This window comes from Miscanthus floridulus, chromosome 14, assembly GCF_019320115.1.
Source record: "Miscanthus floridulus cultivar M001 chromosome 14, ASM1932011v1, whole genome shotgun sequence".
Taxonomy (NCBI): Eukaryota; Viridiplantae; Streptophyta; class Magnoliopsida; order Poales; family Poaceae; genus Miscanthus; species Miscanthus floridulus.
In genome coordinates this window covers 7,003,491-7,073,958 of record NC_089593.1, presented here as the reverse complement: position 1 = coordinate 7,073,958, position 70,468 = coordinate 7,003,491, and the positions used below count along the sequence as shown (strand labels likewise).

The window sequence follows — 70,468 nt, the reverse complement described above, 5'->3', positions numbered from 1 at the left end:
CCCAGGTCAAGGCTCAGGGCCTCCAGCATCGGCAGACGGTAGGGGAGGGACCACCTCCTCTTCGAAGAGCGTTGCCAGCGCCGTGCCAGGGCCTTCCACCGCCTCCATCAGCTTCGTGACCGTCGCGTCGACCTCCTCGTCATCATCAGGCAGGACATAGCCATCACTGATGGCCGGGAGGTCGACGCCAACATAGTGAGAGGAGTGACGACCAATGCGCGCTTGACACCAGTGTGCAGTGCTCCTCGGAGCCGCTCGCGCATCTGGCTGCTCAGCGTGATCAAATGGCTCCCAAGTGAGCTGCCTGACTGAACCCCTTCGACCTCCAAGGCCTCGCAGGCAGAAAGGGTGGCACGTTTCAGCGCCTCGTGCTCCCCAATCTCGGTCTCGAGCACCGTCTGCACCGCGCTAGAAGCCTCGGCTGCCCGAGTAACCTCCACCTCTGACTCTGCACCACGGAAAACAGAATGAGGTTGAGCGAAAAAAACAACCTAAATTAGGGGCGGAAGCCCATGGAACTCACCCTTGGCCTTCTGCTCCTAGCGTCGGGTCTCTACCTGACAGGCCTCGGCTTTCTCCTTCCAGCACAGGGCCTCGGCCTTCTCCTTCAAGCGCTGGGCCTCGACCCGAGAAGCCTCGGCCGCCCTAGAAGCTTCACTCCCTAGCTCTGCGTCACACAAGGAAGTTAGGGAGCGAACATAAGGAAAAGAAAACAAAATGAGGGGACTAGGACTCACCCTCGACCATCCCCCTCCAAACCACAGCCTCGGTTTGCGAGGCCTTAGCTGCAGCAAGGGCCTCATCCAAGGCACCTTTCGTCAGCTGGTGTGCATTCTGTTCCGCCCCTAGCTGCCCCGCAAGAGCAGTGGCTGAGGCCGTAGCTTCAACGGCTCAAGCCCTGAAGGCATCCCGATCACTGGCCGCGTGGGCGAGCTCCTCCTCCAACTCCTTAACCCGCGCTGCCAGAGGGGCGAGCTGCTCCTGGGCCGTGGCTGCCTCGACCTTCGCGTCGGCACAATGAAGGCGGAGGTCCTCCACCTCCGCGCTCCGTGCCGCCAGAAGCTCGTTGGCACCCGCAAGCAGGCCCTTTTGCCGCTGGAGCTAGTCCCAGACGTCCCTCTCCCGCCGGAGAAAGACTGACTTCCCAAGGGACCAGGTCTCGAGCTCCTAGGGAAGCAGAACAGGGGTCATTGATTGCAACAAAACTTAGAAAAAGACAACGTCGCGTGAGAAAAGAAAATGTGAACCTGGGCGACTTCGGGTAGTTCGTCGGCCACCACGGACAGCGCCGTCCGTAGCGACCGCTCCGCCAGCTGGTGGTATTGCTCGAAGGTGCCCCAGCGCCCGCCCTTGGCTATGTCCTCGAGGGCGAACAGAGGCTCCCCCTCAGGGTCGTCCTGGCTCCGCCACAGTACCCACGGGTGATCCCACCCGCGAGGCTCGGTTCGCGCCCGCACGAGGGCCGAGCATCCCTCGCCCAAGATCGGAGCCGGCTGTTCCACAGCACCAGTCCCCTCGTCGTCGACTACCTCTCGTGCCCGGGAAGTATCGTCGGAGGAGATCGGATAGACCTCCGCCTCCCGGGCGCTCTCTCGTAACAACGGCAGGCCCTGAACCAGGGGCGCCACCAAGGCCTCCGCCGCCTTCATCTCCGCCTCCTAGGCAGACGGCCTCGCCGCCATCACATCGGCCTTGGTGATCTCGAGGGCTCTGGCCTCCGCAATTATGGCCTCGACGGTCTCGGGGGCTCCGGCCTCCGCCATCGTGGCCTCGGTGGTCACACAAACACCGACCGCCGCCGCTGTGGCCTCAGCGGTCTTGGGCGCCCCGGCCTCCGTCGCCTCAGCCTCGGAGACCTCGGAGGCCTCGGCAGCCAAGGGCACCCCGGCCCCAGCCGACTCGCGAGCCTCGCCCTCGCGGGGCAGAAGCACTCCCTCCTTGGGTGGCCGGCTCCTTCGAGTCGGCCCTCGCCGACGCCGCGCCGCGTTGTATAGCGGCTTGCGCCTCCGTCACCCAGTGGGCGGAGGAGCCGGGGCTCACCTTGAGCGCCTTAAGGGGCGCCAAGGGAAGCTCGTCCACAGGTCGCTTCCGACTAAGGAAAAATCACCTACAGGGTCAGCACGAGACCAAAGAGCGAATAGAAAGCACTGCGACCCCGCCAAAAATACACCTACCTCGAGCGGGGCGGCAACCGCTTCACCACGGCGACCCTCGTCCACAAAGGCGGCGGCAGAGGCAGAGGCATCGCCTCCGTGTCCATCGGCGCTGGTTGGTCCTCAACGGACCCCGGCGCCCCCTCGGTCCTCTGCGGGGGCAGTTGGGTCGCCTCCACCGCCACTTGTTCCACCGCAGCCGCCGAGCCCACCGGGCTGACGGCGTGTTTGCCCAACGCCCGCGCCTCGGGCGTGTCAGCCTCGGCCCCGGAGCGGGCAATTGCCGACCTTGGGTCCGCTCCTCCTCCTCTCGGGAGTGCCGGGCTGCTTGCCAATGCCCCGAGCACCACCTCCACTACGTCAGGAAGATGGTCCAGGGGACCTCGCCCCACCTCGCCCTCGTCATCCCCGTCCGAGGCCTCCGTCGACAGCGACGGCGATGGGGATTCCTCCAATGGGAGATCATCCTTCCTTTGTTGACGGCGGCGCTTGTCCAGCTCCTCGCGCGCGAGGATCTTCTTTGTGCGCTTCGCCGCCTTGGTGTCTTTCTGCTTTTTCTGCGCGTCGGCGTGCGCCCGATTGATCGCTCGCCGCCTCGCATCCTCGGGAACGGGCGGCAGAGAGGAGCGCACGTCCCTCATCCCCTGCAGGAACGACGAACGCGCATAAGGGAACAAGAAGTAAGGGGAAACGGAGGAGGCTCGGGGGCTACAGCGGCACATGACTTACCAGCGAGAGGAACCCCCGCGACGGTCGCATCGCGATGGGGGTCAAGTTGCCGCCCCTCAGCTTCGCCTCTACCGTCTCCCCCACCCGACGAACAATTTCCTCGTCGGAAAGGGCGGAGAAGGACATCCGGATGCCCTCAATGGGCTCACCCGGCTTCATCTCGAACAGCCACCGCCGCCGAGCCATCAGCGGCAGTACCCTCCGACGGTGGAAGGCAGCCACGACCACAGCCACGGTAAGGCCATGGCCCCGTAGCCTCTCCAGCCCCTCCAGAAGCGGCTGCAGCTTGGGCTGGTCGTCCTTCAGGACGCCATACTTCCATCTCTCCGAGCAGCTCTCCACAATCCGCCTAGTGTAGGGGGGAAGTCCTCCATCGTCGTTACGAAGGTAGAACCAGCTCGTGTACCACCGGCGATTGGATGACGCGAGTTGGGCCGGGATGTAGAGGTGCTGGTGGTCCTGGCGCACTTGGAGAGTGCAGCCGCCGGCCCTCATCGCTTTCCTCGTACCCGACGTGCCCGTTGGCTTAGTGGTGTGCCCCGCCCAGAATAGATGGAGCCACAACTCCCAATGGGGAGCAATCCCCAAGTACCCCTCACAGACGGCAACGAAGATGGCTGCCTGTGCGATGGAGTTGGGGTTGAAGTTGTGGAGCTCCACGCCATAGTAGTGCGGGAGCGCCCGCATGAACCGATCCGCTGGGACGCCGAGGCCGCGCTCGTGAAAGGAGACGAAGCTCACGACGTAGCCATCGCGAGGCCTCGGCTCTGGCTCGCCGTATGGAGCGATCCACTCTGGTCTGTTGGGGTCCGTCACCGTACGAAGGAGTCCACCGTCGATGAGCGACTGGAGCGTCTCCACGGTGACATCGGAAGGATCCCAGGGGTCCACCTCGACAACAATGATGTCGCCGGCCATGAGTGCGATGGAGGGATCGGATGCGGCGGTGAGTTTTTCTCTCTCTCCCACGCTCTCGCTTTTTCTCGCTTTCTCCCTGGCTCACTCTTCTCCCTTCTTCTTCCCGGCACCCGCTGCTCCAGCGACGGCTCGACGGAGGCAGAGCTAACGCAGGCAAGGTAAGGTGAGGAGGGGCGAGACTCTTCGAGTATTTATGCAGGGGGAAGGCGAAACGAACGGGCGATGAAATCGGGGAAGTTTCCCCCCGATCCAGCGCAGTTAACCACGAACCGATTTTACCGCCCATGCGCCCACTTCTTTCTCATTAATTGCGGGAACAGTTACGTCCCATCCACCACGTCACGCTCGGCCACTACGGCAGTAGGCGTCGTTTCGCCTCCCCAGGAAACCGCCTCAAAAGGCGCGCCACCCATTGCCGAGCCAATGGGGAGGATATTCCCCCTGGCCTATTCCTTTTAGATGAAGGAACCAGGCTCTAAGCCTATTATGGTCCAGGGGTTTGAAGGCTAGGCCCCAAGGGGTTTCGACAGCCGCCCCAGGACAACAAAGTCAGGGACGACCGCGGGCGAGCCTATACGGGGCTGAGGCCCAAGCAAGCGAAACGCTTGGGATGCCCTAAGTCGTGTCCGAGACCAGCAGGAAGGTCTCTGAATGGGATCCCACCGTAGGGAGGCACCGAGCCACCGAGGCCCAGCGAACGGCCTCGGCACCCACTAGAGAAACCCTCTGGTACTCTTGGAGTGTGTCTCTGGACCGCTAGCCGTCCCCTAGCGGACGGGGCACGGGCCTCCACTCGGACTTACCCGATAATAGCTCACCGGAAGTGCCAACGCTCGTGCCCACCGAGGGTAGCCTGGCACATTCCACCCCTCCTTCCGAGCGAAAAGGAAGCATGAGGGTCATACAAAAAAGTCAGGGGAACCCTTGACGGACCTCTCGCCCCCTGCAGAGGCTAGGGGGCTCTTCCTACAATCTTGCCGAGACCTAGCGACCCCGGTTCGCACTCGAGGGGCCTCGGCAAAACAACCCCTCCTTCTGAGCGAAAAGGAAGCGCGAGGGTCGTACAAAAAGCCAGGGGAGCTCCTGACGGCCCTCTGCTCCATGCGGAGGCTAGGGAGCCCTTCCTTCAACCTCGCCGAGACCCCGCGACCAAGGCTCGCGCCCAAAGGGGCCTCGGCAAACAAACCCTCAAGCGCGAGGGGCGTATAAAAAGCCAGGGGAGCTCCCGACGGCCCTCTCGCCCCGTGCAGAGGCTAGGAGGCTCTTCCTGCAACCCTGTCGAGACCCAGCGGCTCTGGCTCGCACCCGAATGGGCTCGGCAAACAAGCCCTCCATCCGAACGAAAAGGATATGGGAGGGTCGAATAAAAAAGCCAGGGGACCCCTGACCGCCCTCTTGCTCCAGGCGGAGGCTCGGGGGCTCCTCCTGCACCCTAGACAAAGACAAACGATCTAAGTCCGCGCTAGAAGTTTCGTTACAAATATGATAAAGGGCACCGAGCCCGTTACGGTCCAGGGGTTCGAAGGCTGGGCCCCCAGAGGTTTCGACAGCCGCCCCAAGGCAATAGAGTCAAGGACGACTTTGGGGTGAGCCTACGAATGGCCAAGGCCCGAGCGAACAATCGCTCGGGGCGTCCTAAGTCGTGTCCGAGACCGGCAGGGAAGTCTCCGAATGGGATCCCACCGTAGGGAGGCACCGAGCCACCGAGGCCCAGTGAACGGCCTCGGCACCCACTAGAGAAACCCTCTAGTACTCTTGGAGTGTGTCTCTGGACCGCTAGCCGTCCCCTAGCGAACGGGGCACGGGCCTCCACTCGGACTCACCCGATAATAGCTCACCGGAAGTGCCAACGCTCGTGCCCATCGAGGGTAGCCTGGCACATTCCACCCCTCCTTCCGAGCGAAAAGGAAGAGTGAGGGTCGTACCAAAAGCCAGGGGAACCCCTGACGGACCTCTTGCTCCGTGTGGAGGCTAGAGGGCTCTTCCTGCAACCTCGCTGAGACCCCCGCGACCCGAACTCGCACTTGTGGGCTTGGCAAATACGATAAAAACTCCTCACTCAAACACGAAAACGAAAAAATCCCCTGGAGGAGTAACTCCACTCCTCCAGGGCCTCGGGAGCTACACCCGGCGGGTGCGCTCGCGCGCACCCACCGAAACCTCAAGAAACAAAACACAATCCCTACGGGAGCGACTGCAAACCAAGTCTCGATAAACCCTCAGGGAGAATACACTCACCCTCCCTGAGGCTCGGGGGCTACTGTCAGGTACCATAAAACGGGGTACCCCGAGCATACACCAAAAGAGGCACTAAAATCCCATCAATGGCAAAGTTAGAGGGTAAGCCATGGGCTCATAACCAGCCCCGTCCGAGCCCACCCGGCTCTCCGCATCGCCTCAGGCCTCTCACGGGAGGTCTCGGCGTCCTGACGCAATTTCCGCCTCGTGCGTGGCCTCTCACGGAAGGCCTCGGCAAGGAGCCCAATCTCCGTCTCGCGCGAGGCCTCATTCTCCGTATCGCTCGAGGCCGGCTTGTCCATAGCCCGTCGCCCCCACCTCGACCGATCTTCCCGACAGCACGTCGTGTCCCATTAATACGTCAACCACTCCCGCAATCTCAGCCGGACGACGGCTCGACACCGCGGAATGGCCAACAGGACGTGAGGTTGCATCAGCGCCATACCAGCTGAGACAGGGCACGGCGGGGATTACCGGCCACTGTATTCTGACGCTGTGCCCACGATCAGCGCCCGCACTACACTGTGCCCCGCGATCCCCGCCTCGAAAACAACACGACATGGGCAGCCTGGCCCGGGTCATCACCGCCTCCGAACCAGCACACCAGATCAACCGCTCTCTCCGGGCCTCGGCACTATGCACCAGGGTCTCGGCTATCTCGGGATTCGTGTCTGCCGAGACCCCCCACTGCGGTGCAGCCTCGGCACCGACCGAGCCTCAGCCTCGCGCACAGTCAGTCCACAGCGACTCGCACGCTGACCACCGCACCCGCTCCGAGGCAGTCCTGGGGCTCCCATGACGCACAGGATCGGATGTGACCAGCACGCCGCCCCAGTGCTCCAAGGACGGACCACTCCGACGATTACGCCGCCACAGGAACAGGCCACAGGGCTCGGACACGCCGCCTCTGTTCGCACGACACCGTATAGTTAAGCATATGTACTACCCTCGTCCTCCCTTCAAACTATAAAAGGAAAAGACTTGGGCTATTTCTAAGAAGAGACTCACGAAGAACAAGACCCTGTAACACACACTTCCTAGCCGCCTGAGAACAACGACTCAAGCAGCCCACACCACACCTCGCCGAGACCTAGGACTAACTCCCTCTCTCACCTAGCTTATAACCTCCTACTACAAGCATTTCGGTGCAAGGAATACAAGATCGATCTCCGAGACTGGACGTAGGGCTTGAATTACCCGAACCAGTATAAACCTTGTCTCTTTGCATCACCATCTGAAATCGGGAACACGCAGGATAAATTCACTAGTTGATTGAGGACCCCCCGATCCGAAACACCGACAGTTCCCTTAGTTCCCTGTTAGCTAAAAAAACAAACACAAATACTTGCACGTCACATACAACTCAGTGACTGGGTGGTTCTCAAGCCAGTTAGTTTTCTCCTTGTTAGCAAAACATAATAAACCCTTCGCCCATCTACATACAACTCAGGGACTCGGTGGTACCTACATGAATGAAACCTTGATCTCGGACTTAAGACTGGCAACTCATACATACATAGGTACAGTACAGTACATACATACAAATAAAGCTGAGGACTGCTGCAATATTCTCATCTCATCTGAGACCCGGCCGCATGAGCAGCTCGTCGAAGGATGCTCCGTTCTGCTCCAAGTCCACCGCCACACTGCCTGAATTGTTGTTCACGGACGACGAGGCACCACCCATGGACCTGTTGCTGTTGGACACGAGCAGCTGCTGCTGGATGGTAGAGCGCTGCATCTCCTGGGGTCCCCGCTCGATGGCAATGGCGTCCTGGATCTCCTTGAGCACCTCCGAGATGGGAGGCCTCTGCGCGCCCTTGGGCTTCACACACATTATGGCCACCTCCGCGATCTTCCACACCGACTGCAGGTCGTAGCCTCTGTCCAACGATTCGTCAACGATGGCGTGGATGTTCCCGCTCTCGATGTGCGATCGGGCCTGCCAGGTTATTCGTTTACTTCAGTTTTTACATCCATTGCTTTTCCTTCAGCAGAAACTCACTGATGGAACAGGAAGCAAAACTGATGCTAGTACTATTCTCTTCTTACCCACGCAACAATGTTACGGCAGTTGAGCCCAAAGTTGTCATTCGAGATCGGCTCATGGCCGGAGATGAGCCCCAGCAGAATCACGCCGAAGCTGTAGATGTCGCTCTTCTCTGTCAGCTGCTGCGAGATGTAGTACCTAACCACACCAGAACAAAATCGATTGTAAGAGAAGATGAAACAGAATGATACAAAACACCTCAGTCAGATTGCTTGGCCTTACTCTGGGTCCAGGTATCCCACTGTTCCTCGAACTATACTTGACACATGAGACCCATCCACTGCAGGTTTCGATAGCCCAAAGTCTGCAACTTTTGCTCTCATGTTCTTGTCTAGGAGAATGTTGCTGCTCTTCAGGTCTCTATGGATGATTGTTGGGGAGCATCCTGTGTGGAGATACTCTATACCTGATTTTTGCAATTTCACATTCAGAATCAGAACTGCGGTAGCTAATTTCTCCATATTCAATATACAGGTAGCAAATTGTGAAACCAGCAGACCACAAACCTTTTGCAGAATCTTCTGCAATCTCAAGGCGCTTCAGCCAGCTAGTTATCTTTACATTATCAGCTCCTGCAAAACACCACCAAAAGTTTACCCTCATTTGTGTATGTTTTCTCCATTGACCATGGGGTGCTGTCTCTTAACACTTCATGTTGCTGCTAGGGTTGAATCACAATTGAGAGCTAAACTAGAGATATCTGTCATACACAAAATCCTGTCTATCATTAAGCAGAATCTGATCTAACTTCATGTTTGAGTTCAGTTAATTAAGCATGCGTGAATGCTCTGCAGTTCCAAAAGATGTTAAATCAAGAGCAGAAGGAGCATTCTTTTAGTTAAGTTATATACCAGAAACATTTATCTCGTCTGCTTGTGGAAGAATAACTATCCACCTACTGACAGTTTGCTATTGATCCTATACTGTAGATTTACCATAAGTTGGATGTGGACTTACCACGAAGGTGCTCTTTTAGTGTCCCATTATGCATGAACTCGTACACTAGTATGTTTTTGCCATCTTGCTGACTGTAACCAAGGAATGTAACCAGGTGCCTATGATGTATTCTGGAAAGCAATGTCACCTGAAACAAGATGTTAGGCAGCTATATATATGCAAGAACACTCTAAGTTCCGTATTTCAGGCTGCAATAATTGAAAATTGCGTAAAAATATACAGAAGGGTTTATCCGGTTATGCAACTATTTTGAAGTAATGTGGTGAGTATGAGAACAAACCTCATTCAAGAATTCTCGGATTCCCTGATAGGAGTCATTTGTGAGAAGTTTGACTGCAATCTCTCTCCCATCAGCCAACTTTCCATAGTATACTATGCCAAAGCCTCCAGAGCCAATTCTTCTCTCAAATTTGTCAGTAGCATCTTCAATTTCAGATAAAGAAAATCTGTGTGCTGATTCTGTAGCTACTTCACTAAAATATGAACCAAGTTTTTTTGCTGGTGCTGCAATAACAACAGGGTCTGGAGATGGCAAAAGAATCACTGCATGCCCTTTCCCTAGCATAATATCGATATACCAATTGAGCTAAAGAGTGTGTACCTTCATGAGATTTCTTCTTTCTCCTACATGTAATGAAATAGCATCCAATAGCAATACCCAGTAAGACAATGGCTCCAATCACCACACATATAACAATTATGGTGTGGCTAATGCCATTGCTTACTATGTGAAGGCCACTGTTGCCTGAGAAGCTGCAGCCATGTAACAATTTAGAACATATGGGAGTCATGCGACCATTCTAAGAACAGCATAGCTATTTGATCCACATATGTAAACATTTTGGTGGCACTAAAGAGTGAAGGCTTTCAAGCCACATTAGTGTTCAAAAGCATGATCTGAAATTAATAGTCTGCTTTAAGGACAGGATACTAACTTCAAAATAATGCTTCTCTTGAAAAGTGCTTTTGGAACCTGCCCAGACAGCTTGTTGTTTTGAACATACCTGCATAAGTTTTAGTTCATAATAAGAGCGCTCCTTTTTTCCATAAAAATCCTCACACAGATGTACTCATATAAAAGATCTTAAATCACTAACATCAATTTGTCTTTTGGTTTCTTGAGCAGAAAAATGTAAGAAATGAATACAAATAAAAAAAAGTCAAAGGGAAATAAATTGAAGAAATACTATACTATGGTCTCCAAAGTCTAGAGATTATGACAAGGTGCACACAAGGATGTTTAACTTACAACTCTTTCAGGTTAGGTAGGTCTCCCAAAGAAGATGGCAATTCACCAGTTAACTGATTGTTCTCAAGGTGACTAGAATGAAGAAAAGCACCGTATATTAGTAGAATCATTTAAGAATAACACATTATCAAAAAAAAAAAAAAAACTGGAAACTCACATATACTGCAAATTACGGCATTCGCTGAAATCAGGAATTTGGCCAGAAATTGAATTACCATCAAGCCTTCTGCATTAACCGAAATAAGTCGATCAGACAATAGAAGTCAAATACTTAGACAAGATAAAAATAAAGTATTCAGTCCTTACAGCTCAACCAGCCCTGATAACTTTGCCAGTTCCACAGGGATACTTCCTGTAATGTTCTTCCCTGACAATGTGCTGCAAGAAAAAAAATTATTAGGTGTCAAATACTATTTCATTAAGGAAGCCAAAAAATTGAAGGCATAATGACATGGTTGTCATACATTGAGAATACCCTTGGAGAAGCTTCTGAACTGCATTGCACCCAGGACCATGATGCTGGTAAGCACGGATCACCACCCTCTTGTGCCCAACCTTCCTGTGGATATCGTGATACCATGCTGGCCATGATATTTGCTGTCAATGTTGCATACACCAATTCAGTCCCAAAGTGAGTTTCTTATTCTGAAACATAAGGGGTTGTTGCAGCTAGGAAAAAGTAAAGGTAGCAGAACCGTGCACAATTTGCTTACCATCTTGTGATCCCATAGTAATTTGGACATATTTGTAAATCTCCAGCGCATTCAAAATAGGCCCCTTTGAAGAATCATTTGTCTTCCTGAACCCAAACGAGAAAACAAACGGAAGTGTCAAATTCGTGTAGCCTGGTTCATACAAACGATATTTCCCTTGAGCATTCTCCTCCACATCAACAGTTGGTTTACTGAGTGCTGGCATGCCAGGGACCTCTAACTTAAATTTCCTTGTTTCATTTGGTGCCAAATCTTCAATTTCTGCGAAATATGAGACTCCCCAAGCATTTGCTGGGAAACCTTCCAAATCAAGGCGGTAGTTCAAGGACCCATCCTGGCCAACTACTGCTGTTTGCATGACCTTTTGAGGTGGTTCTTCGTTGGTACTGACGAATATGGGTTTCGTAGTTGATATTCTTTCGGTCCCTGGAGCAACATCAACAAGGTAATTTGCTCTCCTCACAGAATCAGATTCCCAGATTCTATCAAATGGGTCATCAGGGTATCTGTGGAACAAGAAAAGGAACAATCTTCTGTCATGTGTTTGCATGAACCAAAATGTAGTTCTGATTATAACTTAGTTATGACAGTAAGGTGAAGCATGACCAGAGCTTTGATATGTGGCAGCAAAGCAGCCACATGGCCTAATTGGGCCTTTGAGCTGACCAGGACAGAGTATCGTAACCACAATCACAACAACACATGCGGTCACAGTTGTACCCAGAGGATATTAAGTTCATATTTGGAGACACGGATGACTTCCCGATTAGGATAGGACTACATCAAGGGTCAGCTTTGAGCCCTTATTTGTTTGCTTTAGTGATGGATGAGGTCACAAGGGACATACAAGGGGACATCCCTTGGTGTATGCTTTTCGCGGACGATGTAGTGCTAGTTGATGAAAGCCGGACAGGAGTGAATCAGAAACTGGAGTTATGGCGGGAGACTTTGGAGTCCAAAGGTTTTAGACTTAGTAGAACTAAAACTGAGTATATGAGATGTGACTTCGGCACTACTACTCGGGAGGAGGAAGATGTTAGTTTGGAAGGTCAAGTAGTGCCTAGGAAGGATACCTTTCGATATTTAGGATCAATGCTACAGAGGGACGGGGATATTGATGAAGATGTTAGCCATAGAATCAAAGCAGGGTGGATGAAGTGGCGGCAAGCGTCTGGTGTCCTATGTGACAAAAGGGTACCACAGAAGCTAAAAGGCAAGTTTTATAGGACGGCGATTAGACCTGCTATGTTGTATGGTGCAGAATGTTGGCCTACGAAAAGACGACATATTCAACAGCTAAGTGTCGCGGAAATGCGTATGTTGCGTTGGATTTGCGGTCATACAAGAAGGGATCGAGTTCGGAACGATGATATACGTGAGAGATTAGGGGTAGCGTCAATTGAAGAAAAGCTTGTCCAACACCGGTTGAGATGATTTGGACATGTGCAACGAAGACCCCCAGATGCACCGGTGCGTAGTGGAATCCTAAGTCAGGATAGTAACGTGAAGAGAGGCAGAGGAAGACCGAAGTTGACTTGGGTAGAGGCAATAAAAGGAGACTTGAAAGGATGGAATATACCCAAAGACTTAGCCTTAGATAGGAGTGCTTGGAAGACAGCTATTCACGTGCCTGAACCTTGATTGCTTCTGTTGGGTTTCAACTCTAGCCTACCCCAACTTGTTTGGGACTTAAAGGCTTTGTTGTTGTTGTTGTTGTTGATTTTGACAGAATTCTAGTTTAGAACTGTGTTAATTGTGAAGCCTATATATGTACAATGTAAAGGCATGAGTATGCATGGTGTTGTGCAGTATATTAGTACCTCACTGAATCATTGCTTCCTGCACCAAAATTTATCCTCGCAGACAGTCCAAGAAAGAAGCGCGTCTCATCAGTGGTGTAGTAGAGCGAACCATTAAACTGTCGAAGCTCGAGAGTAGAGATGAAGGGCTGTCCCGTGCTGGCGTTGGAGAGACAAACACTGAGCGTGGGAGCAGCAGCCAAGATAATGGCTTCCTCGACGACGGGGGTGGTGGCGTCGTCGACAACAATGGTGGACCAGGGGGACGCGCCGATGGAGATGTCGAACTTGGGGTAGACGTTGCTGTTGTCGAAGTTGCCGTACAGGAAAGTGGCCCGGACGAGGTAGCGTGTCCGGTTCCTGACGTTCATGGTGTAGCAGTACTTCCTGTTGTCCGCGGGGAAGTAGCGCACGGTGGTCAGCTGCTGCTGGCCGTCCTGGACCAGCAGCTGCGCGGCCTGGCCGCCGCCGGAGACGAAGGTGGCGTCGGAGGTCCACTGGATCCCGATGGCATCCATGTGGTCGCGAGCTCCCCCGCAGTCCAAGCTGATAAAACCTGTAGGAGCAGGATGGGGAGGGCCAGGGGCAAAGTAAAGATGAGATGGTGAGGTTTAGATTTAGTAGAACACACACAGTCCAAGCTAAGTAGTTGCTTAGATTTACTAGTAGCATCATTTATGGAATGCAAACTAGTTAGCTTAGATTCCTCTACTCTACTTGCAATTTCGCAAATCTCCTGGAGAAGCTGGAACATTTCGCCCCCATGACATTGGCTATGAGTATAAATGCGTAAAGCTGGGTAGAAAAAGGGCGGCGCCGCCGTAAACAAGGGAAGGAAAAAACGAATCTTTGGAGATGAGAAGAGAATGCGGGATGGAAGGGCATGGCAGGGCGGCTCACCAGGCTGCCCAGCGGACGGCGAAAGGAGCATCATGAGCAGGTGGAAGTGCACGGGGAGGAGGAGAGCAGCGGCGGCGGCGGCGGAGAAGGCGGAAGCCATGGAAGTTGGCTTGCGAGGTCCTCCGGCCCCCTATCTCGCAGCCACCGCCACCGCCACCGCACCGCAGGCGCAGGGAGCAAGGTAGCAGCAGCAGCTAGCTCCTTTCCGCCCGCCCCCACCCAAGGCCGCTGGGCTGCTTCTGCTGCTGTTACTAGCAGGGAGGGAGTACTAGATTAGTGTGTTGGTGGGCATGAGATGGTTGGAGAAAAATTCCAATACCACGGCACCACCTGCTCCGCTCACTCTAGTACTGCTCTCAATCAACAACTGAACAAGACCAACAACTGAACAAGGAGATGGGGACGGAAATCCAGCTTTTCTTTTCTACCACACCTCCCCGTCTTCATGCGGCGCTCGTCGTCGTCTTTAACTATTAGATAAATGGTAAAAGTCTACTTAACCCCCACCTATTAATCATGGTCTATTTCACCTCTCAAACTATAAAACCGTCTATTTTATCCCCTGAACTTTTCAAAACCGTCTATTTTACCCCTCGGCTGTTTTCGACGGTGGCTGCTACAGTAAAGGTGTTTTGCTACAGTACCTATGTTTCCCATTTTCCTTTTTTTATTTATTTTCGTTGAATCTTTAAAAAATCACAGTAAATCATAGAAAAATCATAAAATAGAAAATCCAATTTTGTTGGACTCCATATGAGTAGATCTACATAGTTAACATATAATGTGGTATGCTTTAGTACAAAGGTTTTGCTGTACCTTTAGATTAATTAGAAAATCTAATTTTATCTGTAATTAATTGGAATTTATCTATAATTAAGTTATACATGGTCCAATGAGTATAAAATTTTTACTATAGTTCAAGCATACAATAATTAGCCTACCATAAAATTTTCACCATAATTGGATCACAGAAGCTACAGCTATGAATTGTTCCAATTAATTACAGACAAAATTGGATTTTTTAATTAATCTAAAACTACAGCAAAAATTTTGTACTAAAGCATATCATATTATATGTTTATTGTGTAGATCTACTCATGTGGAGTCCAACAAAATTAGATTTTCCATTTTATAAATTTTCTATGATTTACTATGATTTTTTAAAGATTCACTAGAAATAAATAAAAAAGAAAAAGACAAAACCACCATCACTATAGCAAAACCACCGTTACTGTAGCAAAACCACCGTCGAAAACCGCCCGGGGGGGTAAAATAGACGGTTTTGAAAAGTTCAAGGGGTAAAATAGACGGTTTTATAGTTTGAGGGTGAAGTAGACCATGGTTGATAGGTGGGGGGTTAAGTAGACTTTCCCCTTCGATAAAGTGACTGAGGCTGTGTTTAGTTCGTGAATTTTGGGAACTTGGCTACTGTGGTACTTTTCGTTTTTATTTGGTAATTAGTGTTCAATCATGGACTAATTAGGTTCAAAACGTTCGTCTCGTTTTTTCCAACCAAATTGTGCAATTAGTTTTTTTCGTCTACATTTAATGCTCCATGCACGTATCGCAAGATTCGATGTGATGGCTACTGTAGTATTTTTTGGGATTTTTTTTGGAAACTAAACACAGCGTGATTGCAAAATAATAATTTCTTCAGCCTATTCGCTTCTTCGATAAACCGTTTATGCTGGTTTGTATAACTGATTTGTTATGAGAAAAAAATATTATATCATAACTAATAGACTCTGGCTAAAACAAACAAGCAAACAGGTTGATTAAGTAAACAAATCGAGATAGGCAGGCGATCATTTGGTCGTTGGAGAGAGAGAATGTGTGGTGTGGGACATGGGACTGACTGTCTGCGAGTGAGTACAAACCGGAACCGTAGGAGAAAAGAAAAGGTTGGTTTGGGATTTTGGGACTTTGGGTGGGTGAGTGGGATCCCGAATTTCCTATGTATCCGTGGCTCCGTGCAACACAAATCAAAATCCAACCGAGCTTTGGTGCCAACTCTAACACTCCTTGTGACACAGCACAAAACGCCCTGCTTTCGTCACCCACCGGCCACTTCTGTTTCAGCTAATCCAGAGATTATGGACTGTGGTTCCCTAGTTTAATTGCACCAGATGGCAATAACCAACGGGTCATGGATGGATCTACATGCATGTCAGCTTTGATTTGTCCTTGACATCACTGCAATGTTACGTCTTTCTGTCCCTGAAAAAGAGTCTTTCTTGTTTCAAAAAGTCAATAACTTTTAACTTGGATCGAATATATTTAACAAAAATATTAATATTTATGATATATATCATTAGGCAGATCGTTGAAAATAATTTCATAATAAGTTTATTTGGAGATATAAATGTTGCACATATTTTCTATAAATCCAGTTAAAGTTAAGAAAGTTTGATCAGCACGATTTCACGACTCTTTTTTTTTTATTTCGACGGAGGGAGTACCTCCCTGGCCGATCCATTCCAGTTTGAGACACAACTACGTACACGAGTAGTCACCAGCTGCAGATGTTGCTTTGCTGCCTAGTAGCTGGACTGAGAGTGAGAGATGCACACAAGCACCGGCAATACCAAAAGCTAGCAGCAGGCCCAGCTACATCATCTCAGTTCAAACACTAGTACTCCTCCATGATGCATCATTGTAGCCGCATGCAGCATGCGAATGCGTCTTTCTCTCCCTCTTCATGTGTCAAAAGGTGATTTGGTTGGAAAAATCGAGCACAATCATGCAGCTTGTTTGGCGGGTGCTGATACGATCGTATATGATCGTGACGATTATGAATTATTATTGTTGTCTGATTTAGTGTGAGAGAAAAAATATTGTTCTGATTTATAATCTACGATCGTTTATGACCAAGCAAACAGGCTGATGTTCGTTTGTCTTATAATCCATACTTTTTAATTTATTTTTTTAATTGAAACAGTATTTTTTTCTCATAATAACAAATCAGCCAACAATACTTTCAATTTTTCAATTATGGCTTATCAGCGAAGCGAACGAGGCAAGCGAGAGGAAAGCAAAAGAGTTAGTGTTGCACGTAGCTAAAAGCTAAAAGCAAGTGTTGTATAATAATACCAACAAGCACATCTATCAAGTCTTAAGCTAGAAGCATTCTTCTTTTCTTTGGGCGTGCACAAGCACGAGCACCTGGTATATATTGACACAAGCTAGAGATGTCAGCCAGCCATTGCAATCTGCACGGCTATTGCCACTACTGCCTTGCATGCAATCCTCACTCGATCGTGTCCTCCTGCTCCTTTTCTTTGCCCGCCATTCTATTGTGTTGCTACTTGCTAGCTAGTTTCATTTGACTCGGTCTCTTTACTCTAGCACCTGGGGCACACGACCAAAATCCTTATTCGGCGTGGGTGCGGAGCCTGCCCCACCTACGAGCAACACGTGGACATATGTCGAGAAGTGATCGGAGGGAGCCGAGCCGTGTCGTCGACACCCGAGCGTCCTCCGCGTACACATGTGAGGGTTAGGGGCGGATGAGGTGTAGACCGAGCAGCATGCATAGCCACTGGTTGACGGGCGGAGAGGGATAGGATTAGGGTTTTAATTTGGGGTTTAGAGCTCTTGCTCCAATATCCTTTGGCCTTATTAGAGGGATGGTCGGAGGCGGCAACTGACCCGATGATGTCTTGGTGTTTCGACGAGTGGGGGAGGCAAGGAGGAGGCAGTGGCGCTAGCCAAAGTGGTGGAGGAGAACCGGTGAGCAAGATTGACGCGGGGGAGGGGGGGGGGCAAAGGGTGTCGGAATGGAAGCTATAGCTTGCAGGGGAGTTAGGCGTGGGTGGCTCAAATTTAACTAGGTTCATATATATTCCACATTAATCCTATATGAGATACAGAAAGCCCGCTTGCATTTCTACCTGCAAAAATTAAGTCTATTTACGAGCTCACGGAGAAACAAGCTCGCATCCCTATCTACAATTCATAGCTGCTGAGATACATCAATACATGAAGCTACGAATGATGTTGAACTGGGATTGTGTATCATCCCTGCTCTAGATAGGCCAGAATTTATGGCCTAGATACTCACTCCCTAATTAGGACAATTTTATTTTTAATGGATGGCAAAAGCATGTTTGTATAATTGCATACGATAATGCTCTAGTTAAGATGTCCGGAACGGACAGACACCTCACTCACTCACTCCCGCACCCAGTCCCTCGCTTCCTCCTCCCTTCCGCGCTCACGCCCCGCGCCTACCCCAACACGCGGACATGGTTGCTTCCCTGGCCGGCGGCGGCGTGCTCCTCCACCCTGATGGCCTCCTCCCCCACCCCGGTGTGCCCCTCCCCCCACCCCGGCGCCCCCCCACCGGGAGTGCCCAACGCCCGCAGATCCGGTGACCCTCTCCGTCACCCCGCCGGCGAGATCCAACCAAGCCAGTGACCCTCCCCTCCCCCGCCCGGCGACGCCCTCCCTAGATCCAGCAGCGTCTCCTCTCCCTCAGTCGACGGTGGGCATGGCAGGCGTGCGGGCACGTGCCATCCAACGAGCCTGCGCCGTGAAAGCTCTAGTTTGGTTTTGGTGAATTGATGAAACCCTAAGTGCTAACATAGTTTATCTAAGTGATCAATGAGAGAGGTAGCACATTCCAAGTGATGGAGCATATGAGGATCATGATGATGGTGATGGCATGGTGATGATCAAGGTGCTCAGACTTGGAAAAGAAGAAAGAGAAAAACAAAATGGGCTCAAGGCAAAGGTGAAATCTATAGGGCCATTTTGTTTTGGTGACCAAGACACTTAGCGAGTGTGATCACATTTAGGATTGATAGCCATAATATTAAGAGGGGTGAAACTCGTAACGAAATATGGTTATCAAAGTGTCACTAGATGCTCTAACTCATTGCATATGCATTTAGGATCTAGTGGCGTGCTAACACCCTTGAAAATGTTTGTGAAAATATGCTAACACGCGTGCACAAGGTGATACACTTGGTGGTTGGCATATTTGAGCAAGGGTGGTGAAGTTGGATAAGTATTGGTGCTATTTTGCACTGACTGGACGCTGGTCACGTAGTGATCGGACTCGGTGGTGGTGCGTCCGGTCAGTAGCACAGAGGGGCACAGCTCAATCTTCGTAACCGTACTCTGCACAATAAATGTGACTAGACGCACAGGGCCTATGTCCGGTCACAGGTGATGTACGCTGACGTGAGCCAATTTGTGAAGAAGAGAAGAGCGGACGCAGGGGCGTGTCTGATCAGGGCGGACCTGATGCGTCTGATCGGCGTTTGGGCGCTCTAGAACCTTTCTGGAGTCGACCTGACGTGCGGAGGCTGTTTTGATCGGCGCGTCCGGTCGTTCTTTGGTGGCACGCGGGCGTGTGTTGACCTGACGTGGAGGTGGCGCGTCCGGTCGTCCTTCTTGGCGTCCGATCGTCACTTAAGCTAACTCGTGAGCGAAGTAGTCGTTGGTGATCAGTAGCTGAGGTTGAACGTAGGGGGACGCGTGGCGAGCATCGCGTGACTAGACGCTGGGTGCGCGCGTCCGGTCACAACGACCGACGTGTCTAGTCGCCCTATGTTTAGTGTAGTGAGGAGCCCAACGGCTCTATTCGTGGAGGCTCTCTATTTAAGCCCCATGGCCGGCTCAAGCTCACTCTCTTGGCCATTTGCATTGACATAGCAACCTTGTGAGCTTAGCCAAAGCCCTCCCAATCATCTCCATCATTGATTCATCATATTTATGAGATTGGGAGAGAATCCAAGTGCATTGCTTGAGTGATTGCATCTAGAGGCACTTGGTGTTCGTGTTTCGCTATGGGATTCACTTGTTACTCTTGGTGGTTGTCGCCACCTAGATGTCTTGGAGCAGCGAGGATCGTCGAGCGGAGGTTGGTGATTATCTCCGGCTCTGGTTTTGAAGATGACAATAAGCCCGACCATGTGTACAAGTTGAAGAAGGCATTGTATGGCTTGAAGCAAGCACCTAGAGTATGGTATGAGAGGTTGAGAGACTTTCTACTCTCTAAAGGATTCATGATGGGCAAGGTTGACACCACTCTTTTCACCAAGAAGATTGGCAAGGAGCTATTTGGGTTGCAAATCTATGTTTATGACATCATATTTGGATCAACCAATCAAGATTTTTGTGAAGAGTTTGGGAAGACTATGGCTGATGTCGACGAAATATGGTCGGCAGTCCACCGAGGGGGGTGCCCGTGGTGGTAGATTATCGGTAGACGGTGCGTGTAATCAGGAACCAGATGGTGACACAAGGCATAGAGACAGTGATTTAGACAGGTTCGGGCCGTCTGATCGACGTAATACCCTACGTCCTGTGTCTTTGGTGTATTGTATTGGGATGTATACAGATTAACCTCCCCTCTAGGGGACCCTTGTCTCTCCTTATATACTCCGAAGAGACAAGGTTACAGGTAAAGTTTCCAATTTGGTACTATTACAATATCTAGTACAACTTGTAATCTTGATGTGTACGCCTTGATCTTACGGGCCGGGCCACCTCGGATGGTGCGGCCCATGTACCATCTTGTGGTACCCGGGGGTATATCCCCCACAGCTAGTCCCCGAGCGCCATGTATTCTGATGCGACACGCCATTCTAACCTTCTCCGAACAGTGAGGCTTGAGTTCTTGACATCTCCGACTACCGGTGTCGCCGGAGAAGTAGGTTGTCCGAAGAATGTATGGTGCTCTTAAGAAGAAAGAAAAAGATTCCCGTCCCGGGAAGTGTGCCCACTTGTATTTCTGAAAAGAAATGTAAGTGCGTCTTGAAGCGTAGCATCTTTGATCATCAGAGGTGTAGTGGTCGAAAAACAAGCACATTCACCGCAAGGTGAAGTGTGCCCACTTAGTCCCCGAGCCTGGTAGTAGGTGACGTAGGCACGTGGTGCCAGGGTCTAAAAAGAATTCCCAGTTAAGTTGAGAATCCAATCGTCGTACAGGCGATACGAGATGCACCGGCAGGTGCATCGTACCGATGTAGTCCCCGAGCTTGCTGGAAGGCGAGGTATGAGCCTTGTAGCAAGGTCCAAGAAAAAATATCCCAACTGTATGCGAGTTGCCAGTCACATGTAGTCGAGACGCAAAGTCCCCGAGCCGTGGTCGGAGAGTGGTCAAGGCAGTCCCCGAGCACAGGTCGAGGAGCGAGCGATGAAGTCCCCGAGCCGTGGTCAGAGAGCGGTCGAGGCAGTCCCCGAGCACAGGTCGAGGAGCGAGCGACGAAGTCCCCGAGCCGTGGTCGAAGAGTGATCGAGGCAGTCCTCGAGCACAGGTCGAGGAGCGAGCGACGAAGTCCCCGAGCCATGGTCGGAGAGTGATCGAGGCAGTCCCCGAGCGTAGGTCGAGAGGCGAGCGACGAAGTCCCCGAGCATAGCTCGAAATTCCTGTAGATAAATATGTAGAATGGTAGTACATGATGTACAAAATAATAAATTATGAAGAAAAAATCAGCGGTGAAGAAAAAGCGTATGACGCTCAGTAGTCATTTGCAAATGAGCATGATGTGATAAAGCAGTTGGTGCTTTGTAAACATCAGTGTTAATGTGAAGTTTGTGTTTATACTTAATATAAACTGTCCGACCAGTTAGTATGTAGCTGAGTCTCCAGCCCTAGCTAGCCTGTTAACCATAACGCGGGGCGCGGAGCCCGTGCACGTGTAGGAAGAACAAAGCGTCGCTAAGGAGCCGCTGCCGACCACCCATAACGCAGAGGGCAGACGCTCATGCACGTGTAGGGAGGAGCCGGAGACAGGGCCGTCTCTAGAGGCATCGAGCGTCAACATGACTGGTCGAGGATTTGCATTAAGTATAGCTGTATGTTATATTTAAGATGGTATACATGGATAAACGTTATTTGAAGAATAATCATGACGAGGACGTTTGTGGAGAAACGTCGTAATGAAAATTGTATTAATTATAAATATTAGAAGTGTACTTATCTTTGATAGAAATCTGGTCGATGGCGATGAAGTTGTCCAGTCCTCGGGCTTTTCGACCTACCGTCATGACTGTGGTCGCGGTTGTCGTAGCGCCGTTCTTCGCGGCGATCATCATTGCGACGTGGTCTGGTGGTCGATGCGGTCGGAGCTCGGTGGAGACACTCGGGACGTGGTTGGCGTGGTCTATGGTCGACATGGTCAGAGCTCGGCGGAGCTGCTCGGGACGTGGTCGGAGCTCGGCGGAGCTGCTCAGGACGTGGTCGATGTGGTCACGATCGACGTGGTCGGAGCTCGACGGAGCTGCTCGGGACGTGGTCTGGTGGTCGGCGGAGCCGCTCAGGACGTTCGCTTAGCAGCTTGGTGCGTAGAAGAATTGATCTTGAATCGCTTCCACGGCTGCGGCGTCGCGTGTGTTGATTGGCATCGAGCAGTAGCCCGTGCACGCGATCGCGAAGGCAATGATGCAAGTATATACAAGTCGATCCACTTGCATGTCTGTCGGTTGCACGTGGAAGCTACAATTAGCTCGCATGGTGGTGTAGATGCATTCGTACTCCTCCATGCAAAACCATCCTTGTTTGCTTATTGATACGTGACTCTGAAAGCTATCTTGCATGGCCTTGCAGATCGGACGTGGCCTTTGGTTCGATGAATCTGATCAGTCGGCTCGGCTGTTTCCGGGACGTGGAGGAGCGTGTTGCCAGCTGTCATCGAGGCTAGTAGTCGCCTCTCATAGATGGATCACGGCGACATGTTACGCGACACGTAGATGGATCTTCTGTCTTTTCTGCAAGATTGGTTGATAACACGCCGCCATGATTCGTAGTCTCGGGATGTCGAGCCCGTAGGGCTGCTGAAGGGTGATCTTGAGATCCCATCTGGTTCGCTATGGATCAGCGCACACACCTCCTACCTGGCGCGCCACTGTCGACGAAATATGGTCAGCAGTCCACCAAGGGGGGTGCCCGTGGTGGTAGATTATCGGTAGACGGTGCGTGTAATCAGGAACCAGATGGTGACACAAGGCGCAGAGACAGCGATTTAGACAGGTTCGGGCCGTCTGATCGACGTAATACCCTACGTCCTGTGTCTTTGGTGTATTGTATTGGGATGTATACAGATTAACCTCCCCTCTAGGGGACCCTTGTCTCTCCTTATATACTCCGAAGAGACAAGGTTACAGGTAAAGTTTCCAATTTGGTACTATTACAATATCTAGTACAACTTGTAATCTTGATGTGTACGCCTTGATCTTACGGGCCGGGCCACCTCGGATGGCGCGGCCCATGTACCATCTTGTGGTACCCGGGGGTATATCCCCCACAGCTGATGAGTTTGAGATATCCATGATTGGAGAGTTGAGTTACTTCCTTGGTCTTCAAATCAAACAATTGAAGAGTGATACATTTGTGAGTCAAGGCAAGTACATCAAAGACATGCTCAAGAAGTTTAGCATGAATGAAGCAAAGGCCATAAGTACACCAATGGGAACAAATGGCAATTTGGATAGTGATGCAAGTGGCAATATGGTGGATCAAAAGTTGTATCGGTCTATGATTGGAAGCCTACTCTATATGACCGTATTAAGGCCGGATGTCATGTTTAGTGTATGCATGTGTACAAGATTTCAATCCTCACCAAGAGAAAGTCATTTGAAGGCTACAAAGAGAATATTGAGGTACTTAAAGCATACACAAAATATTGGTTTGTGGTATCCCAAAGGAGCAAAGTTTGAGCTAGATGGTTACTCCGACTCGGATTATGTGGGATGCAAGGTTAAAAGTAAGAGCACCTCAGGCACATGTCAATTATTGAGAAGATCACTTGTTTCATGGTCATCAAAGAAGCAAAATAGTGTTGCATTATCAACCGCCGAAGCCGAATATATATCCACCGGTAGTTGTTGTGCACAAATACTTTGGATGAAGGCCACCTTGAATGAATTTGGAATCAAGTTCAAGAAAGTGCCATTGCTATGTGACAATGAGAGTGCAATCAAGCTAACCAACAATCTGGTTTAACATGCAAGAACAAAGCACATTGATGTCCACCACCATTTTATAAGAGATCATCAACAAAAGGGGACATTTATATTGAGAGTGTGGGCACCGAAGATCAACTTGCTGACATATTCACCAAGCCATTAGATGAGAAAAGGTTTTGCAAACTAAGGAATGAGTTGAACATATTGGATTTCTCAAATATGTGTTGATGCACCCCCACTTATATGACATGCCTCTCATTTGAGCAATCCAAGGTAAAAGTTGATTGGCATGCATATATCCTTTGCTAAGGACATGTTTAGTGCATCTAGTCATTCCTCACATATTATAGGCTCATTCATGAAAATCAAATGAATTTGATGCTTGTATGATACCACTATTGCTTCTATGTTTGAATTAATCTAGTGGTAGCATATGACATGTTTGTAGGCTTGTGAACCTAGTGTTTGATCTAGAAAATGAGCTATAAGTGTTTAACTCAACATAGTACAAGATAATCCTTGAAATGAGTTGTGAAGAAGCTTGTCCTTGGATCAAACCGAGTTAAATTTCTTTGGTAAGTGTTCTAGATTGAACCAAATTTAGGAAAATGATCCTCACCCCATTGATTGACATTGATAATCTTAATCTATCTAAAATTGAACCTTTGTGGTCATTGATGACAAAGGGGGAGAAGTAATGCACAAAGATAGTGAAAGGTTGACATAGGGGGAGAATTATGACAAAGTAAGGGGATCAATTAAAATTGGAGCACACAAGTAGGGGGAGCAAGCTCATAAACTTGATTGATGCATTTGAATGTGCATTTCATATGTTTGCTTGCATGTCACAAGTTTTAAATTAAAATTCCATGCTTGTGTGATGGATGCTAGTTGTAAATTTGAATGATGAAATGAAAAACTAGTATGCATAGGATGAGTAACTAGACTTGTATTTATATTGTAAAAATTAGACCCTTGCTTCTAATGTTGATCTCATGGGGTATTCTAGTTTTTGTGTATGTCTAGTTACTAATGGTGCTAAGGATGGTATAATGGTGCACTCCGATTGGTATCATGCTTCAAAGGTCCATCTCTTATACCTTAGCATCATTTGGTAGACATTGCCCTCCCACATTTCTAATTCATGCATATGTGCAAGCTTCAATCCAAACTCTTAGCACATATGTAGGGGGAGCTAATGCTACCATTTGGGGTTCATGAAACTTGTCCATATCCTTTTACACATTGTAAATATGCTTGGACAAGCAACATGGATTCAAATGAATTTCAATTCATATCTTTGTGAAATGGTTCTTATCAATTACTAAAAAGGGGGAGATTAAAAGTCTAGTTTGGTTTTGGTGAATTGATAAAACCCTAAGTGGTAACCTAGTTTATCTAAGTGATCAATGAGATAGGTAGCACATTCCAAGTGATGGAGCACATGAGGATCATGATGATAGTGATGGCATGGTGATGGTCAAGGTGCTTGGACTTAGAAAAGAAGAAAGAGAAAAACAAAATGGGCTCAAGGCAAAGGTGAAATCCATAGGGCCATTTTATTTTGGTGATCAAGGCACTTAGCGAGTGTGATCACATTTAGGATTGATAGCCATACTATTAAGAGGGGTGAAACTCGTATCGAAATGTGGTAATCAAAGTGCCACTAGATGCTCTAACTCATTGCATATGCATTTAGGATCTAGTGGAGTGCTAACACCCTTGAAAATGTTTGTGAAAATATGCTAACACATGTGCGCAAGGTGATACACTTAGCGGTTGGCACATTTGAGTAAGGGTGGTGAAGTTGGAGAAGTGTTGGTGTTGTTTTACACTGACCGTGTTGGGAGTATGCCCTAGAGATAATCATAGAGATGATTATATTGCCTTGTATCCATGATATATTATGAGTTCATTGAATTTCCATTAAAGACAACCTGTATCGATTAGCAATTATGTGAATTGTTTGTGAAACTCTTTTACTTGTATGGTTATTCTAATGTTGTCCCTGGTCAGAGTTCGTGTGAGGACACACATGAATAATGGATCAGCACATTATTAGTTGATGACTATGTTTCACAAGTCATAGACATGGAGATGTCAAACTAATAATGTGGGCACGTGTATGACATGGGGCTGGACTGACCCAACGTGAGATGTTGTTATTATCTCTATTCACATCATGTACGTTATGTCCTTAGACCTAAGATTGTTGTATGTATTCAAGATGTGAAACGACCTACTCAGGGACTATCAAACGCTACTCCGTAACAGGGTAGTTATAAAGGTGGTTTTTTGGGTTTGTCGGGAAACATGCTATGAGACATAGACAATCAAGATGGAATTTGCCCCTCTCTATATGAGAAAGATATCACTGGATCACTCTAATGATTAGATCAAGAAATGCATGGCCGTGCTTGGGTTAAGTGTTAACCTATGAGTTGGACCAAATATCGTGAGGCAAGGGAATAACAAGTATATGGTTTCGTGGTGGTTCATCTGATATGATCTTTGCGTACGCATAGGAGTTGACATGCCTTACTAGAGACCGCTATCAACTAATGGCCGAGTAGGAGTACTCGGGCCATATCTATGTATGCGTGAACCCATAGGGTCGCACGCTTAAGGGGCTGGAAGCCTAATTCGGATTGGATCCGAGTTAGACAAGGCTTAGGGTTACTAATGGGTCTCCAACTAGGGGGCTCATTAGGGACGCCTATAAATAAGTGGGGTGGGCAACGGGGCTAGGAATCCACGCCATTTTTTGTAGCCGTTGCCCATCCTACGCCCACGCCTGCTGCTCCTCGTGGACCTAGCAGTCCAGAGGCGCGATGCTTCCTCCCTGTACGTGTGGATACCTCAGAGTTGCTGCATCTGGAGCACAAGGACGAACCGCACGAAGGGAACGGACGTACGAACGACCTTGCAACTGCATGGCACTGCTACGATGCATACGACTACATCGAGTCGCCTCTGCTGCACCTGCGCGTCTAGTGGTAATCCCATGATCTATAACTAGCAGTAGATCCTAGTTTATGAGGTCAATTTTTTTTTGTTTTCCGGCTAGCGTAGCATCCTCATAACCCTACAGTGGTATCGGAGCCAGGTTACTACGTTGTTATAGGTTCGGATGAGTGTGTATGGAGATATGTGTGGTTGTAGATGAGTCTCTGATCATGGTTCGTGATTTTACCATGTTGGTCTTGTAATGATCTACTCGTACCGGTCGGAATTCCGCCATCCGAGTTAAGTGATACATGTAAATCCAGTCATGGCAAGATGGAGATCAATCAAATTAATCGAATCAAACCTAGGTCAAGTGCCGAGCGCATGTGATGCGCAGCGGTGATAGATTGGATCTACTGCCGGGCGTCGGGGTGCAAGAAAAAGTGTTGTTCGATAAAACAGCAATAACTTTTGTATACGACCTCGGATTGAGACGAACTCTAAACGAAAATTGTAGAGAAAAATTTTTACATCCGATTCTCACCCCCTTTGGTGGTTTTGCTGAAATTAGATTTGTGAAAAACGGCCAGGAAGATGGTGTTTTTGGCATTTTAAGATTAGACGTCGGAATCGGTTAACTCTGTTTTGCAGGAATTTATGACTGGTATAGCCCTTATGTGTATGTGATGCATGTATGTAATTAATTCATGGCTTGCATGTCATGAGTATGACAATATGGCTGGAGCCACAGAGATATTGTCAATTTGATGTAATGGCCTGTGTGCCAAACTGTGATGATCCTATCCACGACTATGTAATTTTCTTCACTGCCTTGCGTTAGTGATAGCTAGTCTTGGTGGACTCATCACTGAAGGATGGCATACATGGATCATGGAGATGGAGATCATCATGAGGAACAGTTCGATGGAGATGGAGATCCCCAAAGGAACAATGGGCTATACCATGTCATATCTGTGTTAATGTCGTTCTTACTATGTTCTACTTTCATGAGCGATAGTGTTTTTGTCTACATGCGATGGTGAAGTAGAACGATCCCTCGGTAATGTTTAAGTTAAAATGCTTCCCCAAACCTTGCACTATCATGTGTCTTGTACAATCGGTGGTGGGTCTATGAAATTAGGGTGCCACTGGTTTTCCTTGACTAGACAGGTTCGTATCGGATACTTACAGCAGAAGGGTTGGTTACTTGGACGAGGTCATCCTAACAGTTAGGGACCTTGGAGCATGAGTAGTTGGGCACCAAAGCATAGAGATGCTACCCAACAACAAGAGTCATATGTGATATGATTAGCAAAGAGTTGCTTACCAATCTACCATGTCTTCTAGCGGTGATGCTAAAGCTCACTAGTAGACTTGTTAGTTGTGGGTCTTGAATCACTAAGTTTCAAGAGAGGGATATTGATTTTAGTGGGAGTAGATTCTATTAAAGGTTTAATATTATTTACTCTGTCTTGGATACATTGTCTTAGTATTTTGCATTACTTTTGTTGTAGATAAATGGCACCTAGCAATCAACCATTTACTTTGCGTTCAATTCTTGAGAAAGATAAGTTGAATGGAACAAACTATGTGGATTGGATCCGCAACCTGAGAATTGTTCTCAGGGCTGAGAAAAAGGAAGAAATTCTAGACACCCCATTACCAGAAAGAGCCTGCTAATAATGCAACTGCTGTAGAGAAAAACGCTTACAAGAGAGCATGTGATGCTAATCTTGAAGTGAGTTGCCTTATGTTTGTTTGTATGGAACCAGATCTATAGTTGCAGTTTGATAATAACCATGCAGCGCACGATATGATCGTGGTGCTCAATGATATGTTCTAGACTCAAGCCAGGACTGAAATGTTCAATGTCTCAAAGGCTTTTGCTAAAACCAAGCTAGCAGAGGGCGCAACAGTTGGGCCACATGTGATCAAAATGGTTGGTTACACTCAGAGGTTGGAGAAGTTGGGCTTCCCAATTGGCCCTGAATTAGCTACTGATTTTATTCTCGCGTCTCTTCCACCCAGCTATGGAAATTTCATCATGAACTACCATATGCATGGGGCGGAGAAGGGCTTGAATGAATTATGTGGCATGCTTAAAATAGCAAAGGCTGATATCAAGAAAGGTGTTGGCAGTAGCCATGTGATGGCGGTCCAAAACAAGCCTAAGTTTAAGAAGAAGGGCAATTCTTGGAAGAAGAAAAAGGGCAAGGCTAAAGATGAGATCTCTAAGCCAAACCCACCTACGCCCAAGGCTGGACCACCTGCTGATGCAGAGTGCTTTCATTATCATGGGAAAGGTCACTGGAAGAGGAACTGCAAGCTGTACCTAGAATCCATAAAGGATCACGGCAGTAAAGGTACTCCCGTAGCTTGTACACTTGTTGTTTATGTTATGGACATTTTCCTTGCTAATTCTTATATTAATTCTTGGGTATTTGATACCGGATCGGTTGCTTATATTTGCAATATGATGCAGGGAATGATAAGAAGTAGAAGCGTGGAAAAGGGAGAAGTTGATTTCCGCGTGGGCAATAATGCAAGAGTTGCTGCATTGAACGTCGGGACGATGCAACTCCACCTCCCGTCAGGATTTATTATGGAGTTGAATAATTGTTATTTTGTTCCTAGTTTAAGTCAAAACATTGTGTCACCTTCATGTTTGATGAAGGATGGTTATTCATTTGCGAGTAAAGACAATGGTTGCGTGATCTCTAAAAATGGCATGTTTGTGGCTTCTGCATCCATTGTGAATGTGTTATTTATTTTAAATCTTGAAGATGCTCCTGTCTATAATATAAGTGCTAAAAAGCCTTGGCTTAATGAGTTAAGTCCTACCTATATGTGGCATTGTCGTTTAGGTCATATAAGTGAGAATCGCATGAAGAGGCTCCATTCTGATGGGCTTTTAACTTCGTTTGATTTTGAATCATACGAGACATGTGAGGCTTGCCTGCTGGGCAAGATGACCAAGACGCCTTTCATAGGTTTTCCTGAGAGGGTGGCAGACTTATTGGAACTCATACATACTGATGTGTGTGGACCAATGAGTACGACAGCAAGAGGCAGATTCCAATACTTCATAACCTTCACTGATGACTTTAGTAGATATGGTTGTCTACTTAATGAGACATAAGTCTAAGACATTTGAAAAGTTCAAGGAGTTTCAGAGTGAAGTAGAGAATCAACGTGGCAAGAAAATTAAGGCGTTGCGATCTGATCGTGGAGGCGAATATTTGAGCCACGAGTTTAGCAATCATCTAAAGAGTTGCAGAATTGTTCCATAGCTTATGCCACCTAGAACGCATCAGAGAAATGGCATGTCTGAGCGACGTAATCAGACTTTGTTGGACATGGTTCGGTCTATGATGAGCCAGTCAGACCTACCATTATCATTTTGGGGATACGCTCTAGAAACAACCGCTTTCACATTGAATAGGGTACCGTCTAAGTCCGTAGTTAAGACACCACATGAGATGTGGACTGGTAAGAGTCCCAGTTTATCTTTTCTAAAAATTTGGGGTTGTGAAGTTTATGCCAAACGACTTATGATAGATAAACTAACACCCAAGTTAGACAAATGCTTTTTCGTGGGATATCCGAAGGAAACTTTAGGGTATTACTTCTACAACCGATCAGAGGGCAAAGTGTTTGTTGCTCGGAACGGTGTTTTCTTAGAGAAAGAGTTTCTCAAAAGAGAGAAAAGTGGACAGAAGGTGTATCTTGAAGAAGTTCAAGATGAGCCAGTTGGGAAGGACTCTATGAGTGATGCTAATGTAGTAGAACAAGTTGAGATACCCGTGGCAATAGAAACACCGCCACAACCACGAAGGTCAGCAAGAATCCATGAGTTGCGTGGGGATTTGTTATTGTTAGATGATGACGAACCTGCGACTTATGCGGAAGCAATGATGGACCCAGATTCTGAGAAATGGCAAAGTGCCATGAGATCCGAGATAGATTCCATGGGAAACAATCAAGTTTGGAACTTGGTTGACCCGCTTGATGGGGTTAGACCCATAAAGTGCAAATGGATCTATAAAAAGAAAAAGGATATGGATGGAAACGTTCACATCTATAAAGCTCGACTTGTTGCAAAGGGTTTTCGGCAAGTTCAAGGAATTGACTACGACGAGACTTTCTCGCCTGTAGCGATGCTTAAATCTATCCGGATCATTCTAGCAATAGCTGCTTATTTTGATTATGAGATATGGCAGATGGATGTTAAAACAACCTTTCTAAATGGAAATTTGGATGAGGATGTGTATATGATACATCCCAAAGGTTTTGTTGATCCAAACAATGCTAGAAAAATTTGCAAGCTTCAGAAATCCATTTATGGGTTAAAGCAAGCATCTCGGAGTTGGAACATTCATTTTGATGAAGTGGTCAAAGGGTTTGGCTTCCGTCAGAATGAAGAAGAACCTTGTGTTTACAAGAAGGAAAGTGGGAGCATTGTTGTATTTCTGATCTTGTATGTGGATGACATATTATTGATTGGGAATGACATTCCTATGTTGCAATCCATAAAGACTTCACTGAATAATATTTTTTCTATGAAGGATTTAGGAGAAGCAGCATACATTTTGGGCATCAAGATCTATAGAGATAGATCGAAGAGGCTTATAGGATTAAGCCAAGATACATACATTGACAAGGTGTTGAAATGATTCAACATGGAACAGTCCAAGAAAGTGTTCTTGCCTATCTCACATGGTATGCGCTTTAGCGATAAACAGTGTCCTTCGACAACTAATGAGTGGAAGTGCATGAGTAAGGTTCCATATGCCTCGGCAATTGGTTCCATCATGTATGCCATGATATGTACTTGCCTAGATGTCTCATATGCTCTAAGTGTTGCGAGCAGGTACCAAGCTGATCCAGGAGAGAGTCACTGGACACTTGTTAAAAACATTCTTAAGTACTTGAGAAGGACTAAAGATGTGTTCCTAATCTATGGAGGTGAGGAGGAGCTCGTTGTAAATGGTTACACCGATGCTAGCTTCCAAACTGACACGGATGATTCACAGTCTCAATCAGGTTTTGTGTTCACAATAAATGGTGGTGCTGTAAGTTGGAAAAGTTCCAAGCAGGAGACGGTGACTGATTCTACAGTAGAGGCCGAGTACATTGTAGCTTCTAGAGCTGCGAAGGAAGGTGTTTGGATGAGGAGGTTCCTCATTGAACTTGGTGTGTTTCCGAATGCGTCCAGCCCATTGAATCTACATTGTGACAACAATGGGGCAATTGCGCAGGCTAAGGAGCCAAGGAATCACCAAAAGAACAAACATGTACTGCGGAAATTTCACCTCATTCGAGAGTTCGTTAGACGAGATGAGATCAAGATGTGCAAGATACACACAGATTTGAATGTTGCAGATCCTTTGACAAAGGCTCTTCCATAGCCTAAGCATGAGGCGCACATGAGAGCTATGGGTATTAGATATCTTCGAGATTAACTCTAGTGCAAGTGGGAGATTGTTGGGAGTATACCCTAGAGATAATCATAGAGATGATTATATTGCCTTGTATCCATGATATATTATGAGTTCATTGAATTTTCATTAAAGACAACCTGTATCGATTAGCAATTATGTGAATTGTTTGTGAAACTCTTTTACTTGTATGGTTATTCTAATGTTGTCCCTAGTCAGAGTTCGTGTGAGGACACACATAAATAATGGATCAACACATTATTAGTTGATGACTATGTTTCACAAGTCATAGACATGGAGATGTCAAACTAATAATGTGGGCACGTGTATGACATGGGGCTGGACTGACCCAACGTGAGATGTTGTTATTATCTCTATTCACATCATGTACGTTATGTCCTTAGACCTGAGATTGTTGTATGTATTCAAGATGTGAAACGACCTACTCAGGGACTATCAAACGCTACTCCATAACAGGGTAGTTATAAAGGTGGTTTTTCGGGTTTATCGGGAAACATGCTACGAGACATAGACAATCAAAATGGAATTTGCCCCTCTCTATATGAGAGAGATATCACTGGATCACTCTAATGATTAGATCAAGAAATGCATGGTCGTGCTTGGGTTAAGTGTTAACCTATGAGTTGGACCAAATATCGTGAGGCAAGGGAATAACAAGTATATGGTTTCGTGGTGGTTCATCTGATATGATCTTTGCATACGCATAGGAGTTGACATGCCTTACTAGAGGCCGCTATCAACTAATGGCTGAGTAGGAGTACTCGAGCCATGTCTATGTGTGCGTGAACCCATAGGGTCACACACTTAAGGGGCTAGAAGCCTAATTCAGATTGGACTCGAGTTAGACAAGGCTTAGGGTTACTAATGGGCATCCAACTCAGGAGCTCATTAGGGCCACCTATAAATAAGTGGGGTGGGCAACGGGGCTAGGAATCCACACCATTTTTGGCAGCCGCCGCCGCCCATCCTACGCCCATGCCTACTGCTCCTCACGGACCTAGCAGTCTGGAGGCACGACGCTTCCTCCCTGTATGTGTGGATACCTCGAAGTTGCTGCATCTGGAGCACAAGGACGAACCGCACGAAGGGGACGGACATACGGACGACCTTGCAACTGCATGACATTGCTACGAAGCGTATGACTACATCGTGTCGCTTCTGCTGCACCTACACGTCTAGTGGTAATCCCGTGATCTATAACTAGCAGTAGATCCTGGTTTATGAGGTCGATTTTTTTTGTTTTCTAGCTGGCGTAGCATCCTCATAACCCTACAGACCGGACGCTAGTCATGTAGTGGCTGGACTCAGTGGTGGTGCATCCGGTTAGTGGCATAGAGGGGCATGGCTCAGTCTTAGTGACCAGACTCTACATAGTAAATGTGACCGAACGCGCAGGTCCTGCATCCGATCATAGGTGATGTACGTTGACGTGAGCCAATTTGCGAAGAAGAGAATAGCGGACTGAAAGCTCTAGTTTGGTTTTGGTTAATTGATGAAACCCTAAGTGCTAACCTAGTTTATCAAAGTGATTATGAGATAGGTAGCACTACTCCAAGTGATGAAGCAATGACGAAGATCATGACAATGGTGATAGCATGGTGATGATCAAATGCTTGAACTTGGAAAAGAAGAAAGAGAAAAATAAAAGGCTCAAGGCAAAGGTATAAAATGTAGGAGCCATTTTGTTTTAGTGATCAAGACATTTAGTGAGTGTGATCACATTTAGGATAGATAGCCGTACTATTAAGAGGAGTGAAACTCGTATCAGAATGCGGTTATCAAAGTGCCACTAGATGCTCTAACTCATTGCATATGCATTTAGGATCTAGTGGAGTGCTAACACCCTTGATAATATTTGTGAAAATATGCTAACACATGTGCACAAGGTGTTTGTAGGGTTGAGATGGGTTTGGGTCCCTCTCTCCCTCCCGCCGAGCTTGCTCGGCGAGATTCGGCGCTTTCGGGAAAATGAAATGTCTATTTTCTATTGCGCCGGATGCAAAATTCTTGGTGGTTGGCACATTTGAGTAAGGGTGAAGAAGTTAGAGTTGAAATGGAGTTGGTCGAAATGATGCTGGCGTCGGTCTACTGACCGGACGCTGGGTCACTCAGCGACCGGACGCTGAAAGGCTGTGTCCGGTTGAGTTGTCAGACGGCACAGTGGCTAGGGTTGAGCACCGGACGATGGTCTGCGTCCGGTCAAGGTGGACCGGACGCGTCCGGTCGGAAAAACAAGCCTCGGGGAGCTTATTGGAAACGACCGGACGCTGGGGCTTCAGCGTCCGGTCAGTTTTGACCGGAGCGTCCGGTCAGCTTCGTAGCCGTTGAAATCTGACGAACAACATTTGAAGCCAGCGACGCGTGGCGTCCATCGGGCGACCGGACGCTGAGGGCCAACGTCCGGTCAGTGTGACCGGAGCGTCCGGTCAGAACGTGTTTTGCCCAGTGAAGGGGTACAACGGCTCTATTTGATGGGGGCTCTATTTATAGCCCCATGGCTGGCTCAAGGGACAACACTTGCACATTTTCATTGACATAACAACCTTGTGAGCTTAGCCAAAGCCCTCCCACTCATCTCCATCATTGATCCATCATCATTGTGAGATTGGGAGAGAATCCAAGTGCATTGCTTGAGTGATTGCATCTAGAGGCACTTGGTGTTCGTGTTTCGCTACAGATTTTGCTTGTTTCTCTTGGTGGTTGCCGCCACCTAGACGGTTGGAGCAGCGGTGAAGGATCGGCACGAGTTAGTGATTGTTCGTGGCCGCCTTCGGTGATTGTGAGGGGAGTTGTACCTTCCCCGGCGGAGCGCCGAAAGGTAACTCTAGTAAATTGCTCGTGTCATTGAGTTACCTCACTTGTGGGTCGGTTCTTGCGGTGTCCAATCGTGTGGACAAGGTTTGTGAAACACCTCTTAGCCGCCGAACCACCAAGTGTTGGTCGACACAACGGGACGTAGCGTGTTGGCAAACACGTGAACCTCGGGAGAAAATCGATTGTCTCTTGTCTTTGGCATTCTCCCGGTGATTGGCTATATATTCATCTTGTGATTGGTTCATCCCCTACACGTCGATATAATCACCTTACTCACTTATTTACATTCTTGCAAACTAGTTGACACAAGCTCTTTAGTGTAATTAGAATTGAGAGCTTGCTTTATTATTTATATTCATCTAGTTGAGCTCTTTAGAGTAGCAAGGTTGAGAGCTCTTAGTGAGTAATTACATAGCAAGTTTGTGTGCCTAAGTAATCATTGCAACTAGAATTGTTGGATAGGTGGCTTGCAACCCTTGTAGAGCTAGAGCAAGTTTGCATTACGCTATTTGTCATACTAATCAAATTGCTCTAGTTGATTTGTAGATTTTTAAATAGGCTATTCACCCCCCTCTAGCCATATTAGGACCTTTCACGGACGCAAGGGCATGTCCGGTCAGGGCATACCTAACATGTTTGATCAGTGTTTGGGTGCTCTGGAACCTCTCTAGAGTCGACCTAATGCGCGGAGGCTATTCTGATCGGCGTGTCCGGTAGTTCTTTGGTGGTGCACGGGTCTGTGTTGACCTAACGTGGAGGTGGTGCGTCCGGTAGTCCTTCTTGGCGTTCGATCGTCACTTAAGCTAACTCATGAGTGAAGTAGCCATTGGTGATCAGCAGCTGAGGTTGAATGCAGGGGGATGCATGGTGAGCATCGCGTGACCAAACGCTGGGTGCGTGCGTCCGGTCACATCGACCGGCGCATTCGGTCGCCCCGTGTTCAATGCAGTGAGGAGCCTAATGACTCTATTCGTGGGGGCTCTTATTTAAGCCCCATGGCCGGCTCAAGCTCACTCTCTTAGCCATTTGCATTGACATAGCAACCTTGTGAGCTTAGCCAAAGCCCTCCCACTCATCTCCATCATTGATTCATCATCTTTGTGAGATTGGGAGAGAATCCAAGTGCATTGCTTGAGTGATTGCATCTAGAGGCACTTGGTGTTCATTTTTGGCTATGGGATTCGCTTGTTACACTTGGTGGTTCCTACCACCTAGATAGCTTGGAGCAGCGAGGATCGTCAAGCGGAGGTTGGTGATTGTCTCCGGCTCCGATCGTGGTGATTGTGAGGGGTTCTTGACCTTTCCCCGACGGAGAGCTAAAAGGCACTCTAGTGGATTGCTCGTGGCTTATGTGATCCTTATCTTGTGTTGGTTGTGTGGCACCCTATTGAGGGTTTGGTGTGTGATGCCAATTAGTGCATGAACCTCCAAATGAGTGAATCACCACAGCGAGGACTAGCTTGCCGGCAAGCAAGTGAACCTCGATAAAAAATCTTGTGTCATCATTGTCCAAGGATTTCTTGATTGATTGGCTCCATCATATTGTGATTGGCTCTATCCTCGACACGGCGGTATAAACATCACCATCCTCTCTTGTATTTACATTCCTAGTGTGTAAGCTAAGCTCTTTAGTGTAATTAGTTTTGAGAGCTAGCTTGCGTCGGGTCTAGTGGTTAGTGAGGCTCTTTAGTTAGTTTATGAGAGCTCACTAACTTAGTATAGGGACATAGTCATTGTGTGGATAGAGACTATAGCAACTAGAATTATGGTAGGTGGCTTGTATTTTAGTAGGCTAGTGCAACACTTGCTTTGTCGTCTAATTGACTAACCACATTGCTTAAGTGTTGTTGTAGAAATTTTTATAGCCTATTCACCCCTCTCTAACCATTAGGACCTTTCACGCCGCCGCAGTTGCCCACTATGTAGGTCATGGCCGCGCAGCGTTGTTGTGTTTCAAGTGTTTCTGGACGCTTTTCAGACATGTTGCAAGCCCATATTTCAAGTGTTTCAGTTGTTTCAGATCTATGTCTCAATTGTTTCATATGGATATTGCAAAAATAGATCGGGATGTTGCATATGTTACAATGGTTGTACACGTATGTTGCAAGCCTTTATCCCCAATATTTTATCTATTTTTTACACGTATGTTACACATGTCTCAAGTGTTTCATCTGTCTTCTTTAGTATGTTGCAAGAGTTACATCTGGATATTTCAAAAGTAGATCGGGATGTTAAACTCATCGTACGTGTCTATGGCGTGGCTAATTAAATCCATCAAATCAATGGCATCGACAATTCGGTAAGAGCTACCTTTGCTTGTGGTTAATGAATAAGTAATAATGATTGGGTACATGTACAACGTGTTCTTCTTCTTGTAAGCCAAGACTAGTTGCTTTGTTATCAAGATGGAGGAATCAATCATCCTTACGTCCTTATGATGCCTTTTCGACCTGCTAGTGTCGACGTCTACTCCTTCTCTATGTAATAAAAAAAGGAATTTACTAAATTTTAGGTGTCTAAATTTTAGTTTTTCTTTTAGACGACCGTTATTGTATATATTTTATACCAATATAAAATTATAGTTTTAGTTTGTTGCAATTTTTGTAGACACACAATCTGCAATTTTTTGTTCCATGAAGCCATTAAACAAAACCACAAACCTCCTGACAAAATCTGATATGTGTTGGCACAAAGACAATTTAACAATTTACGATTATTTCTATAGTCAGACAAGGAAAAAAATTGATATATTACACAAAGACAAATAACAAATCGATAATGAAATGATGCGGGCGTCTGTCCGTTCATCCGGATGCTGTGCGCCCGCACTCCACCTCCCACACCGTCTCTCAAAAAAAAGACAGCGCTGTTGTCTTCTCTAGCGTGAGGCTCCTCGCCGTAGCCTTCTCTAGCTCGGCGGCACCGCATCTGCCCCTATCCCGCGTTGCTTCACGCTCCTGTCCCTACTCCGCACCGCATGGTGTGGCCGCCCGCCCCACTTTACCGTGCCCCCATCCCCACCTCCATCACCTATCATGCCATGCTGTGCTACGTCCTCTGCCACACCCAGACTAGGCGCCCAGGAGAGGGGGACATCGCTGGCCGGGCCCAGGCCAAGCGCAGGCGCAGCTGCCAGGCTGCGCCACCATCCTTGGGCGCCGGCTGGCCGGAACCGGCCTTCCCCCGCTCTACGCTGTGTTGTATGAAAGAAGGGTGAAAAACGCATGTTGCAAGCCTATGTTTCAAGTGTTTCATATGTTTCATAGATATGTTGCAAGTGTTTCATGTGGATATTGCAAAAGTAGATCGTGATGTTGCAAGTGTTTCAGAGGCATGTTGCAAGCGTTTATTCAAAATGTTTCATCCATTTTTTAGACGTATGTTTGCAAGTGTTTTTTATTTAGATGTTGCATATGTTTCATACATGTTGGCTTGTTGCAAGAGTATGTTCCAATGATTTTAGCCGTTATGTTGCAGTAAGTGTTTTATGTTGCAAGTTGTAAGTGTTTTATCTGAATGTTGCATATGTTTCACATATATATTTCAATTATATGTTCCAAATGATCCATCTACTTCAGACGTATGTTCTATTTAAATGTTTCATGTTATAAGTATTTCATATTTTAGAGGTGTGTTCAGAGAGTCATGGGGGCACGGCCTGGGTGCCGGGGATGGGGCATGGGGAGCCGGGTGCCTGCGCATAGGGCGCGCTAGGGAGCATTGGTCGGGGCGCGTGGCGTGCCTAGGGTCCTGTAGACGGAGGCATGCTCGTCCTGATCCTGGCTCCCGGGTCCTACCCGTGCGAAGAGAGGGGAGCGGTGTCATTGGGAAGGAGCCGCGGGCGCATTGACAAAGGCGGGGTGTGCGTGCGGGGCGTTGCAAGGCGGATGGGAGTGGGCTGCGCAGGCATTCGGACGTCCGGGCGCTAGCCACGCCCGTAACAAATCACAAAAGTGACAATTTACTTTACTACTCCCTCCATTCCAAAATATAAGTCACTTTGACTTTTTTGGTACATCCATTTTGCTATGCATTTAGATATAATAATATGTCTAGATACATAGTAAATTTGATGAACCAAAAAGTCAAAACGACTTATAATTTGGAACAGATGGAGTAATTAGTAGTACAAAAGTATTGCCTGAAATCATCTTAAATTCAGGCAATGAAATATAGAGAAGTGAATAAGAAGTAGACAACTCATTTTTTTAGAAAGTCATTCAATTCCATGTTTAACTATATTTTAAAAAAATACTAATATTGTCGATACAGAAAGTGACCAACACGTAAAAATTTGTAGTTTTACCGTACATTGTGATCGGATGTGGCCTAGCACTCAATGACACATGGTTTATATTGATTCAGGCAATGTGCCCTATGTCCAGTTTGAGTCGATCGGCGACTTTATTCCTGAGCCTAGGTGCTCGAAGTTTGCTGTGGGGTTACAAACGGAAGGGAGAAAGATGGGGGGTACAAGAGGTCCGGTCAGACTCTAGTCTGAAGGGTCGAGAGTGACGGGAACTCCGCTATGTGCTAAGTGTTCGAACGTGCGCTCTATGTAGCTTTAGAGTGTCTAAAGCTACAGAGGGTGAATCGATGTAAGTGAACTGATGGATCGGTCGTTGTGTCTAAAGCTACAAAGGAGAGATTGAATCGCTCTTCTGGCCTATCGTTTAGGTATTTGGGATGACCTAGGAGTTGTGCGTCATTCGCAACGTTGTCTGCTGGGCCGAGCCTTTGTTGGGAAGCTAGTCCATGAGGGACCCTGTGTTTATGAACCCGACAGGAGCCCCCGAGCCCCTAGGCGATTCAGGTAGAATCATCTGGGGCATTTTTCGTGTTGCCAGCGGGGGAAGTTTCATTTCATTAGTGGGTGCGCGCGAGCGTACCCACGGGTGTATCCCCCGAGCCCGCGGGTGATTCAAGCGAAATCGCCTAGGGTTTTTTTAGCGGGCGTGAGTGTGTGCATTGTAGTGGGCGTAGTCTCTTCTTTTTCGGTTTCTGACACGTCGTTTTCGGGAGCGTGGTCCCAGGCGTTTGGTCACGATCGAGATCGGGCAAGTTAGAGTCACGGATCCAGGCATTGGGCATGATGAGGGATTGAGCGAGTTGGAGTCATGGATCTAGGCGCTGGTCGTGCTGAGGGATCAGGCAAGACAGACTCATGGATCCAAGCGTCGGGCGCACCGGGGGATCGGGCGAATCAGAGTCGTGGATCCAGGCGTGGGGCACGTCATGGGATCTGGCAAGTTGGAGTCGTGGATCCAGGCGCTGGTCATGCCGAGGGATCGGATGAGATAGACTCGCGGATCTAGGCGTCGGGCACACCGGGGGATCGGGCGAGTCAAAGTTATGAATCCAGGTGTCGGGCATGCCGTGGGATCGGGTGAGTCAGAGTCACGGACCTAGGCGCAACCGAGGCATTTGGGTGTCTTGAAACCCTGAGCTTCATTGGGCTTGGTAGGGGTCGGTTGAGTTTTGTGCGTTCCCAGTCCGCGGTTTCTCGCAACCGGAGGGGCTGAGCAAACGTCGCTTGCCTCGATGGCTCAAGTGATGCGCTCGGTGCCTCGCTAACGGGCACGTTCGAGTGAAGTCCGAGTCTGTCGTTCGTGACAGGGTCAGCATAGTCCTCATGTGGCACTCCACTGCTCCTTAACCTACAACTCGGTAGATGCCTGGGTCATTCCGGAGACCGACCCGGGTGGCCCGCTGGCCTCCCCTCGATGGAGATTCTATGGGTTTGGCTCGAGGTTAGGACCAAACAAGAAGGTTGAGATGATCCTGTCTGTTTCGGAGTAGACCGGGCGAGGGCTGCTCGGGGCTCATCTGCGTTTTCTCCCCTGGCTCTGTTTGATGCGAGGCGGCATCGAGCCCTTCATGGGCCGACCTTCTAACCCCGGTCGGTCGTTGCTCTTGTTAAATGAGGCAACTACCGCTTCGTAATGCAACACGGAGCGTTGTGATGCATTTAACTGCATATGTGATGCTTTTGGATGTATGGAATGAATGAATGCATGCATGGATAAATGAATGTTCATATAAAGAAATAGTGGGGTTTGGTAAGGTTACCTTGATGACTCGAGTGACGGGGTTTGTGGAGCTCCTATCGGATATGTCCGACCAGGATCCATGCTCATCATTCGTGACGGAGTCGGCATGGCCCACATGGTGCATCCCTCTGCTCCTTACCTGTCTCTCGGCGTTCGCCTGAGCCATCCGATTGACTTAGGAAGCCCGTTGATCTCTCCTAGCGGAGATCCCATCATTGGGCCTTTCCAAGTCCTGCCTGGGAAGGCAGAGGGCCGTCTGCATGTAGTGGCGCCTTGTTTCTTGTGCCCAGCGTGTGGTAGTGGTGGGCCAAACCCAGGCCACGTCCCATCTGACCAGGCGCCGTTCCATCGGGTAGGGTGCGTACCATCGGTCAGGGCACGTCCCATCATATCCCATCCGCATTGAATGGGGGAAGGGAGAGGGTTTTTCACCCCCATAGTTTCGCCTTTCCCCAATCGTTGCGCCTTTCCCAACTACTGTGCCTCTTTCTTTAAGTAGGGGAAGGGAGAAGGCTTCCATTCCGTTCCTTCACCTATTCCTCATCTGCCGCCTCTTCTCCTTCTTCCTTCTCGCTAAGAGCGTTTGAGTGCCGCGACGGTTCCTAGGAGAGAGCGAGGGAGAGGAGAAAACTCACAGATCCACTCATGAACCCGGAGCGTAATGTCGAGCTAGAGGTCATCCATTGTGAGGGAGTCGATGCTGGCTACCTTCGCTGAGAAGGGGTTTCTGCCGCCGAAGGAGGTGGCGCACTAGAGGGCTCCTGCGGGGGAGGATTTCCCTCAACCTCGAGCCAGCGAGGTTGTTTCCTTCCTCGCCTTTCATGAGCATGGGTTAGGATACCCCGCACACTATTTCTAATGGGAACAGGGATCCCGATCTTCCATTAGGTGGTGGTAACTATCGTTGTGGCGGAGAATGACACACCGATCCGGCTTCAGATCGAAAGATCGAACCCTGTAATCTTAGCACCACAGCTCCTCTGGTTATTAACCGAGTCTCGGACCAGGTTGACCTCACCAAGAAGGCTAATTCCTGCCTACGCAACAAAGAACACAAGCAAGAACAAGAAAGAACACAACCAAATTACAGATGAATGATTAATCTCTCAAAGTTGGGGTCTCACAAACCGATGAACGGCGAAACTGTTCTTGACAGAATATTCTAAGTAAAACCCAAAACCTAATAGCGGCGGTAGTGTATGATTATAAAGGTCTTAGGGTTATCAAATTAGCTTTCCAACCATATGTAGATCGTCAAAAATGGAGTCTGGATGCGTCCTGGGTGACCAGTTTAAGGCAGACTGGTCCTGAAGGCCGAGGCAGACTCGAACTTGAGTTGCTTTGGGCCTCCACCTCGGGGACTCGAACCAAATTAGCCTCGAGCCTCCTTCTTGACTTGGACACCCTTGCTAGCCTCCTACCCCTCCATACCATGTTCCAAACATGGTCATACGCATGGGTGTCATGTCCTCATCACTTTCCTTTGTCCCGGCCTCCGTTGAAGACCACTCCGACTGCCTCCTCGCCGGAGGCGTGGTTCGTGGCGACGTCGAGCAGGTCGCGAGTAGTACGGGGCTTTAGGCAGCCAAGCTTGTGGATCAGGGACTCACAGGTTGTCCCGAAGAGGAATGCGCTGATGATGTTCGCGTCGACGATATCCGGGAGGGAGTTGCATCTTTTAAAGAACCTACGGATGTAATCCCGCAGGGGCTCGCTGGGCTCCTGCTGGCAGCTCTTGTGGTCCCTAGAGTTCCTAGGGTGGACATACGTCCCCTGGAAGTTCCCGACGGAGACCCTCTTGAGGTTTGCCTAGTCGCGGATGCTGTCGTGCGGGAGGAATTCAAGCCAAGCTCGAACATGTTCCCCTACGTAGATAGGGAGGTACTAAATGATGAAGTGGTCATCATCCACTCCACTGGCTCGGTAGGGGAGCCGAAAGTCTTCAAGCCATATACCAGGGTTCGTCTCCCTAGTATATTTGGCGATGTTGGTAGATGGTCGGAAGCGCTGTGGGAATGATGCTCTCTGGATGCGTCGAGCAAAGGCCCGTGGTCCCGGGCCATCCAGGCTAGGACTCTGGTCGTCCGACCGGTGACCGCGCCTAGGGTGCGTTTCACCACTCGCCACGATGGTCTGGCCAGGGTCTGCGTCGCCTGCCCTCACTGTCGCTCGATGGACGTCATCATCATGTTGGGCCCGACGCCGGTTGCGGATGACGCTGCAAGCGTCTTGGTTCAGCCCGAGCCACTCACGCATAGGGGGCCGGTGTGGAGCGGGCGCCAGGTCAGACCGTGGCGTGGCTGCGGCCTCCTGCGTCGCGCTCGGTGGCCGTAGTGGTGAGCAGAAGGAGCGATTCATCTGGTGCGTCCCAAGTCCCCTGGTGGGGAGAGAGGCCGCGAGTCGGTGTCGCGATGCGGAGCTCTCTGCCTGTTGAACGGCGACGGTTTCCACCAGTGCCTGAAGGTTCCGGTGGATCGCCTGTTCCTGGGGGTCGTTCGGCTCGGGAAGGCCGTGCAGGAGCATTACTGCGACGGTGATGTTCTGGCCAGCCCAAGCAAACTGTGGGGGATCGTCCCCCCGTCCATGATGTTGCGCTAGACCTAGCGGGCGTGACCCCAGCCACCGCTCATCGGGTTATGCGCATGGGGCATAGCGTGGTGCACCGAGTGTGCCGACGCAGGTGGCGACTGGTTCTGCCGCTATTATCATAGCTCCTCGCTGTGCTTTTGTGCGAGCACGAGGGCCCTCACACGAGGGTCCAGAGAGGTGTGAGTCTGCAAGGACTTTGCTACCATCGGCGGCTGTCCCGGAGCATCCGCCATAGTGTACTCTCGGGATGAACGGTGGCTAGGTGCCATGTCACCGATGCTAGAGCTATCACTCTCAACCTCGTCATCTACGAGTTTGTAGAAACAGGTGGGAGCATAGCTCGCCATCCCCACGAATTCAGATGTGAGGAGGTGGCGTCAGCATTTTTTGGAGCCCCCGGGCGTCCGCATCCGCAGGGGACGCGAGGCCGTAGGGGAACCGCTCGTATGGTGGTTGCGGTGCAGACAACGTGGTCCCTCTGGATAATCGGCGGAAGATAGTAAATAGTGAGTAAATAACAGTATGTACATTACTCACAGCGGGGTTTGAGCAGAGCGTTTGCTCGGAATGAAGCGCAGGCGCCTCGTCGTTGAAGTCGTCGGGTGTCCCGGAGCCGATAAAGGGCGCCCCTCCAATAGGCGCCGGAACGAGTGCCTCCTCACGGAGGTGTAGTATGCCGAGCCGGTCGACGACGAAGTCCAAGCTTCCGAAGAGGAAGGTCTAGGACGGCTCGAAGACGGGTGGAACCTACATCCCAAGAGGTGGGAGTGCGAAAAACTCCAGCGAGCCAAAGCGAGTAGTATCGCTTGAGCCCGCCATGGCGAAGATGACGAAAAAGTGGGCCATCCGATGACCAAAAGTGTGAACGTACAATGTCTTCCCCACGGACGCCGCCAACTGTCGGTGCAGAAAGTGACCAACACGTAAATATTTGTAGTTTTGCCGTACGTTGTGATCGGATGTGGCCTAGCACTCAATGACACAGGATTTATATTGGTTCAAGCAACGTGTCCTACGTCCAGTTTGAGTTGGTCGGTGGCTTTATTCCTGAGCCCAGGTGCTTGAAGTTTGATGTGTGGTTACAAACAAAAGGGAGAAAGATGGGGGGTACAAGAGGTCCGGTCGGACTCTGGTCTGAAGGGCCGAGAGTGATGGAAACTCCGCTATGTGATAAGTGTTCGAGCGTGCGCTCTTTGTAGCTTTAGAGTGTTTAAAGCTACAGAGGGTGAATCGATGTAAGTGAACTGATGGATCGGTCGTTGTGTGTTTTTCTCTCTTTGTTGGGAGAGAACGCATCCCCTTTTATAGATGAAGGGGATGGCCTTACAAGTGAGAGAGGAAGAGTGTACGTATGCTAAGTCTTGTTGCCCACGCCGTCGGATACAAGATGATTGTAGACGTCCATAACACTGTTAATGTCAGATGATGTGGGAGGTTGCGTCTTCTTCTTCGGGTATAGTAGATGTCGGTGTCTGCCATACTGTTGATGCCCAGAGGCATGTAGGGGTTTTTACTATGTTTGTCTAGTATGGTAAATGTCGACGCCCACAACACTGTTGATGCCCAGAGGCATGTGGGGGGAGCCTTACCGTGCTTGTCTGGTATGGGAGTTGATGGCGCCTACAATACTGTAGGAAAAATATCGACGCCCACAACACTGCTTGTGTTTTGATATGCTAGGAAGGTTGCAGGGTACCCTTCTGACATGCCATGTTGGTACTGTCCTGCAGGTGTACAGGGTACGGTCCTCGGTATCACGGTTGACTTGAGTGCCCTGTCTTACTTTCTCCGTTCGTTTCCTGGTCCTCACCGAGCGGGCGTCCCCGGTCGGTTGGTCCCAGTCATCTCTGATTGCGCCAGTCGGAGAAGAGTTGTAAGCAGAGGTTCGGTGCATTTCCGGTCGGAGACGCGGGTCGGAGTCGGAAGTGGTGTTTGGCCAAGCCTTCCGGTCGGAGAGGCCGCCTAGAGGTGGGCCGGAGTCGAAAGCGAGCGCTGTTTCTGCTTAGCGAGGCCTTCCGGTCGGAGAGGCGAACCGGAGTCAGAAGCGGGCGCCGTTCCTCCTCGGCCAGGCCTTCCGGTCGGAGATTAAATCGCCCTTCTGACATGTCGTTTAGGTATTTGGGCCGGTTCATGAGTTATACGTCGTTTACAATATTGTTTGCTTGGTCGAGTTTTTGTTGGGAAGCCGGTCTATAAGGACCTCGGCTTTACGAAGCCGACGAATATCAAGTACTGTATGTAGTGCACCGGCAGAAGTCGAGAAATCCATAAAGTTTATATAGATGGAGGCCGTCGGATCCTCAATCTGGTGTCCACGACCGTCCGATCTACCAGTCTACCACCTGCCCCGTCCTCCCGTCCCAGTCAACGCCACCGTCACTTCAGTTGAGGATGCCGTCGCCGGCGGCCGTGCTCGTCAGCAACGGCGCCATCTGCCCACACGCTCCCCCATCCGCCGCCGCCTTCCTCGACTCCACCCCGGGCGCCTACACCACCGCCCGCGGCAGCCTCCACTGGTGGCCACGCCACCTCCGTCGCCTCGCCGAATCCGCCGCGCTCCTCGCCCGTTCCCACCCCCACCTGCTCGGCCTCCCCCTCCCCCTCCCCCTCCCCCGATCGCGCGCCCTCGACCTCGACTTCCTCTCCATCCAGTCCCTCGTCAACCCCTCCGTGCGGGTCGCCATCCACGAGATGCGCACTCGGCTGCCCATGGCCAAGCACGAGGATTTGGCGCTCACGGCCCTGGTCAGAGGAGCAGGAGCCGATTCCATTTCTGGTTCTGGGGACGGCCTCGATGTCTTCGTCCATGTGGGGAAGTATGCCCCGCCGGTCTTCGGAGAGTCGGGGGCCAGACTTGCCGTGGCCGGCAGGGGAAGGGACGCTGCCGCCGCCAAGTACGCGTCTTGGACCAGGTGGGTGGCTGTACTGCAATCTTAATTTCTGCAAGTTTTGGTTGCTGCGTAAGCTGAGCTAGTATTCCTTATCTTACTCCTGAACTGAATGCACGCAGGATCCGGAAGAGTTTGGAAAAGATGAGGCCTCCTGGGGTCACAGAGCTCTTGTTGACTAACGACGGGGATCACATTCTTGAAGGTGCTGTCACAAACTTCTTTGTTGTCTGCCAACAGGCGAGTCCAACTTCTTTCTTGTCTATGAATGAATGGCATCCATGTTGTGATTTTTACCGATAATATGCAAGAAGAATCCTTCTGCACTGACACTTAGCACTTACACTGAATGCCAATGATACTATAGAGTACTCGGTACTCATCAGAACAGAGAAATGAGTTAACCATCCATGTAATGGCAAGGCACAAGTGAAATCATATGCACTTCGTTTCACAAATTTCTTTTCATCATTTCTGGTCACTTCTACTCTACTTTTTATGTCTGCTGCTGCTGCCTTAATCGTTGTCCTGTCATCATATAAATGCACATACTCATTAGAGTTTGGGCTAAAATGACGATCCTTGGTGCCTTCCTATGAATGGATTCTAGGATGTCCAAGCCTCCAAGGAATGACCAAATATCTTTGAGGCTTTTACATGTATGCCATTAAAAAAGTTTGTAATTACACACAGGCCATTAAAAAAGTTGGCCGCACACATATGCCACCGTTCTGAACTTCTTTGCTCTCCAAGCCATTCCGTCGGTGTTCTGTTCGTTTTTCACCGTTTGGGAGTCCTGACAAGTGGGTCCGGTCAGTCAAAACGTCCGTAATACCCCTCTCATCCTTATCCTCTCTCTCGCGTGCGCCTGCCCCTGTCCTCTCTCTCTCGGAGCTCGCCCGCGCCCGCCCCTGTCCTCTCTCTCTCTCTCACGACGGGGCGGAGCTCCCCCGCGCCCGCGGCCGCTGGCCGGGGCGGAGATCGCCCGCGCGCGCCGGCGGCGGAGCTCCCCCGCACCCGCGCCTGCGGCGGCTGGCCAGGGTGGAGCTCGCCAGCGCGCGCCCGCGGCGGAGCTCCCCTGCGCCCGCGCCCGCGGTGGCTGTCCGGGGCGGAGCTCGCCCGCGCGCGCCCGAGGCGGCCGGGGCGGAGCTCGCCCCGTATCCGCGTCCGCGCCCGCGGCGGCTGGCGGCCGGGGCCGAGCTCGCCCGCGCGCGCCCGAGGCGGCCGGGGCGGAGCTCGCCCGCGTCCGCGCCCGCGCCCGCGGCGGCTGGCCGGGGCCGAGCTCGCCTGCGCCCCCGGCTGCTGTCGGGGCTCGTGCCGCCGCTGCAGCTCCCCGCCATCTCCTTCTTGGCCGCGGCGGCACGGGAGGCGCGCCTGCACCTCGCCCGAGCACGTGGCTGACAAACGGACCCCACCGTAGGGTAAAATGGTCTTTTCACTGGTCTGTTTGACATCGTTAAGTAGAAAAGCGGACGGAATGACTTGGGGAGCAAAGAAGCTCAGAACGGTGGCATATGTGTGCGGCTAACTTTTTTAATGGCCTGTGTGTAATTTCAAACTTTTTTAATGGCACACATGTAAAAGCCTCAATATCTTTTCATTTTTCAGTTTTTGTTGTTGTATTTATCTGATCTCTCTAAAAGCACCCACAACATATTGCCAGCCACACCAAATGGATCTTCACTACTAATGGTGTACACTACAGTTTTTGAACAAAAACAAGTGCATTATCATGTTGGAAACTTGGAATTTTGAATGTAGTTTTTTCTTCTGTACAATAACCGGTGTATTTCTCCATAGGAGGAACGTGAGAGGAATGGGCAATTCTCTAATCAAACAATGGCTGCTATGTTTGAAGTGCAAACAGCGCCACTGAGTGGAGTCCTCCCTGGGATTATACGCCAGATAGTGATAGAGTAAATATTCTTCGTCTACTCTGATGAATTCCACTTGCTTTGGCTTCATCATCTTGTACAGTTTTGGAGAGAGTGAAGCAAATTTCAGGATACTGATAAAAGTAGCTCGGAGGGACCTTATGCCTGCTTTGATATTACCTTCTTTCATCTCAAAGTTTTGCACTCTGTACTCTCTGCATTAGGTTCAGTGGACATGCAGACCTAATAATTTCATCCTAAAGGGGTTGCGTAAGAGGGAGTGATTGATGCTGGAATCCTGAGTGAGATATTATGAGCTAGAGATAATACCAAATGCTGATGCCTTGTAACAGAAGTTGTATTTCTTTGGACCAGGGTGTGCCATGATATTGGAATCCCAGTACGAGAGATGTCTCCATCGTGGTCCAATAATGAAATTTGGAAAGAAGCATTTGTTACAAGTAAGAATTTTCCCTCTCGGATAACACAACCTGCTGGTACATGATGACCTTATTTTGAGCATTGGCTGCTGCTAATCTGCTATTTGGTGTTGTACCATATACATCATAACTGTAACAGGTAGTTTAAGGCTTATCCAGCATGTAGAGTCAGTTCAAGTACCTTTATTTTGGGAGGACATACAATCTAAAACCTGGAGCGATGTACCTTGGGCGGTGAAGAAGTTTCAGGTATGCAATGCTTATAGCGTCTTTGCACATTTTTTCTTCTTCTTTAGGTGATATTAAAGCCTGTTTGTAAACTTGTCAAAATTCAAAACTAGGGTGCTGGCTGCATTACCACACAGATTCAGGTTAGTTCTTCACAAGATTTAGTAGATCTTCTTTTATTGAACACCTGTGATAGCAGACTCACCATGTAGAGGGAAATACTGAAGAGAGCAAGAAGAGAGGAGTACGGCATTAACAGTCTCCTTTGAGTTATGAGCATTTTTCAAAAAAATGAGCATTGTCGTTGATTCATTTGAAGGGTGTGGGCTTTGCCTCTTTCCATAATGGTACTATGGCAATATATAGGTAACTTTTTGAGACCTTGTAACACTGCATTTTTTGTGTGGAGAATTCAGACATTTTGGCTGCTCTGTGCTTTATTTGTTGTCTAACCAAAACAAGCCTCACATCTGGGAAGCAGAAGAGGGAAGGCAACTCAACTGGATAGCGCTGGAGTCCGGATGTGATGGGATAGAACACCTCTCATAGCCGGGCAGTAGGGATTTGAAAGCCAAAGGTCCTGGGATAGTTCCGTTGCAGAAAGGGTATATCAGAAATTGTATATATACTGTAGTTGATATCCATCCCAGTATCTGATTTGAGAATGGATCAGATGTACTGTAGCTAGCTATCGGAGTCCCTTTTGATTTGTAGCTGCTACTAACTGATCTGAACTGTTTGCCGTGTATGTGCATGTTCTAAGGATGGCAGGGTCATCATGAATGGATGCATGAATGAATGAATTTGGGTTCCTCAGATGAAAAAACATGGAACCAAAGAGATGTGCGTGTCTCATTCCTAACGTTAGCGCCCAAGTTCAAGATGGCCAAAGCCCAAAAGGCCACGCAGCGCGGACTCACATAGGCCGGCCCAGTCTGCAAAAAAAAAAAAAAACTAGACAGCAACGGCCGGCCCACAACGACCACTGTCCTCGCAGCTGCATTCTCTTCTCTCGCCTCCCCCAAGCGACCGACTCCCGCCGCCGCCGCCGTCGCCGTCGGCCTTCTCCAAGCAGCCATGGACGAGTGGATTCGCCGAGCCGAGGTGTTGGTGCGCCAAGCTGAGAGCTGGATCCGCCAGCAGCCCCCGGAGCAGATCTATATCGCGGCCGCGGCGGTTGCCCTCACAGTCCTGCTGCTTATCATAGGTACGTGCGCTGCCAAACCTAGACTTCTTCTCAAATTCCCTGCATTCTTGAGTACGGAGTATTGTGCTGCTAACGCCCACGGATTCTTATGTGGCCCAGTAGGCATGAAATAGGTGTTCTCAGTTTTGCGGCAGGGGACTGCTTGGGGTGGGATCCCTGGAGAAACATTCTCGCCCTCCTAAAAGCGCCAGAGTTGTTATTGCTTAGTTTTTTTTTGTCTGTCCTCGATTTAATTCGTTCACTGGAGAATAAACTAGTTGTGGATCTGGAATTGCATATTTAGTTCTAGTGTGCTGTCTGCTTCATATGTATGGGTAAAATGTGACCGACTACATGCCCTGGATCATATGGGAGCTGATTTGGGCAGTGGAGGAAGAGGCTATAGTCTGATTAAATTAAGCAACTACAGGAGATCAAGCCACAGTTACCTAATTTATGAGGGGAAGAAACAGTATCATTGTTAGCCGTATAAATTAGCCGATCTGTGGAGTTTGTGAACATTTATTAGTTTTGCAAATTATAGGTGTGCTTAGAAAGGAAGAACGTAGTGGAAATTTTGAGCCTTGATTCATTCAGACTCTGAGGTGTCATTGTGCCACAAGTTAGAAGATTTCAACAGGGCAGTTATGATGGAGTGCTATCGATTAAATAATTGAAGATTGGGCCCATGTTTTTATTAACAATAGTTGGTGTGCATTGTCAATTGTTCCAGCTCTAAGATGATTTAGCATTTACAGTCCTTTAACATGAGGTATCTGATGATGGCATGTTTATGTTATGAAACGAAGAGGGGGTTTACTTTTTGTTCAGAGATACCTTATGATCTAATATACATGAGGTGTCATGTGTCATGCTCTCCATATTATCTGCTTCCACCATGTTGCTTGTCAAGATCTTTGCTTTATCATACCACAATTCATTACATTAGAGTCGTGACTGATAAGCAATTACTTTGTCTGCCTTTCTATTTCCGCAGCATCTTGTTTTAAATCCTCGAAGCCAAATACTATAGTGCTATCTGGGCTTAGTGGCAGTGGCAAAACTACTCTTTTCTACCAGGTAACTGCTGTTCTTTTTGTCTGTGGGGTGTAGGGTTTTACAAGTGAAGGACAAGGTTGTAGTATCTTGTTTGCAAAATAATCTTGTCTCAAGTCTGAACATCATTTCACGTGTTAAATTCTAGCAGGATATCTCTTTCTTATTGGTTGGATTTTGTTTTTTCTATGTAGTATATAGTTGGTTTGGTTAGACTTGTCTATGCTCATATCTGGTTCTAGAAGTACTGCATTGCGATACCATTAATACCCAGGATTATATTTGTATCAATACTGTTGTAACAAGTAGGTGGGTTATACTATCTTTCATTTCTCTGCTAATTCTGTGTCTGCCTGTCAGCTTCGGGATGGATCATCACATCAAGGAACTGTGACTTCAATGGAAGAAAACGATGACACATTTGTGCTGCATTCGGAGCAAGAAAGGGTAAGATGCTTCTAGAGTTACTTCTTTTTCCAACATATTGAGATAAAAAATAAAATGGATAGCATAGTTTCTTATGAAGAAACATGCATTTCTTGACTGCAATATTTTTTGCTAAACCATCCTATATCCTTTTTCAGAAAGGCAAAGTAAAACCTGTGCATGTTGTTGATGTGCCTGGTCATGCAAGGCTCAAGCCTAAAGCAGCTGGGGTTGTTTTTGTTGTTGATGCTCAAGATTTCTTGTCTAGCATGCAAGCTGCTGCGGAGTAATTTTTGTGCCCTCTGTTTTAGTTTTTATGAAATGACTTTGGTGTCTATAACTCTATATCATCTACGTTTACTTGCTTTTGTGCTGGATTGAAATTAGAAGTGTGATTAGGAGCCTTCTTCATATCCCAAGATTGCAGAAATTATTGTGTTTGATTATTTCCTTATTGTAGTTAACATGGTGTGACTAGCAGCCTTCTACATATTTTAAAAATTGCAGAAAATTACTCTTTTTTGTCATTTGTTAATGTTGTTAAAACCGCAGAAAAGTTACTCTGTTTGATCATTTGTTAATGCTGTTAAAATTGCGTAACAATATTGCCATCCTTCTGGTAGGTATCTATATGACATTCTGACAAAGGCAACTGTAGTGAAGAAAAAGGTTCCCGTGCTTATATTCTGCAACAAGACAGATAAAGTTACGGCCCACTCAAAGGAGTTCATCAAGAAGCAGTTGGAGAAAGAAATGTAAGGACAGGACAGCTCTCTCGTCCCAACATTTATTGTACTTGCATAATTAGAATTTGAATGACTGAAACCCAGTAGTGCATAAATGCTGTGATTATGGAGCTTATTCCTAGATCTGATGTGCAGCACGAATGTATCCAATGACTTTTACATGATATTAAGCTGCAAATATAAATGGAATTTATTTGGGTTGTGGAGTAGTAGCAGCAGGTCTTGCATATCCCCTTTTCTGATCCCAAACAGATCTATGGTCCCGATATAACTCGTAGGCACCTTTAAGGGAGCATGCAAAAAACATGTGCACCAGTCTCCAACTGATGTGAAAGATTAGATTCACGAGGTTTGTAATGCTGGCCTTCTTTTCCATGTTGTAGAAACAAGCTTCGGGAATCAAGGAATGCCATATCATCAGCTGACATAACTGATGAAGTCCAGCTCGGGGTCCCTGGAGAGGCATTCAACTTCAGCCAGTGCCAGAACAAGGTGGTTGTTGCTGAGGGTGCCGGTACGACTGGTAATGTTTTGGCTGTTGAGCAGTTCATCCGGGAACATGTGAAGGCGTAGCTTGTTCTTATTGTTCTCATTGCTGCGAATGGTTCACCTCATGAGGCAAGACATCCATTGCATATACCTTCATCAGGTCCTCTGATGATAGTTTGAGGCACAATCATATTCTGCACCGCTTCAGCTAACCCTTGTTAGAGGCATTAGATGTTGATTGTTAATTAATGCCTGTCAGTCATCGGGTATGAGTAGAGGCAGTTAAGAACTGTCTCTGGCCATGGTGGTTTCGCTAGATAAGGTTGATACTTCCCTGATTTTTACTACTCTCTGTTCTAAACTCCCTGGTTGTAGTTGCAAGCAAAAGTCTGGATCTGATCAAAAGCATGGGATATGAATAGAGCCTGTCAAGAACTGTGTCTGTGTTTTTCGGAAGCCACTGTTTTATATGGTGAAACACTGTAAGACAGGCCTCACCTTTCGGAAGCAGAACACGGAAGGCAATTGGATAGCTGTGGAGTATTGATATAGTCGCAGAAACATATGGTGTCTTTGTTGGGCGGCTTTGGGACAGAACGCCATTCCTTTTATATTTGAAAATGAGCTTTTGTTTGAAACCGAAAGCGCTTGTGGTAGTTTGCAAAAAGGAAATGGAGAAATTGTATAGTTCAAAACCCATGTATTTGTGCATCAACATTCTTTTCCAGTTTCATCTACAAAGAGTTCTGAACTATACAATTTCTCCATTTCCTTTTTGCACAATCGTGCTAAATTACAACTATTTGATTTGTAGCTGGAGCTGCAACTATTCTCGCCGAGTATGTTTTGAGAATGGTCCATGGTAGGATCAGCAATCAATATGAATTTCGGTTCCTCAAACTGCACTCTGCTTGCGAGCGATGATGGACCAAAAAATAAATAAAGACTGTTGTTGTAGGAATCGGATCGGATGGGATGCATCAGGTCTATAACTATAATTCTGGTAGCAATAGACATCGTTGCTTTGCTTGCATCGGTCAAGAGTCAAGACTGATCGAAGAGCAAGACCATGCATCAAGTTGCTTGGTGGTTACACTCACACTCAAGCAATCATAGTCCTAAAAAATCACACATTCAACCAAAAAAAAAAAATCCTTCAAAACTTGAAAATGCCTTCTGATAACCTTAGAACAACTAGAGGTCTAGCCTTTAGCTCTTGCATAACCATCATTTGTTGATGACCAAAATTTGAAGTCTTGAAAAGCTAGCTTAGCTGGTTCCCTAAGCCAGCTTAGCTAGATCATAGATTGGACATCACCATTGTGTAGCACTCATTGACCTGAGTAAATGTGTATATATAATCTTAGTTGAATTCGGGTGGGAGCAAAATGGCTATGGAAAGTCCATACTTGTGAAAACCAGCTAAACCTTTTTTAAAGTTGGCAAAGCTAGATTTTAGGAAAGTCTGAGTTAAAGTTGTAATTTAGCACGATTGTGTAAATTGTTATGACTTGTTCCTAGGTAGACTTCCCCACCCAATAAATATAAAGGGTCACCACCGCTTGATGGCCTCGAACTGTCGGCCTGTTCGGCTGATCGTTTTCTGCGGCTGATAAGCCGGCTGATGTTGTTTTGTTGTGAGAGAAAAACACTATATCATGGCTGATAAGTTCAAGCGAACAGGGCCTGCATCTATCAACATTTTTATATTTTAATACATTTTTTGTATTTTATCCCATAAGCCTACATTTTTAACCCCATCTGATGTTCTTATCTCATCTCCACAGCATAAGAAGGAATCCTAGTTGGCCTATTGAACCTAGGGAACATCAGAGCGCGCTTGCTCAAGTGGAACCCCTCTCAGGTGAGCGTTCGACGGGTCTACCGATGGACCTAGTTTTTCGAAACCCGATAAGCTAGTTTCTAAATCTGGCAAGACGCAAAGGTGTGTATGTGAGAGATGCATGTTGTGTGTGCGTGTGATGGCGTGTTCTAGCATGGACCGTCACCGATGAGACTGTCACCTCTGTTTGTTTTTTAGGCAGGAAAGGGGGAAACTACCGTGCAAGGATGAGAGGCTTGTAGTTCAAGATGAGTGCGAGCACTGCACCGTCGAGCTTGTCATGATTGTTAGGCTCTCTGCCGTTTCTGTTGTATGCCAACGGAAGAGAAGACCTGCAAGGCATCTCGGTGGCTGCGGCTGCGCCATCCATAAGACCATATGCATGGCTCTCATGTGTGCCATGCATGCGTCATCAACTAGCAGACGCGCCGCGCGGTTGTTTTCACGGAAATCCGCCGCCGTTTCCACTGCACTGTCCGCTAGCTGGCTCTCCGTCTGTCCAGCCCACTGTATGTACGCTGGGCCCTCAGCCCCTCACACCATCCGTCCATTCTCCCGTCTCGCTCACTCCGTTTCCTCTCTATAAACAACTAAAGGAGGCATCTCTCACAGCATCATCGATCTCTCTTTCTCTCCCTCCTCCCCAGCGACAAGAGGAAGGCTGGCACAACATCCAGTCCGTCCCGTGTACTCTGTGATCCTTCTTGGTGTTTTGATACAGGTTTGGTTGACAGGTGTGTTGATTTTAAGAGATTTTGATGGGTCACTTTGCTTTACCTGCTAGGATCGATCAATCCTTTATTTGGTGGGCGGGTGCATATATGTAAGTGCTTGGTCATGTATCTATGCTATATTTGCAACAGATTAGCGGAAGGAAAGATCCATGGACATGAGCTCCAGCTTCAGCACCACCAGCAGCACTGCAGCAGCATCGGCTCCCCACAACCACCAGCAGGTAACTTGGTGATCGCCTCCTTGTTCTCGATCCTCCCTTTCATGTTGGCTACTTTTCTTTCCATATATAGATCGATATGCAGGTGAGACACGAACATATTTGTTAACCTTTATATATGTTTCTTCTTGTTAAATCGATGATACAAGTAAGTTCGTTTCTTTCTCTTGATTTCAAGTAGCTAGCTCACTGCTAGTAGAAACAAGGCGTACACATATATTGGTATGTGTGCAAGTACTCGTTAGATAATGCATGAATATTGTCCATGAATCAATTGTTGGATAACCTTCCCAAATTAATTCAAAGTTTCCTAAACTTTTTTATTTATTTCAGCCTCTTGATTTGTTAGTCTACAGCGTGCATCATTAATAAGTATTTGGAATTTATTTAAACAAAGTTGTCACTGAATTTTTGGGGTGATAGGATCTTTACACCATGTATCTTCTTCTCTGACTTTGGCGACACTAATGGCATTAAGGTTCAGGGTTGGTGCTCACCATAGTCCCGTGAGTCTTGAGGGAAATCCTATGGTGGCAGAGTAGTGGTGGAGGATGCGATAGGACGAAGGCTCGAGGGTGACAACATAACGAGATCCCAGAAAAGCCAAGTTAATATTGCAGTAGATGTAGCGATGATAGGGAGCGACACCAGAGATGAAGAAGGGCGATGATGTGCAAGGATGAGGGCATGGTGGAGAAGGTGAATAAGGCACTGTTGTTGGTGGGATGGAGGGGATTAAGTCTGCGAGGGTATGGTGTCTGGTTGGCGTCGAATGCGATGCTGGTGAGACACGAACATCGGCATATCGAGCATGGGGGCTCAAGCATGCCATGATGATACCCACCATCCGACACGGGTGAGCGAGTAGTAGGGGGGCACAAGAGTGTGTTGGGTACGGTACTGGTGGCGGCATGCATGGGTAACAAAATTAGGCTTAAACGGGGTAGGAAAATGAGGCATTGGATCACAGCGACCGGCAGCTTAATATTCAGGTGTTGGGCTTCCTAATGGCAAGTAGGTAATGGATATGGTCCCCGTGAGAGGATGTGGATTGGTCAAGACAAAGTAGGAAAATGGACCATCGTATGTATATCATGGATTGACCGTTGTACAATTTAGTGGGGATAGAGAGGATGAGGCACGTTGGAGTGACTGGTTTGTGTCGAAAGCGCGATGCAGGTGAGACACATACATGGGCATATCAAAGATGAGGGCTTAGGCGTGCCAGGGTGTCTCTCAGTATCCAACACTAGTGAGCAAGGAATTGGCACTAGTGTGGGGCTGGGTGAGGGCAGGAGTGTGTTAAGTATGGTAGTGACAGGCACCGTAGGTGACAATAGGGAGGTGGAAAGGAGGCGACTTGAGGGATGTTTAGGGTTAAAAGGGGTTGCAAACAGACTATTGGATTAAATTGATTGGTGTCCAAAGATTTTGGTGTCAGGTTTCATGAAATACACAAGTGGGCTAGGGATATAGGTTCTATGGGATGATGAGATGAGGAAAGACAGAAGTGGGACCTATAAAATACATATTTGGTTTTGGTGTGTCCTTACATATGTACTAGCACACAACACAATAATCTACCATAAAAAAGAATGATTGTGGTTATCACGCATTCTAGCCACTATAGAAAATTGTCACTTTATTTCCATCTAAAAAGGTAGTACACATTTCATTCTATGGTTTTGAACAAGCTTGTGCTTCATGATATTTAATTTGTTAAATTAGGAAGCTAGGTGATAAGTGTAATACTATATCATTATTTCTCTTTGCTTGTGGCGCTAATAATGGCTCTCACACAAGTTAATAATTTGTGCATCCATAATTTATTTGGTGCAGGAGGCGATGGTGTCATCCCCCATTATAAAGGAGGAAGCTCGGAGCCCAAAGCAGGCACAGGTCACGCAACAGGCAAGTGGCAGTGTTGAGCGTAAGCCGCGGCCGCAGCTGCCTGAGGCGCTCAGGTGCCCCCGCTGCAACTCCAACAACACCAAATTTTGCTACTACAACAACTACAGCACGACACAACCACGCTACTTCTGCAGGGCCTGCCGCCGCTATTGGACACATGGCGGTGCCCTCCGCAATGTCCCCGTTGACGGTGGGTGCCGCAAGAACAAGCGCGCCTCTGGATCTGTCTCAAGCTCTGGCACCTCATCGTCCTCATCGACTGCCTATGCACCATTATCCCCTGGCACCAACACCAGCTCCAGCAAGATGAGTACCAACACACAACTGATGATGGTGCCCAACATGATGATGCCCGCTCCAATGACGACAGGCTTATTCCCCAATGTGCTCCCGACACTTATATCGACAGGTGGGGGCGGCGACTTCAACTTCACCATGGACAACCAGCATGCCTCCCTACCCTTGACGCCAATGTCACTATCCAACCAGGCATCAGTGCCAGTGCTGGCCGCGAGAGGGAGTGGGACAATGCCATCTTTCCTGGAGATGCTAAGAAGAGGGCTTCTTCCTGGTAGCAGTAGCTACAACGCAGGTCTCGCGACGAGTTGCGGCAACAACGGAATGGACATGCCATTTCCACTACCATCATATGGTGCAATGCATGGGCATGGGTTGACTGGCTCAACAACTGATGATGCCAGGCAGCTGGTAGGTACTCAGCAGGGAGTGAACATCGATGGTGGTTTTGCAGGATCAGCTGGAGTGCAGGAGGAAGAGGAGGAGCAGGATAACAAGGCCATGATGAAGAGCAGCAAGAACAACAATGGTGGGTCATTGTTGGACCACTACTGGACAAAGCCCAACAACAACAACAACAACAACAACAAGGGGCAGTAGGGGTAGTGTGCCAAGCTGCGGAAGTGTTGTGTTGTTGCAAACAATGCAATTGGATAGTAGTACCGATGAAGTTAGGAGAGTCTAGTAGCCTAGGACGCATGCATTTTTTATTTAGTTTTGGTCATGATGGCAAGTCATCATGAATCACCCTTTTTGTTCATTTGCATGCTTTGATGAGTTGCAGTAATCTATATATCATTGGACAAATAATCATTTGTTTGGACCATCAGTTCCAGTGGATATTTTCTTCATTTCTCTGATTCTTTAATTTGTCAACTAGTCTATAGCTTTTTCAAGTTTAGTACTTAATTTGGATGGATGAAACAGGATATTTAACATGCATTTGGTAGCTAGAGCCCTACCTATGTACTATTAGTAAAAACAATTTGTTGATGTAGATGTCTATCTTTTGAATGTTTTATTCCTTTTATTTCTGCTTTCAATGAGACAAATTAACAACCCTTGGTATGTACATGAGTATATGCATGGACCTCTTACTGTCTTACATATGTGCATGGTACATAACTACTGCTACTTGCTTCACATATACTATAGTCTATATATGGCAGACACAAGTTATGCATGTATATATAGTATATGCCACACAATTTATGCATGTTCCACAAGGTGGCATTGTTCTTCTTAAGGTACCTTGGTTGTAAGATCCGATAGATCAACCAGATACATATCTATAGAAAGACGATCCACATGTTATATGATTCATCATATATTATTAACAATATAGAATATAGTATTGGAAATTAACTAAAAGAATAAAAGAATGCGCTACAAGTTAGGAAAGTTGCACGTTAAGTAGCGGTGGCGTGCATGCCTTGGCTTCCCAAGAAAATACAATACACTAGCAAGTGTTGTGGCCATGAGGTGCTTCATTGGATTTGAACTCCTACTAGGCCTTGCATGCATGTTTTCCATCCTTGTATATAGTATGGAAAAGACACATCTTCTACTTCCTAGTTGTGCCATTGCTATATCATTGTACATACAACGCCTACAGCCTACCTAGAAGTTGGATGCAAAGATAACACACACACAAATGCAAATCAATCTAGAGTTGCACTGCAAACTATGGACTCGTTTGGCATAGCTCTACTATGAGATCTAGGTTGGATATGTAGTCTGAAGCAAAAATAATGTGGTTTACATATTTGTAATTGTGGTTAGTCTAAATTTAAACAAATGGTATATTTAAAAGCAGTTTACGTACTTCTAGATCCAAATTCAAGATTTCTCATACTAACCCGGTCCTAAAATAATCCATAGATCTCTTAAGGGATGAGGACGAGAAAAGTTCTCTTAGTGAGAAGGTATGTTGCTCACCTTGTCATGCATGAAGTCGAGTCAGATGATCAAACCATCCCATTGGGCTTGGCAAAACCAATAGCTTTGACCTAACTTTCACTTGCTTATTTCTTCTTGATGTGTCCTAGGGAACAATTTCCTTTTTGTCGACCATCTCAGGTTGAAAGGTCCTTGTTTGGTTTTGGTAATTGAGTGACAACCTAAGTGGACTAATATGTGTTTATGTGAGATGCACAGGTGATTAGTCCACATGTACACTTATGTAAGCAACTCATGCCATAGAGGTGAAATGGCTTGGATATGTTGCAAAGCTCACACATGTGATGAAGGAGATCATTGCATATGAGACATGACATAGAGTCATGTGACTAAGGTGGAGAAGATCAAGACAAGACTTGGCTTGATGGACCGGTTGCAAGCGTGAAGGACAAGTGGAGGCTTTGGAGTGATGGACCGCGCGGCGGTGAAGCTTGAGCAAGACTTGTCACTGATGGATGAAGGCAACGGTGAAATCAAGTGAGGTCAAGATCAATGAACCAACAAGGTCACGTGATGATATGAAGTGGATCATATCATTTGTGATATGGTTGGTGCATGTGTTGCATCAACGATGGAGGAGATGGAATGGAATGCACAAGGCAAAGATATATTTTAGGGCATTTCATTTTACCGGTCATAGGTGTGTAGAGAAGTTTATGACCGGGTTTAGGATAGATGGCCATACTATCAAGAGGGGCAAACTTGTTTGCATATCGGTCATCTAGTGCCACTTGAGCAATCTAACTTTGCATACATGTTAGGATCGAGTGGCGTGGCAAGAAGAGTGCTAATCCTTTAGGAAAATGTTTGTGTAAAGCTAACACACATGCACAAGGTGGTGATCACTTGGTGGTGTTAGCACATTTTCAAAGGAGATGTGTTTGGAGTTGGTGTGGATCAACTCGAAAAAGGAGGTGAAAAGGGCTCACTGGGCTGCCTCTGGGGGGGCACCGGATAGGTGTTCGGTGGCACCGCCACCCCCAGGGAGGTGCCCATCTGAGCCATGGCCAAGAGCGGGCAGTTTGGGGTTGGCACCGCCACCCCTGGTCCGGTGGCACCGCCACCCATGGGGCGGTGCCCACGTAGATTCGGCCGAGGAGGGCTGTGTGGGCACGGTCATCGGAGTGACTGGTGTTCACCGTCATGGAGAGGGTGGTGCACCGCCTGGTCATCGCCGCTGGTGGGGTGGTGCCACTACCCCTTTATTCCCAAGAGCAGCCGAGTGGGGTTGGTCACTGGACAGGGCACTACCACCCTATGTCCGGTGCCACCGCCACTATGTCCTATGCCCCTGCGCTAGTCAAACTAGCTGTTGGGGTGACCGTTGGAGGGCACCGCCACCCCTAGGGCGGTGCCACCACCGTCGTGTCTGATGCCCTCGTAGAAAAGGGAATCTTTAGAGCAACGACTCTATTTCGTGTGGGGGCTTATAAATACCCCCTTAGCCAGCCTTGGGCTAGTTGCTGAGCACACTAGAGCCTTGGTGGCTTGTGTGGTGGTGCTTGGGAGCCCTCTAACTCACTTGTGATTGATAGTGATCATCCGATCGAGTGAGTGAGCGATTATAGTGCGATTGTATCGTGAGGTTGCATCGAGTGGCACTAGGTGATCGAGTTACAAACCGGTGGTGCTTGTTACTCTTGGCGGTTGCCACCTCCTAGACAGCTTGGTGGCTTGTGACTCCGTTGAAGCACACAAGAAGATTGTGCGGTGCTCCAGAGGAGGATTTGTGAGGGGGATTGTGCTTACCCCGTGGTGATCGCGAAGAGCAACTCTAGTTGAGCATGTCATTGAGCTACCCTCACTTATGGGTAGGTTCTTGCGGTGCCCGATGTGCGGGCTTGGCGGGTGATGTCAATTAGCCACTAAACCACCAAGTGAACGGTCGACACAATGGGGACGTACCTTGGTGGCAATCAAGTGAACCTCGGGAGAAAATCATCGTGTCATCCTTGTCTTCCTGTTGGTTTGCATCCCCGTTACACAAGCTTGTATTTACTTTCACATACATTGTTTGGCTTGTGTAGCTGCTCTTGTAATTAGTTGGCTTGTATAGCTTGTTAGTTACCTTCTTGCTTGTGTAGCTAGAAGTAGCTCCCCTTGCATGACTAATTCAGTTTGAATAACCTTATTAATCACATTGCTTAGTTTGTGTAGCTAAGTAATTTATGCTCTCTAATTTGGCTTGTGTAACCTTGTTATTGAGCATTGCTAGTGAGCTTAGGTGGCTTTGTGTTTTTGCTCACTAGGTTGTGTAGGAGCTCCCCGGTTGTGTGAAGTACTAGTTGCATAGGTTTTTGTGACCTTGCAAGCTCGATTGGTTAGATGAGCTCTAGCAAGCCTGGCACCTTTGTTGGCTAATTAGGATCTTTGTAAGGCGCTTGTGAACTTAGATAGAGGGGTGTAGTCTTGGCTAGACCGATAGTTTTAATTCCGCATTAGTTTTGGTTAGGCGGTGCAATTAGTTTTTAGAAAGGACTATTCACCCCCTCTAGTCCACCATCTTGACCCTACACTGGGCCCTGGGGGCGGACTGTCCTCTAGTTAATTTCCGAGGAATAAAGGGTCTAGACAGGTTCTGGACATGTTATCGAGTTTGAATGGCGGACTATCCGCCTATAATTCCTGGATTGTCCGGGGCAATCGTTTGAACTCTAACAACTAGTTTTAGGTGAATGGTGGACTGTCCGAGCCCTAAGGGGTGGACAGTCCGGGATGACCATTGCAGCACCTAATGACTTGTTTTAGCATAAGGGAAGACTGCCTGGGCCTATAAGGACGGACTATCCGCAGTTCACTTTTCAGCACGTGTCCAAATGACTAGTTTGGGGCCTCCCTCTATAAATATAGGTGGTGGCCGGCCATTTGGTGTGTTGGGCACCTTGGGGACTTAGTGTCCTTGTGTGAGAGTGCTTGGGAGCCCTCCAACTCAATTGTGATTAGTGCTAATCATATCCGCTAAGTGAGAGAGTGATTCTAGTGCGGTGCATGAGAGATTGCAAGTGTTGGCACTAGGTGACCAAGATGTAAGCCGGTGGTGCTTGTTACTCTTGGAGGTTGCCACCTTTGAGATGGTTTGATGGTGTTTCCGTTGAAACAGCAAAGAAGATTGTGCAGTGCTCCAAAGAAGAGATTGTAAGGGGTATTATGCTCACCCGCGAAAGCCACGAAGAGCAACTTTAGTAGAGCGAGACATGAAGGGCGACAAGCGGTCTGGCTGGGTCAAGTGCTAGGGCTTGTGGTAAGCACTCCACATGGAAGAGTGTGACTTGTAGGTCAGCACTAGCAAGAGGACCAGTGACAACCTTAGAGCTCATATCAACGGGGACTAGCGTGTTAGCAAGCACGTGAACCTCAGGATAAAAATCACCGTGTCAACCTTGTTCATCTCGTTGGTTTGTAATTCCCCAACACAAGCTTGTATTTACTTTTATATATATTGTGTTTTTGTAGTTGCTCTTGTATTTGGTTAACTTGTGTAGCTTGCTAGTACCTTCTTGCTTGTGTAGCATAGAAGTAGCTCCCTTGCGTGACTAATTTGGTTTGTGTAACCTTGTTAGTTATATTACTTAGTTTATGTAGCTAAGTAATTTGTGCTCTCTAATTTAGCATTAGTTGCCTTGTTATTGAGCATTGCTAGTGAGCTTAGGCTTTGTGCTTTTGCATACTAGTTGTGTAGGAGCTCCCCCGTGCTTGAAGTACTAGTTGCATAGGTTTGTGTGACCTTGCTTCTAGAATTGGTTAGGTAAGCTCTAGCTAGCCTGACACCTTAGTTGCTTAATTAGTATCTTTCACTAGTACAGCAACAAGCTGTAGTCCAAGTTGGGAAAGCTCTTCAGTCCCGGTTTCCCAACCGGGAGCACGAATCCGGGACTAAAGGGCCCCTCCTTTAGTCCCGGAGGCCTCCCGGCCTGGCCACATGGGCCGGCCCTTTAGTCCCGGTTGGTATTACCAACCGGGACTAAAGGTTTTCTTTTTTTTCTTTTTTTATTTCTATTTTCAATTGATGATTCGTTTTGGTTTTCGAATAGGTTTTCGAATATGCATTCTATGCTACTAATAATATACATATTCTACACGCTTATAATGTTCGAACATTTTGTACAAACTAAAGTATGAAACCAACGTATATATTACATGCATATACATACATTGTATGTTATTTTATGTACATATAATATGTATATATACATTACAAATAAAGCTTGCATTGTATATTCTATCATATCCTTGGGATAACAAATTCACTCCATCTGGTTTGACTTCCATGTTTCGTTCATGTCATTGTAGAACTCGCCGATGGGGTTTAAGACCTGGCCATTAAGAAATCCTGCTATGGTCTCTTGAATTGCTTTCAGTTGATCACGTTGTATGACTTTTTCCTTCAACCATAGAGTCTTCAATAAAAGTTAAAGGAAAAGTATTAATATATATATATATATATATATATATATATATATATGTGTGTGTGTGTGTGTGTGTGTGTGTGTGTGTGTGTGTGTCACGTGATTACTTATATATATGAGCAATAAAAGAAATTGTGAATATATGAATATATTTATATAACGTACTTTGAGGATCTCTTCAGGAGTTCTTTTTGCGTACGCCATGATGAACTCGCAAACATAGTATCCGCAGTAGTTGGTCCCCTGTTCTTGCCTCAGAACCCACTTTTACGAGAAAAAAGATCCGGCGAATTGAAAGCATGCATGGTGTTAATTGAATTATATATATATAAATGTAGCTAATACTTACTTTGTGTGCGATTACATCCAGTGGCGCTTTGCAATGTTTCATGTGGTGTTGCTCAATGAAACTTTTCCAAACACTACGCCCAATAAAATAAAAAATTAATTTGGCCTTTAATAATTGTTGCAGTTAAGAGATCGGGGTATATATAATTGCTAGAGAGACCAAATTACTCTTGGATAATATCTATCATGTCTTGGTACTCTGTTTGCTCTTTTCTTAACGAGTCTAAGATGCTCAATCGACTATTGGCCATATCAATGACCATCAATATCCAGTGATTGCTGCATATGTTTTTATACACAAATATGATCGACATTAACTAGAGTCAACATATATATATATATATGAGAGATAGCTTAGCTAGTAAGCAAATAATTGAACAAATGTCCATATGATCGACATTAATTATTTAACACTCACTTGAAGTTGTAGGGGAAGAGTATGTCCTTGTTTTGTTGGTTCACTAAGAACCTTATGAGATTTTTCTCGAGTTCAGCTTTCCATTGAGGCGGGGGATTAGGGTGTTTGAATATGACATTTGGATCAACGAAACCAACATCATTATCCTTTCTCTTTCTGAGTTCTGTCATCTCATATCTGCATATATAAAAATATAGTGTGAGGATATATAATTTATATATATACATGTAGCTTTATATATATACACTTTAATAGTAGAAAATAATCACACTTACAGACAATAGCAACTAATGAGACTTTTGTCGAGAGTGTCCAGGTGGCATAGTTGGTGTAATTCTAAAAACTCGACATATATAACGTCATCGCCACGGAAGTAATGTTGGTTTCTAACTCTGACAGAAACAAAGGTCTCTCCCCGTTCACACGCCACCATGTACCACTTGTTTAGCAGGTACATTTGCATACCCAGTTCACCTAAGGCCTCAGGGTTGTATAGACTATTTTCATGTTTAAATTTCTTCCAAGGATCCACTTTCGGAGCAGATGGTCCTTCAGCGAGCACTTGGGCAAGGTTCTAACCAGTATCCTCGTAAAACTGAACCAGGTCCTCAAAATCGACGTCCAATAAGTCTAAGTTTGAACCATATTCATTACAAATAACAAGAGGGGGGACTAATTGTTGTGATTGTTGTTCGAGTTTTGCAACACCTTTCCCTACTCTAGTCTTTTTCTGTGCCGCCTCAAATGACTTGGTGAGAGAGCGGTCGTAGTTCAATTTTGGCAGGATCTTTTGAGATTCCCGCCTTTTCTGGTCCACCTTCTTTCTTAGAAGATCTGGAGGTAGGTACAAGTACGGTTTCTCCGGGTTCTCCCTCGCTTCTTGTTGCTTTCTTACTTTTTTGAAGAAACTGTTCTCATCTTTTTGTACTACAACCTTTAATTCCTTTTCACTTTTCTCGTAAGACAGTTTTTGGGAAATAACTGGATTAGAGGAGGCTTTCTTCTTTGCCGGCTGGTGGGCCAACAACTTCATTTGTAGGGCGGACCTCTTAGGAGCTGGCTGCTTCTTGGTCATCAAGGGAGGCGGGGCAGCCGTTGGAGACCTCCTTGGAGGTGGCGGCGGTGGCGGCGTTGCATAATCATTGCCCAGAGCACTATGATGATCTAGAGATTGAATAATTGAACTTAGGTTGGCGGAGGCCCTGCTGTGTGAGTACAAAAAAGAATAATTAGGTATAAGAAATTGTTATTATTAATCATGCATGTCAATAGAAAATTAGTGAAAAAATTATTTCGTTCACTTTTGTCCGCACCTATTGTCTGACAGTTGAGGAAGCGGCAGTGGACTAGAGACCCTAGGAATAATGATGTAGCGCTTGCACCATAGTATGAATGTCTCCTCTGCTTCTCCTAGAGTTTTCTCTCCATCACCTCCTAGAATGTCAAGAGCCAGATCACTAAAACCTTTGCTAACTCTATCCACTGAGACGCTAACATATCCAGGTGGTATTATTGCCCCATGGATTCTTGGTGTCTTGGTAGGATCTGGAGGATAAAAAACACCGAGAGCCACCATGATTGTGGCATTCCCTTTTGGAATATGTAGCTCACTTGATGTAAACGGTGCAGTGATGTCATCCACGGGGAAACGTAGCATTGCGTCATCTTGATTTGGCAACTCTGTGCAAGCGCAGCTGCTTTTCAACTGATTAGGGGGCTAATAATAATGTTGATTCCTAGATCTGATGCCTGCCTTTGGGCACTCATTGCTATTTGCACTTGCTTTATGATTTTATTCTGTATTCTAGCTTGCATGTCTTTTTCGTGCTCCTGTGCTTGAAGCAATGCCTCCTGTGACTCACGAACATATTCCTCCGACTTGCTGATCTGTGCTGCTTCCTCATCCTTTCTTCTCTGCCAGCTTCTGTAGGTATCTCTATTGTTAGGGAAGCCATGCTCCCAAGAAATGTTCCGTCCTAAACCTCTCGTTCGGCCACTGTGTTCAGCAGTCCTGATGGCATACGTCAGTTCATCCTTCTCTCTATTGGGCCTAAACACACCAATAGCTTTAGCTTGTAGGGCATAAGAAAATCTTTGTGTTGCTCTTTCGAGTTTTGGGCCATGAATCATCTTCCCGGTCTCTAGGTCCAGTCTTCCCCCATGAGCGAAAAACCAATTCTTCGCACGTTTGGGCCAATTGAGTGATTCTGGTGTGACACCCTTGGCAAGAATGTCCGCTTCCATTTTTCCCACTTGGGAATGGCAGTCACATAGCCACCTGATCCCATGCCATGGTGGTATACCTTCTGTCGGGCATTCTCTTGGTTCCTTCTCACCCGTTCCTCACCCTCTTCTGATGTCTTGTACTGTACAAAATCATTCCAGTAGGACCTCAACTTCGCGAGCGGGCCCCTAGTATTGAAATTGGGCATTAGGTTCTTCTTGACGTATTTCGTGTATAGGGATTTCTTCCAAGTCTGGAATTGTGTGGCCATCTTCTTCATAGCCCACTTTTGAACTAGCTCCTTCAATTCATCATCGTTGATATCATCATAATCATCCGCTTGCAACGTGAAATGTTGAAAGATATCATCCCAAATTAAATTCTTATCAAGATTAGAGACAAAACTAACATGAGGCTCATTGATCTTTTGCTTCCATTCACGGGCACTGATCGAAAGTCTGTCCCTTACAAGGTACCCACAGTATTGCACAAATTTCCTTGCATGTGGACCAAGTGGTTCGCCTGTCTCGATATTGAATTCCGATATTATGTAGCGCCCCTCCAGTGGCTTTTTCGGGCCTCAAATATTTTTGCTTTTTGCCATTGTGGTCGTCAATCCAGAGGGCTACGTATAAAAAAAGAATAAATAAATATCATGTGTACACATAATAGATGATAGATATTCAAATATATATATAAATATATATACCTCGCCAGTATTTTCTTGCACAATATTTTCTTGATTATTTTCAAGAGCCAGGTATTGACTCCCGTCATCTACATCCTGCTGGTCACCATCGACAAATTGAGTGCCAGTGTTGATAATATCCATCATTTCTTCATCCATGTTGTCTCTGAGGGTAGCCATCTAGCTTTTACACCACTAGATATATCTATAAAAAATAAAAACCATATATCTATAAAATGGATCGAGTCATGTGCTTAAAATTAATTAAATAACTACACTCGAAATTCAAGTTTCCAAAGCATAACTTTTATTTCTTATTTTCTAGAAATATTTATTGGCAAGTGATGTATATATAACAAATATATATATATATAACAATACAAATTTATAACTCTCTAATATGTATGTATAACAAATTTATATATATAACAATGAAAACCATACACTAGTCATGCATATGCTATTTAATGGATAGAGCTAGGGGATTAAACTTAAATAATTATAGAATTTAGGGTTATTATTTACGCCGAGCTCTGGTTAGGGTTTGCATGCGCAGAACTTGATTAGGATATATATAAGAGTTTGGAGTGGAGCTCGACCGGGTTAGGATTAGTAGCGAGTTCAGGATATTAGGTTATATATATCCTGATCTACATTGGTGTATATAAATATATCAAAATTCATGTCACCCTAATTATGAAGAATCAAATATATATACCTATAGAATTTAAGGTTATTATTTACGCCTTTGTTAGGGTTTAGAGCGGAGCTCGACCAAGTTAGGGTTTGGAGCGGAGCTTAGGATATTAGGATATATATCAACATTAATGTCAATATATCAAAATTTAGATATATATATATACCAAAAAATTCATAGCACTAATAAAAACAATCTTTTCAATTGTGACGAAGATTCTAATATACTTCTACAACTATATATTGTAGTACACTACTACATTTTTTCTACAATTCATCCACTCAACATTTTTTCTATATATATATATATTATATTTAAGTAAACTACTACATTTTTCTATTTTATCTACAAATAAAATCTATCTATTTTTTCTATATTTTTTCTATGTGCACACACTCATACACACACTGTTGCTCACATATAGCACGGCGAGCACAAGCACAATGGCGAGGACGAGCATGAGCACAAGCACAGTGAGGAGATCGAGGACGACGAGCGTGGAGGATGACGAGCACATGGAGCCGGCCAAGATGAGGCACTCGTGCGCGTAGAGCCAGCTGCCAGGGACGAAGGACGAGCTCGAGGCGTGGTGCTGGCCGGAGGTGATATCTCGATGACGAGGATGAGCACGCGGCGATGGGGACAACGACGAGCGCTCTGACAAAGGGGACAACGACGAGCGCTCCGATGAAGGGGACGACGAGCGCACGGCGAGGCGTGCGAGCGCATGGAGCCGAGGACAAAGCTGGCGATGACGAGGATGAGGATCGACGACGGCAATGAGGGTGTGGTAGATCCAAATCAGATCTAGTTGAGGGCGAGGACGATGGTGATGGATCCGGGTCTGGGCGCTGCACATGAACGGGAGAGGCTCAAGCCAGGCCACCAGCGGAGACGGCGAGAGATGGAGAGGCGCGTGGAGGCAATTGGAGCCAATGAGGAGCGATGGCGGCGTGGTGGCTCTCGAGCGATGGATGAAGATGATGGTGGCAGAGAAGAAGGCAAGGCGATATATATTTAGGGGATCTTTAGTCTCGGGTGAAGCCAGGGCTCGGGACTAAAGGATCTTTAGTCCTGGGTGAAGCCAGGGCCCGGGACTAAAGGATCTTTAGTCCCGGGTGATGGTAAGAACCCGGACTAAAGGTTTGACCTTTAGTCCCGGGTGCAGCCATGACCTGGGACTAAAGTTATTTTTTGGCGGGCCGTGAAAACGTAGCCCACCTTTAGTCCCAGGTGGTTGATCCACCCGGGAGTAAAGGTGGGCTGCAGTTGGCTTCCTGTCAGTTTCTAGAAGTTTTCCTTTTTATATATTTCTTTTATATAAATATGCAGAGAGTTATTAATTGCATAATAAATAAAATATTATCCAAAAAATTATAAAAAAATTTCCTGGACTTGGTTTTGCATTATTATACACAACAAAAATTTGTAACATAAACTCTTTTATTTTACTGTATAAATATTTAACATAGTGTAAATAATAATTACAATTTGCACCATGCAAAAATATACTACTTGATTAAAATCATTAAAACTATTGGTTTTCGATAGGAAATTAGTTTTCACATCTTATTAATGTTGATCATTTGGTTTTTCATCACACATTCTTCACGAGAAATTCACCGTCAAGCAGAAAATTCATTTAAACCGTAGAAAATATGAAAACACGAAAAAAAAAATCTAAAGTCACAATTATTACATAATAGGTCTAATACATCACCATATCAAGCCGGGACTAAAACAATTTTTTCACTAATTTTTCACATCAGATGCATTGCTTTTGCTTTTTGCTTTGTGCGACATGGAAATCGCACCATCAAACACAAATTTAATCTGAACATAGAAAAAAAGGAAACACCTAATAAAGTAGGTGCATAGTTTAGTTCCCATATCTCTTCTATGCGGCCATAATA

The 70,468-nt window shown here is 47.2% G+C and overlaps 4 protein-coding genes across 5 annotated transcripts; 3 read left to right on the top strand and 1 right to left on the bottom strand.

Annotated features, from left to right (window-relative positions):
- Window positions 1-7,380: 7,380 nt before the first annotated feature.
- On the bottom strand, window positions 7,381-14,085 carry LOC136504850 (probable LRR receptor-like serine/threonine-protein kinase At1g67720). The gene is made up of 15 exons (XM_066499878.1): window positions 13,707-14,085; window positions 12,828-13,362; window positions 11,008-11,513; window positions 10,759-10,891; window positions 10,601-10,672; window positions 10,452-10,520; window positions 10,295-10,366; window positions 9,981-10,049; window positions 9,647-9,798; window positions 9,326-9,567; window positions 9,046-9,172; window positions 8,595-8,660; window positions 8,311-8,494; window positions 8,091-8,226; window positions 7,381-7,980 (listed from the first exon to the last, which is right to left on the bottom strand). The coding sequence occupies exons 1-15, from the start codon at window positions 13,804-13,806 to the stop codon at window positions 7,615-7,617; spliced, it is 2,829 nt and encodes a 942-aa protein (XP_066355975.1). The 5' UTR covers window positions 13,807-14,085; the 3' UTR covers window positions 7,381-7,614.
- A 31,715-nt stretch (window positions 14,086-45,800) lies between these two features.
- LOC136505027 (uncharacterized) lies at window positions 45,801-49,528 on the top strand. Of its 2 annotated transcripts, none has more exons than XR_010771068.1 (8): window positions 45,801-46,391; window positions 46,490-46,607; window positions 48,168-48,283; window positions 48,617-48,702; window positions 48,821-48,930; window positions 49,023-49,052; window positions 49,122-49,275; window positions 49,391-49,492. XR_010771068.1 is itself a non-coding variant. In XM_066500100.1 (8 exons), exons 1-8 carry the CDS (start codon window positions 45,871-45,873, stop codon window positions 49,434-49,436), a joined length of 1,074 nt encoding a protein of 357 aa, XP_066356197.1. In that variant the 5' UTR covers window positions 45,801-45,870; the 3' UTR covers window positions 49,437-49,528. The 2 variants fall into 2 exon arrangements, 1 of the variants encoding a protein (XP_066356197.1); XM_066500100.1 differs by having other exon boundaries at window positions 49,229-49,275; window positions 49,391-49,528.
- Window positions 49,529-49,854: 326 nt separating this feature from the next.
- LOC136505028 (uncharacterized) lies at window positions 49,855-53,506 on the top strand. The gene is made up of 6 exons (XM_066500101.1): window positions 49,855-50,116; window positions 51,093-51,175; window positions 51,512-51,598; window positions 51,736-51,863; window positions 52,201-52,332; window positions 52,707-53,506. Exons 1-6 carry the CDS (start codon window positions 49,987-49,989, stop codon window positions 52,894-52,896), a joined length of 750 nt encoding a protein of 249 aa, XP_066356198.1. The 5' UTR covers window positions 49,855-49,986; the 3' UTR covers window positions 52,897-53,506.
- Window positions 53,507-55,538: 2,032 nt separating this feature from the next.
- Window positions 55,539-58,415, top strand: LOC136502955 (dof zinc finger protein PBF-like). Its single transcript, XM_066498195.1, has 2 exons — window positions 55,539-55,610; window positions 57,447-58,415. The coding sequence occupies exons 1-2, from the start codon at window positions 55,539-55,541 to the stop codon at window positions 58,413-58,415; spliced, it is 1,041 nt and encodes a 346-aa protein (XP_066354292.1).
- The last annotated feature ends 12,053 nt before the right edge of the window (window positions 58,416-70,468 follow it).

Excerpts from the sequence above, each read along its gene's own strand:
- LOC136505027 (XM_066500100.1), top strand. The coding sequence starts at position 45,871 with ATGCCGTCGCCGGCGGCCGTGCTCGTCAGCAACGGCGCCATCTGCCCA. Across the intron at positions 48,703-48,820 it reads GAAAGAAGCATTTGTTACAA|GTAGTTTAAGGCTTATCCAG; the intron begins GTAAGAATTTTC and ends TAACTGTAACAG. Across the intron at positions 48,931-49,022 it reads GGGCGGTGAAGAAGTTTCAG|GGTGCTGGCTGCATTACCAC; the intron begins GTATGCAATGCT and ends ATTCAAAACTAG.
- LOC136504850 (XM_066499878.1), bottom strand. The coding sequence starts at position 13,806 with ATGGCTTCCGCCTTCTCCGCCGCCGCCGCCGCTGCTCTCCTCCTCCCC. Across the intron at positions 10,050-10,294 it reads CTACCTAACCTGAAAGAGTT|GTATGTTCAAAACAACAAGC; the intron begins GTAAGTTAAACA and ends AAACTTATGCAG. Across the intron at positions 8,495-8,594 it reads TGCAGAAGATTCTGCAAAAG|GTATAGAGTATCTCCACACA; the intron begins GTTTGTGGTCTG and ends TGCAAAAATCAG.
- LOC136502955 (XM_066498195.1), top strand. The coding sequence starts at position 55,539 with ATGGACATGAGCTCCAGCTTCAGCACCACCAGCAGCACTGCAGCAGCA. Across the intron at positions 55,611-57,446 it reads CTCCCCACAACCACCAGCAG|GAGGCGATGGTGTCATCCCC; the intron begins GTAACTTGGTGA and ends TATTTGGTGCAG.
- LOC136505028 (XM_066500101.1), top strand. The coding sequence starts at position 49,987 with ATGGACGAGTGGATTCGCCGAGCCGAGGTGTTGGTGCGCCAAGCTGAG. Across the intron at positions 50,117-51,092 it reads AGTCCTGCTGCTTATCATAG|CATCTTGTTTTAAATCCTCG; the intron begins GTACGTGCGCTG and ends CTATTTCCGCAG. Across the intron at positions 51,864-52,200 it reads AGCATGCAAGCTGCTGCGGA|GTATCTATATGACATTCTGA; the intron begins GTAATTTTTGTG and ends TCCTTCTGGTAG.